This window comes from Urocitellus parryii, chromosome 5, assembly GCF_045843805.1.
Source record: "Urocitellus parryii isolate mUroPar1 chromosome 5, mUroPar1.hap1, whole genome shotgun sequence".
Taxonomy (NCBI): domain Eukaryota; kingdom Metazoa; phylum Chordata; class Mammalia; order Rodentia; family Sciuridae; genus Urocitellus; species Urocitellus parryii.
Window position 1 is genome coordinate 198107644 of NC_135535.1, and position 62387 is coordinate 198170030.

At 38.6% G+C, this 62387-nt stretch overlaps 2 protein-coding genes across 4 annotated transcripts; both read left to right on the forward strand.

Annotated features, from left to right (window-relative positions):
* The first annotated feature begins 8780 nt into the window (after positions 1–8780).
* Positions 8781–20450, forward strand: LOC113183009 (pancreatic triacylglycerol lipase). Of its 2 annotated transcripts, none has more exons than XM_026389197.2 (12): positions 8781–8832; positions 9983–10137; positions 11071–11193; positions 11888–12022; positions 12741–12852; positions 14009–14128; positions 14244–14363; positions 14850–14968; positions 16115–16244; positions 17322–17430; positions 18024–18188; positions 20365–20450. In XM_026389197.2, the coding sequence occupies exons 1-12, from the start codon at positions 8781–8783 to the stop codon at positions 20426–20428; spliced, it is 1404 nt and encodes a 467-aa protein (XP_026244982.2). In that variant the 3' UTR covers positions 20429–20450. The 2 variants fall into 2 exon arrangements, with proteins under 2 accessions (XP_026244982.2, XP_026244983.2); XM_026389198.2 differs by having other exon boundaries at positions 8787–8832; positions 9983–10158.
* Positions 20451–31236: 10786 nt separating this feature from the next.
* LOC113182983 (pancreatic triacylglycerol lipase-like) lies at positions 31237–58093 on the forward strand. Of its 2 annotated transcripts, none has more exons than XM_077798772.1 (12): positions 31237–31288; positions 32583–32737; positions 37067–37189; positions 39182–39316; positions 48631–48742; positions 50022–50141; positions 50246–50365; positions 50843–50961; positions 52155–52284; positions 53327–53435; positions 55386–55550; positions 58030–58093. In XM_077798772.1, the coding sequence occupies exons 1-12, from the start codon at positions 31237–31239 to the stop codon at positions 58091–58093; spliced, it is 1404 nt and encodes a 467-aa protein (XP_077654898.1). The 2 variants fall into 2 exon arrangements, with proteins under 2 accessions (XP_077654898.1, XP_077654899.1); XM_077798773.1 differs by having other exon boundaries at positions 31243–31288; positions 32583–32750; positions 37077–37189.
* Positions 58094–62387: the final 4294 nt, after the last annotated feature.

Here is a 62387-nt window from a genome sequence, read left to right on the forward strand (position 1 = left end):
CAAATAGTTATTGAACTTTTATTATTTACTAGACATATATTTTTTTCAACATTATTGAAATATAATTTACATACAAAAAAAGGCACAAGATCTTTTCCAGGCAACATAGAGCAGAATGGCCAATAGCCTGCAAAGCAACATGTCCAAGTTTTATTGTGACTACTATAACATGCTCCTCATTCTTGACTCTCTACCAGTGAGAAAGTTATAGTATAGTGGTAGGAAACACAAAAAGAATATCAAAGACTACTAACAGAAATGGATAAAAGAGCAAGTTCAAAGTCCAATTGACAAAACAAAGGTTGCATTTATTTTTTAATTTTTTACTTTATTTGTTCTTTTTTAGATATACATGACAGTAGAAGGTATTTTGACATATTATACATACATGGAGTGTAATTTATTCTAATTAGGATCCCCTTCTTGTGGTTGTACATGATGTGGAGTTTCACTAGTAGTATATTCATATATGAACATAGGAAAGTTATATCCAATTCATTCTATTGTCTTTCCCATTCCCATCCCTTCTTTCCTCCCTTCATTCCCCCTTGAAGCCAATGAACTTCTATTCTTTCCTCCTTCCCCTTATTGTGTGTTAGCAACCACATATCAGAGAGAACATTCAGTCTTTGGTTTTTTGGAACTGACTTATTTTACTTAGCATGATAGTCTCCAGCTTCATTCATTTACTGGCAAAAGTCATAGTCATTCCTTTTTATGGCTGATTAATATTCCATTATGTATATATATCACATTTTCTTTATTCATTCATCTGTTGAAGGGCACCTAGGTTGGTTCTATAGCTTAGCTACTGTGAATTGAGCTGCAATAAACATTGATGTGGCTGCATCACTCAAGTATGCTGATTTTAAGTCCTTTAGGCATATACTGAGGAGTGGAATAACTGGGTCAAATGATCATTCCATTCCAAATTTTCTGAAGAATCTCCATACTGCTTTTCAGAGTGGTTATACCAATTTGCAGTCCCATCAGCAATGTATGAGTGTACCAAAGGTTGCATTTCAACAAGGAAGTATACTTCCTGCTTCATCCTCTGCTCCTCCATGCAGGGGTGATGAACCTACTTTCCTCCAGCCTCCCAGGTCCTCCTCACCTTGTTATAATGCCAAACACTACATATGGGAAGTCCTCCCTTGAGGCCAGTGGTGGAACCTCTCCTCCAGGAATGATGCCAATGGGACCTGCTCCCAGACTGAGGCCTCCTGCCAATGATGCCTGAGCCTCTAGTGATGAGATCTCCCCCCTGTTTCATGATGATGTCCACTCAGCCAGAGATGATTCACCTCAGGTAAAAGGAACAGAGGGAGGCCTCTTTTTAAATTTTTTTTAGTTATACGTGGACACAATATCTTTATTTTATTTATTTTTGTGTGGTGCCAAGGATCGAACCCAGTGACTCACATGTGCCAGGCAAGCACTCTGCCACAGAGCCATAACCCCAACCCAGAGAGAGAGGCCTCTTTATTTCCATTTTATACTAATGGTTCTACTTTACCAGGAGATCATGGTGCTGTGACCCCGGGTGTTTTCTAACAGCATGACAAGGAAGACTTGCTTCCCATTCAAAGAGAAAATTGTTTTGGAAAGGAGAAGCGGGAAGGAGCATGTACAGTTTTCATTTGTATTGTAAAATGTGAAAATGAAGTTGTCAACTCTTTTAGATAATCAAAAAAAAGTACTCAATTTAAGAACACAGTTTTACAAATGTATATATCCATATAAACAAACAGGTCACAAAATACTAGCTTTGCCTGTAAGTATAAGATTAGCTTTTGCCTGTAAGAATTCATGTAAGCATAATCATTTAGCAATGTTGTTCATTTTTCCTTGGGTTTCTTTTATTTGGCTTAAGATCTTTGTGATTTATCCATGTTTCTGCACACATCAGCACTTCATTCTTTATTAACTGAGTAACATTCCATTGTATGAATACAGCATGATTTTTCTTATCCATTCAGTTGATGGACATTCACATTGTTTCCCTTGTGGGGCTGTGAATAAAGCTGCCATCAACACTTGTGTAAGTCTTTTTTGTGGATATATGCTTATATCTCTTGGACAAATACTGAGATATGAAATTGCTGGTTTATGCATAAGTGATGTTTATTAGAAACTCACAAACTCTTCTAAAGTGTTTGTAAATTTCATACTTTCACCAGCAGTATATGAAAATTCTAATTGTTCCACATCTTTGGTATGCTCAGATTTTTGTATTTTTTCTGAATTATGATTGTATTTCATCGTAATTTTATTCTGCATTTCTCTGATACCTACAGATGTTGAGTGTCATTTTGCATGCTTATTAGATATTCATATATCTTACTTGTGAAATGATTAACAAAATTCCTTGGGTATTTTATTTACATGTTTTTTGTTATTATCAAGTTATAATAAGACTTCTCATATTCTGGAATCAAGTCCATTGTTATAACATATTACAGATATATTTTCCCAGTCTGTGCTTTGCCTTTTCATTTTCTTAAAAATACATTTTGAAAAGTGGAGTTTTTAATTTTCATGAAGTCCAGTTTATCTATTTTTATGGAATGCTTTTTATGAAATCTTTGTCTACTTTAAGATTGAAGAGTTTCTCCTACTTTTCTATTTCAATGTTTAATTTTAGCTTACCTTTTGGCCTATGACTTTCAACACTTTAAGCCATTCCATTGTTTTCTGACTCGCTTGTTTCCATTGAGAAGTCTTCAGTCATTCTTACTTTTATTTTCCCTAAATGTGATATATTTTTCCCCCTCTTATTTCTGCCATTAAGGTTTATTTTTCTTTATCATTGGGTTTCAGTAATTTTACTATGTTGTAGGTCTTTGTGTGGTTTTCATTGAATTTATCCTGCTTGGGATTATAGTGCTTCCTGAACATACAGATTCATTCTTAAAAATCAATATTGGATATTTTCAGCCATTATTCCTTTAAATATTGTATTTAATACTTGCCCCAGGGCTCATAGCTGCTTCTTATTATTCTATAGGTAACCAAGACTCCATTCAATTTTTCAATTTTTTTTCTTTCAGTACTTCTGTATGGATAGTTTCTTCATGTTTCTACCTTCTCTTCATTTTCATTTAATTTCATTAAATCCATTCTTAATAGATTTATTGATTTCCTCCTTATGTCTACTGAATGCTCTGCTCAAAGTTATTCTGTTGGACTTAATGTCTCCCAATCATGTGTGAGCTCTAGGAATCATTCAGACTATAAATTCCCTCAGTAATTTTTCTTTCCCTGATATGTGTTATTTTACCATCCTCATGGACTATTACTCTTTGAATGCACAGAGTATCTGCCCAAATATCAAGTGGATCCCATACCAGTTCCATATCTCCTCAGCTCAGTGAGTCTACCTTGCTCTGCTTGGATTCCCCAACTCTACTAGACTCTAGGGAATTCCTCTAGGCATGTAGCTAATTTGATTGAATATCTCAATTAGTTTCATTTATTAGTTTGTTTCTAAAAACCACTGCTTCATATATTTTGTCCATTCTTTTAATTATTTATGGTAAAGAGGAAAGTCTGATATCAGTTGTTCCATCAAGGCTAGAAATGGAAATCCTTAGCTTATTGTTTTTGAAATAGATTCTGCTACTTGCCTTACAAGGTTGATTGTGAAATGCACATGATATAACACCTCTGGCTTAGGCTGCCGCTCTATGAGAATTCTGAAATCATTTCTAACTGTTGGTTTCAAGATATCTTAGGTAAGCATTTTAGTTAGTGTTCTCCAAAGAAACAGAATCAAGGGGCAGGGGTGTAGTTCAGTGGTACAGTGCTCACCCAGCATGAATGGGGACCTGGGTATGATTCCCAGAGAAGCAAAATCTGAAGAGGCAGTGAAGCTGCTATCTGCTCAGTCCAAGAAGCCAGAAACCTTGAAAGGAGAAAGAAGCCAATGTTGTAGATCCAGTCTGAGGCCGAAGTTCTGAAAAATCCCTGGAGAGTCACTGGTATAAGTCCAAATTCAAAGGCTAAAAAACTGGAATCTATGTCCATGTATGACAGCAACAGAAAAGCATATCCCCTCAAAAAAGGTCAAGCAAGCACGAGCTAGCATTCCCTTCTGCTTTTTCTTTCTATCCACCGGATTATTGATGGTGCTGCCCACATTCAGGGATGTGCTTCCCAACTCAGTTTGCTGAGTCAAAAGCCTATTTTCTCTGGAAATAAAAGAGACTCAGAAGTGTACTTTGCCAATTTTCTAGGCATTCCCAAACCAAGTCAAGTTGGCAACCAAAATTATTCATTAGTAGGAATAAAAAAAAAAGAATTGGGGGAACATATTGGTTAAGACATTTTCTTTCTTCTATCCTTTGTTCTTTCTCTTTCATTTTCCTTTTATATTACATCTCCCAATAGCCACACTGGGATCTCAGGTTCTGTTTCTCTCTACATCATCAATTTCATCCAGAAGCTCCTGTTATTCTGTTAAGTACCTATAAATGGCTCCCATTCAAAACCCCCTGAGAATTCATATTTCTAAAGGAGTTCACAGTAGCTTGAAAATTGGCCAAATAGATATATAACTGGGTCAATCAGGTTAGAAACCTAATAAAAGACAACTAGAACTACAAAGTCTTGTTTGTGATATCAAGAAGAGTAAATGTCACCTGAATTGTTATCTGATACAGGAGCAACAAGCCTCATGGGACCATTAGTCATTTCAATGTGGCAAGAGTCACACGTGAAAAACAAACATTTTAGATATATTAGTTACATAAATTATTAAAATCAATTTCACTTATTCCTTATTACATTTTTAATAAGGCTTGCATTATATTGCCTTTGATCAGTACTGAGCAAGAAAGCAAAGGCCAGGAGGAGGGGGACTGGATTTTAGGAAGTACAGTAGCATGACCAGTCTACATTCTAGAACCACTGGTCTCACGGTGTGTGAAGGACAGACGTGGAGGCTCCAGAATGAGCTCTGTTTCTTACCAACTTTGTCCCTGGACATATCACTTAAACTCTCTGAGATTCTCTGTCTTCATAGGAAAAATAGCTAAATCTTTCACAGATTTGGAGACAGATAGATGCAAAAAAATAAAAAAGCATGACAACTGAATAATTAATGCTATAAATGTTAGGTATGCTTGCACAAGTTAAATAATGCATCTCAATGGAGGGCTGGTCTAGACTTGCCAGGTCTGGGTGAGCTAGACCCTCAAATCTGGCAACATGGTTGTTCTGGAAGGGGTGAGGCAATACCAACCTCTGTCATCACAGTATTTTTCTGCTCAGGGAAGTTTGGGATCTTCATGAAAACATGTCCTCCTTCCCATGTAGAGCCCTGGCAGTGGTTGAGCTACATAAGGGGAGGACAGGACAAGCCCTCTGAAGGCTAAGTAAATGAGACCCAGTTTATTTAATGTGTGGTTATCTGGCCACACAGGTGTTCCGTGGCCTTTCTTTCCCTCGTCTGGAGGTCAGTATCACAATGTTGCCAGAATCAGAATATTACAAGTGAATATTTACACTATAGATAGAGCTATTTGATCAGGCACTTCCAAGTCTGGCATTATTATTTTTAAGTGTCTAGAGTCTCTGTGTCAAAGTTGGATGTGTGTTATGTAATGCTCTGGTGAATCTGGGATACAGGCAATTAATTTTCAGTGGGATCCCTAGGCTTTCTGTGGTATGGGGTACTTGAGGAAGGAGCTTCTAAGGCTCCATTATCCTTTATAAGGCTGACCTTCAAGCCCACAATCCCAAAAACTGAAGAGCAAGTGCCAGAGACTGGTAGAAAGTAGGGTTTGGATAGACACTCCAGTCCCTGCTGTTACTTGAGAACCTCCTACATATGCAGAACATCAAATTCAGCTGCTTCAACTTCATGTTAATTGTGTCTGGGCAACTAGACAACATGGGATAGATTTTTACTAAATCCTAGGGTATTATATGGCCTCTATTTCCTATGAAATAATGGTCCCCATCTGAAAAAGTGTACATGAAATTAAAATTCCACCACAATGGGGTGAAGAATTGGATAGTTTGCTCTTGTTATTGCTTTTTTTTTTGATTCTGTATTGCTTTTTTTTTAAAATTTGAAAATTGTCAAGCAATGGAATTTAAAAAAACAAGATGTTAAGGGAAAAAATCCTATGAAAGAATTAGTACTCTGCCTAAGTACCATCCAAATATCATGGTAAAATATATTGTCCAAGAATGGTTGTTTGGTACCAGAACTGCTGTGGAAGTCAAAGAAACTATATAATAAACAATTTATAATCGTTATGATAATACTAACTGCTATGCCCTTACATTTCAGTGGTTTAAAATAATAGGAATTTATTTCTTGCCCATATAAAATACAAAAGTGATGCCTATGACTGTTGAGTGGATTCCCTTCAAGAAGGGGACCCAGGCCCCTTCCATCTTGGGGTTCTGCCAGCTTCACACATGGTCTTCAGGGTTGTGGTGCTTCTCTGCCTCAAGACATCAAAGCATAAGCCACAGAGGACCATGTGTGGGATTTTAGGAGTAGAACTGGAACTGGGGGGCATCCATGCACTCCCATGACTCACCAGAAGTGGCCACGTGCCCCCATCTCCCTGCAAGGTGGGTGGGGGAGTAGAGTCTTGTTCTGCTCCCAGTAGGAAGCCGTCAGCAGTCTCTGCCTCAAACTACCTACACAGACACCCCCAGACTACCTACACAGACTCCCCCAGACAGCGGCACACAGAGGTCTGCATACAACAGCATGGCTGATAACATTTTATGACACTGAGTTCAGCAGGACTGGATTGAGGGGAAGTCACTCATGTGCAGCTGACTGCTGCTCGTGTCCCATTCCCTTCCCAGCTTTTGTGGATGTAGAAAATTGAATCTTTCCCAAATGTTCTAAAATATGAACCTATTTCAGTTTACAGAATGGCTCCCCATAGCCGCTAGTCTTTGTTTTACAATTTGGTATCTTTGGATTCTACTTTTAGAGCCTATACAAAATAGAGGTTCTCCTAATTATGGGTAAAAATTTTTACCATCTAAAATGCCAACTTATAAATACTGTGTGAATGATTTGATAATTTTCACAAAATATAAATTACTTCATTATATGCCCAGAATGAACATTGGCTCTTATAGTATATGACTTTAGGATCATTATAGCATTATCATGAGTATGCATTATAGAGATGTAAAACTTCAGTTCTTAGAAGTTTTTGAAGGGTTTTTGTTTCTATCTTTTTTCCCCCCTGATTGAGTAAGAGACTTCAAGTTCCTTACTGTGAGATTGTGTAGAAAGAGTTAATTGTGGCAGTTATTGAAAAATATATTACTTTTCATATTTATTCCTGTCATGGTTTAGATCTGGAATGTTCCCAGAAGGCTCCTGTGTTAAAGGCTTGGTTCCCAATACAGCAATCCTCAGAGATGGAGTTTGGGGAAGTGATTGGATCATGAAGTGATTTAATCCATTATTGGATTCAGAACTGAATGAACTCCTGGGAAGTGGTAGAAATTGTAGGAGGTGGGACCTAGCTGAAGGCAGTGGGTCCATGGGAGTGTCCCTTGGAGACTCTGGCACCATCCTCCCTCTCCCCTGTCCCTTTCCCCACTACCATGGGGAGGCAGCTGGGCTCCACCACACCCTGCCATCATGATATGCTGCCTGACCATAGGCCCAAAGAAAAGAAGCTGGCCCATAGAAGGAAACCTGTGAAATCATAAGCCAAATAATTCCTCCTTTAAGTGGTTTTCCTGAGGTATTTTGTGAAAGCAACGAGAAGCTCACTAACACAATTCCCTTTTTGTTTGTTCATTCATTCAACAAGGGAGTGTTGGTGGCCTGCCATGAAACAAGCCCTGGGCTGGATGCTCAGTCACAAATACAGGGCCCAGGAAATTCCAGCCCTCTCAGTTTATGACCCACCAGTGATTGTGACAGGTCTCAAGTGAGGGAAGAACTAAGGGAGGGCTTCTCAGCTGGACTGGGAACCCATCAAAGGAGGGCTGGAGAGGCCTCCCTGAGCAGGGATCAAGGCTCACAGAGGAAGAATTTCTCAGGAGTCTGAGAGGCTCCTGTCCATAGATTCCTTTCTTATGCCATCTGTTTTTATTTTAATATTTCCCTTGCCAAATATTCTTGAACTTTTTTTCATACACAAAAATGTCTACTGCTTTTTCTCTGAAATATTTACCTATGAATTTTGTCAGGGAAGTGAATTATTATTTGGCCATTTTTGACCAACAAAGGTGACAATTTCATACATCTTAATATAAATCTGTGACTCCCTAGGCTGGATGGTTCTGGTAGCCTAATATTATGGTGTCTCGTTCCAGTCTTTTTAAAATGCCATTTAAAGCAATCTACCACAAAGTAAAAAGTTCCAGTTTCAACCAGAACCTTCATGAGAGTGCCATGACAGTGATTCTGAGCACCACCTCGCCACATCCGAAGAGAACTTTCCTACCTGCCACTTCCTCATCTTCCCATGAGCACTGTGGAAACCACCTCCCCTGTCAATACAGGCTTATCTGCGATTAAAATTAGAAATATGACCTTGGAGCCTTCTCTCTTTTCATGCCACTTTTCCATGCCATGGCTCGAAAAGATAAGGCTGCCTATAAAAGGGCCTTTCGGTGTTGTCCAGCTGTCCGTGGAAACTGACGGATCTGCCATGGTGAGTGGGGCACCAGCTTCCCAGGCTGACTTATTAGACTTCACCTGTTTTCTCCAAAGAACTCAGTGATGTGGGGTAAGCCGACTTTCCAAGCCTCGCTAGGCCACACTCAACCTTGTTTTTGTCTTCATGCAGATGCTGCTGGTCTGGTCGCTGGCACTGCTGCTGGGAGCAGTAGCAGGTAAGAAGAGGCGCTGAGCTAGACTTGAGAGTCTCACTGCTTAGTCTGCTCCAGAAGGCCTTGGGGCTGGATTCAAGCCACGAGGGGGGTCAGGAGGAAAACAGAGAGGTGCAGGATTGAGAGCTCAAGATCTAAGCAGGATTGCCAGGTAAAATCTACAATGCCCAGTTAATGCTGAATTTGAGATAATAATTCAAAGAGCAAATAGGTGACATATTTAGACACACACAAAAAATTCCCTGTTTAACTGATGCTCAAATTTGACTTGTAATTTTAATTTCTGAGTCTAGCAGCCCTAGCATAGAGTCAAAGGAAGGGTTTAAACCTTAGTTGAGTCACAACTCCATGACCCTGAGCAAAATCCCAGGCCCCTCCATGCTTCAGGGTCTTGTCTGTGAAGTGGGGAAATGACATCACCCATCTCCTGGGCTAGCTGAGACTCTTAGGTAAGAGAAGTGGCTCATGGTGCCCAGCAGTTGGCACATAGAAAGATGTGGAGGGATGCAGCCCTGAGACAGCTACTACTCTTACTAGTGCTATTATGTGGCCTTCTCCCCAGAGCCCTCCTGGAGTTGTCCCTCTATGCAGGAGCATGCCAGCCCACAGTGTGTCAAATCCCACATGTTTGACTGTTTCTGCCTACTTTCTTCATCACAGGAATCCACAATGGGGCTCAAATTTAGGTCAGAAACCTACATGCAAAGTCAAGGTGGAGATATGGAGTTCTGGCCCTTGCATGAAACTTGACCTCTCCACCCAAAGTGCAAAGCCACAGGGCTGCCCTGGGAGCCAGGAGCCTCAACACATGCCCACCCCCACCACAGTTAGGACACAGGCCGCTCCATTCCTGGGCACCAGTGGCTAAGGATGACATCTGGGTGGAGAAGCTAAAGTGAGTCCCTGCCTGGGACTGAGCAGAGATACAGGGCAGTGAGGGGGTCCCCTGGGGTACAGGGAGGAGCAACAGCCTCTCCACCACAGAGGCATCTTGAAGCTGCTTTGTGAGAGTATGAGTGGGAGGGGAGGTGCTTGGGAGAGTGAGGAAGGCGATCTGCCATGAAATGCAATTTGACACATATTTTGCCTGCGACGCCATTAAAGAGCATTCTGGTTAAACTAATATCCTTGTAACTCTTCTGGGTGATTTCAGGAAAAGAAGTCTGCTATGACAGACTCGGCTGCTTCAGTGATGACTCCCCATGGTCAGGAATCGTGGAAAGACCCCTGAAAGTATTGCCCTGGAGTCCAGCAGATGTCAACACCCGCTTCCTCCTGTACACTAACGAGAATCAAGACAACTATCAAGTAAAAATCCTCATGTTTTCAGTCCTTAGTTCCATCTGCTTTGTGTAATTAGTATAGTGCACATCCCATGACCTGGGGGAACTAATCAGACAGTGGAGTTTGTGTCTTTGTAGACTTTTAGGGTGATGAGTTTAAGTATTATTTCATGTAATTTGTTTATAAAAGATCAATTAACTTCATGTTAAGTTAATAATTAATTAAATTGTCCTAACTCTATAACACCATTTAAATATATAAATGTAGGAAAAATACATATTCAATACATATAAAAGACATAAAATATCCAATATTTTATACACACGTGCACACACACACACACACACACACACAGTTCTCACCTACGATGGCTCTACTTAATACTTTTTTGAACTTACTATGGTGGAAAAGCAATATGCATTCAGTTGAAACCATCCTTTGAATTTTGAATCTTGATCCTTTCTTGTCTAGTGATACGCCAACAATACTCACTCACAAGTCAGATCACCAGTGTAAACAACTGATTCTCCACAAGGGCTGTTGCTAAGTTCTGATGTTTGGCAGCTTAGGGGTTCTCAATGCGTTATCAACTTACAACACTTTCAACTTATGATAGATATTGGCGCATAATCCAAACATAATGAGGGGACATCTATACATAGATGTATCTCACAGTGTTGGATGGATAGATAGATCACAGATACACAGAGATCCACACACATAAGAAGGCTTAAATTGTGTGGAATTAGATCTGAATGACAAATAGCATAGCAGACATCTTAGCCCAAGTTCAACAACGGCAACAATACCACGATGCCTGGAAGGTGGCAACTTGGGGAGGATTGTGGACAGCGTGGCTGTCATGGAGTGATCTCTACCCATAAGAACCCCCAATCCCAGTTGTCTTCCCTTACCTATTGCCTCCCTCCACATCTGAATGGTTTCTTCCCCAAACAGCAAATCACTGCGGATTCATCAAGAATCCAGAGCTCCAATTTCAAAACAAATAGGAAAACCCGCTTCATTATTCACGGATTCATAGACAAGGGAGAAGAAAGCTGGCTGGCCAACATGTGCAAGGTAAGGCCTGGTGAACTCTAAGGGAAGCTTGTCTCAGGAGCAAGGAAGACACTGGCCCCAACCATAGAAGAAAAATGCTTGTTCCTACCACCCTGGAGGTTCCTGTGACCCCTACTGGGCCTGAGTTCCCAAGGGAGGTGCAGGAGGAGATGTGGGTGGAGGGGCCTGGGACAGTCTTTCCATCATGGAAAAGCCTACTCCTTTACCTTCAATATATTTATGTATTTAAGGGGTCCTGCCTGTCTTCCACTCATGCAGTAAATGTTTATTGAGCACCCACTCTGTGCAGGAACTAGTCTAGGCATTGAGCTAGTCTAGGCAATGTCCTCAGGGGGCTCTCTAGCAAGGGACAATGTAGTCTTATGTTATTTAGGATGTTCTAATGAGACAACCCATTGTACCACAATTGATAATTTTTTTGTCTAAATCAAATGTCTACACATCTGTTTCAGTAGAAATCCCAAGAATCCAGGTCCCATGATGGTCATGCCTCAAGTTTGGAACCAATCTTAAACTTTAGGAGGGATTCTTCATACATTACAGACTAGGTGTTTTGTTCATAGCTTTGGGGTTAAAAGTGACATGATACTTTTCAGGTCAAGGTTGGATTTTTAACCCTGATCCTCAAATCTGTTAATTAGTTATCAATAATGATCCTGAATTACTAACTTATTTATTATATCTCTTCCTCCAGAAAATGTTCCAGGTGGAAAGTGTGAACTGCATCTGTGTGGACTGGAAGGGCGGCTCCCGGACCGGATATACCCAGGCCTCCCAGAACATCCGGATCGTGGGCGCAGAAGTGGCCTACTTTGTTGATTTCCTTCGGGTAACTACCTTTGGTTACAAAAAAAAAGTCCATGCACATTACTCTCTGAATTCTCTTTCTAAAATAAAAGTATGATAATTTTGATAAAGACATTTCTCTACTAAGATATCACTTTGTGCTTAGTTAAACAAAAGACAGAAAAATCTAGATTTGGGTTTCATCAATAACTTAATTCAATAATCTGTTTTTTGTTTTTAATTAAGTGAACTAGGTGGATGGTATCTACTGAATTCTACCAGTACTTATTACAATTTTACCACTCATTACCAAGTTGACAATGTTAACCTCAAGGTTAAACTAATTTTTTTTTTTTTTGCTTTTGTTCATCTTTTTGGAGAGAAGCACAATGGTAACAAGCTAACCTGCTTGGGTAACCAAAACTTTAGAAAATGTTAAACTTGAATGTGCTTAAATAGTTGTTTTCATTTTAGTTTCCTAATCCGAACACTTGATTCATCTTCTCTAGGGTAACAATTTCACATATCCTTCAAGAATTTTCTCTTCATCATAATAAAACAAAATACAGCTCTATGTGCACTAGTTTAAAATTAAATTGTTTTCCACTTTATATCTGTGAAAAAATAAACCCATAAGGGTCAATTGCTTTGAAGGAATCATATGTACCTTCTTAAAAATCAAGGTTTTGTAGACACCTATTGTGCTGACCAGGAATTCTGCCATACTTGGAAACATTTTGAGGAGGTTTTCTTTCCAACAGACTCAATTAGGATACTCGCCTTCCAATGTCCATGTCATTGGCCACAGTCTGGGTTCCCATGCTGCTGGGGAGGCTGGAAGAAGGACCAATGGGGCCATTGGACGAATCACAGGTTGGTCACAACAGCAAAAACTACAAAATTAGATTTCATGTACCTCTATAAGGTTCAAAAGAAAGTACAGGAGGAGGATTTGGTGCAGCCTGCTTGGTACCTTGTTTTAATAGGCCTCATGATCAGAAATTAGGATGTTCTTTGACCCAAGGCTTCTTATTGCTGTCAATCATTTGTGTTCAGTACACTATTTACCATTTAAATATTTTATAGGTGACTAACATGTGAGTTAAGAATATTCAGAAACATTATTTATATCTATTTCCCATTTTTATGTATTCACAAAAATATATCATGAATAAATGCCATAAATAATAGAATAAATGAAATTTAATCCACAGAGCTCAAATGTGTATAATTAATTGTATTTTACTTCTATAGCAGTAATTAACAAGCCCAAACTTCATCAACCACTATCTCAAGAGTTGGGGGGACTGGGGCAGAAGATCAGGCTCCCCTGGGCTGCCAGTTCTGATGCTGCTAACACTTTTCAAATACTATTTCACAAACCTGAGACTGGCTGCATTTGGCCAGTGGGTCACATTTTGGATACCCAGGTCCTAAAAACTCTGATGTGACTATTTCAAAATTCCCTAAGGAAAGACCACTTTCCTCTTCATCTCCCAACTTCTGTGTTGACCAAATGATTCTTTCTTTAATACTGTGGTAAGTTGGTTACATTTAGGCTGATGGGGACATTTGGAATTTCTATCTTTAATTTTCTGAAAAGATGTTCTTCCAGAACATTCTTTCCCATCATTTGTAAATGTTTACCACAACCTACTCAGCCAGGCACTGTGCTAAAGCAGACTACGGACTCCATGAAAGTCAAGATCCTTGCCCTGTGGGAGATACAGTCAGCCTGGACAGCATTTAGTTCTGTGTCTCTCCCAGGTCTGCCTCTTTTATGGTAACTGTGCTAGTGACCAAGATTCTCCCAGGGACTAAGCACCCATAAGTGATGGCAAAGTTTATAGTCTGGGGAAAATTCTCATTCAGGCAAATAACAAACTAGAAATATATAATCCCTTCAGAAAATGATAAGGTAGAAAAGAACTCGAAACTCACCATTACAGCCAATACTTGCACTCAGGTCTGTAACTGATGAAGCAATGTGAACCCTGACATAATTAATGACAAATTCTATTTGCTTTAGGATTGGATCCAGCTGAACCTTGCTTTGAGGGTACACCTGAACTTGTCCGATTAGACCCCAGTGATGCTCAGTTTGTGGATGCAATTCACACTGATGGTGCCCCAATAGTCCCTAACTTAGGTAAGTTCTACAACTTGTTCTTCTAGAACATTTTAAATCTACACATCAGAGTGTTTTCTAGTGTCTTGAGTCTATACAGTAATGTAAACATTCCCTTATTTTTAAAATTCTCCAGGGTTTGGAATGAGCCAAACTGTGGGTCACCTAGATTTCTTTCCAAATGGAGGAATAGAAATGCCCGGATGTCAGAAGAATATTCTCTCTCAGATTGTTGACATAGATGGAATTTGGGAAGGTAAGATCATTATATCTACAAGGGGATTTTCACTGGGGAAAGTTTTCATTTTGTTTTGCCTTGACATTGAACAGGTGTCACATTTTACATGACAAAGGGCTTTGAACTGCATCTCCAAGTTAGAGGATCCCATTTGGACAAGTGGGCATGATGAGACTGTGGGAAAGAAAGTACATTTGCAGTCAAATTTGAAAGGATCTAATTCAGAGAATACTAAGTGACACTGATAGCCATGTGGACTAATCTTCCTTCTCAAGTTATTTTCCCATTTCACTTAACAATGGCATTAATTATTGTAACCTAAAACAGTACTTAACTTCTGATTGCTTCAAAAATCATAAATATACTACATAAAGACTTTTGTACTGTGATCTCCATGGGTTCGCACTAATTAATGAAATCTATTCAATAACTATATTCTGATCATGATGATAAATTATAAAAGTAAAATCTGTCACTGATGTGTAATCACGTCTGATTTCACAGGAACTCGTGACTTTGCAGCATGTAATCACCTAAGAAGCTACAAGTACTATACTGATAGTATTGTCAATCCCACTGGCTTTGCTGCATTCTCTTGTGCCTCTTATAGTGTTTTCTCTGCAGTAAGTAGACTCTACCTTCTGTTTGAATTTTATTTATTTTTTAAATTGTATTTATTTTTATTGATGCTAGGCATTAAACCCAAGGCCTTGCACATGCTAAACATGCACTGGATCACTGAGCTATATTCTAAGCCCCACCATCTGAATTTTGTGACTATCACTTTTCATGAGTGATGTAGTTCACTAGTTGATCCTTTTCTAAACTTCTTTCAAAGGGCCAGAGGGAATAACTTTGGGGTCCACTGGTGCTAGGTCTCTTGGTACCTTTGGACTCTACGTCATATCCGTCTGCCTTATTGATGGTCAGCATTTAGAGATGCAGTCTCTGACTTGTCTACTTTTTTGGTTTGGGCAATGCCATTAAAGAACTTTGGCTATTTCTTCATGACTAGTTCAGTTGCCCACTAATGTAATGGATGCTAGCCCTGAGACTCTGCCATGTCTGTCATCTGGTCCACCAATTCAGAAGTCTGCCATGTGCCTTTTCTGTGGAGTAGCTTTCCCCTCCAGAGTGGGAATATGGATGTTTGTCTTCCATAGTCTGTCTTCCCTCTTTTTCCCTTTTACTAGAATAGAAAGAGATATTTTCTTACAAAAAAAAAAAAAAAAGCCTTCTCCAGACAGAGGCTAACTGAAACATTTTTCTCCAAATTGGGAGAATTCTGAGATTTGAATCCTTTGGTTCTTGATATGCTAAATGGAAGCCGAATTAAGAAAAGGCTGACTTTTGAGCATATTGTTCTGCTAATGGTCCCATTTTTGCATATCAGAAACTGATTACCACCTCCTGTTCTTTCTTATGCAATTTTTCCAGAATAAATTTTAATGACTAAGCAGGAAGTAACTGGGGCCATTTAAAGAGACAGAAGAGAAAAGAAACACATACACACACACACACACACACACACACACACACACACATTCTCCCATTATGCAATTTTTATACTATTGTGTTATCTAACAGTGAAATTGCAGGTTATCCTTGTGAATCATCAGATGCCCTGCTAACCTTTGCTGAGACACTATTAAAATCCCTTTTACCATTAGAAAAGAATTTGTTTTAGAATATTTTAATTGTAACATATTGGAAAAGATGGTGCACCATTAAAAGAAAAAGCATTCTCATTCATCATTTGTTTTCACTAGAACAAGTGCTTCCCCTGTCCAAGTGGAGGATGCCCACAGATGGGTCATTATGCTGATAGATATTCTGGAAAAACAAATGGAGTGGGCCAGAAATTTTATCTGAACACTGGGGATAAGAGTAATTTCTCACGTAAGTTTCTATATTATTTACATTAGATTCTCAGTGCTATATATTTTATCCTGTCCAGTGATAATGGGTAAAATTGTTTTTCATTCAAAAGCTATAAACACCTCTCCCCAGTGCAGAAAAATGTACAGTGCTGTGCTCCAGGTAATAATGACTGATTTGGGTAGCAGAGTAGAGTGTGGGGCCTCAACTAGTAATGACCCCAGACATAAATTTCTTCACAATTGATTCTGACTGAATTCAGAAGTCTTCCTATGTTCCACTCTTTTTTATTCAATCATAAGTTCATTCAGCAGAACTGTGAGGTTTTGTACAAGCATAAAAGTAATTCTAGAGAAAGATGGCAGGGGTGGTGGGGTGGAAAGTAGTTGACAGATTCAAGAGATGTTTAGGATCATAAACTCTAGGGAGGATGGGAAGTGGAGGGTGTGGCAATGGTGAGGCTTGAGGACAGACTCTAGGACAGACTTAGATAGCAGTAAATAGGGTTAAGAATATTGTAAAAATAAAGACAAATGTTATCCCATCCCCAATGTGTCCCATGTTAGGCTAAAAGGGCAACACCTGTTAGTTTGCTTTTGACTAGTATCAAGGGAACTGTCTTTTGGTTGCCTAAATTGGTTCATTTCCAAAGGCAAGAGGAAGTTGAAGTAAAGAATTTTTAAAATAAATTCAAACCATTTAGACAAAAGTATGGCAATACTCTAAAATTTGGTGATCAAAGAGAATTTAAAAAAACTTAAGAAAATGTCCTCTCTACTACTTTTCCACAACCTTTTAATATGAAGTTCTTAGAATATTAAAGAACACATTGTCAGATTGAAAAATTTTTTAAGCAAATTGTACTCCTTAGTCTCTTGGCTTGAAAATATATTTATTAACTTTGGAAATTCCTAACTAACCAATAACTATTCCCTGAACACTGAGATAAAGGAATGACTATGACTGTTTCATTTGAAGAATTACCACCAACATCATGTATAAGTTTTTTAACGTTCTGCAGTAGTGAAATGGAAATTAACCCATTATCAGTGTCTCTTTTTTATAAGCTAACGTTTGGTAATTTAACCTCCTATGCAGGTTGGAGATACAAGGTGTCTGTCACACTGTCTGGGCAGAAGGTTACAGGACATATACTGGTTTCTCTGTTTGGAAATGCAGGAAACTCTAAGCAGTATGAAATTTACAAGTGAGTAAAAATATCACCCTAAGCTTGAATGTTGAAATACTGTGCCTGTGTAATGTATGTCAACAACAGAAGAGTTTATTTATTCTTTACTGTATCGGAATAGAGTGCTGTCACCTGTAATAAGAAGAAAGATATTCTTTCACATTTGCACCTTAATACATTTCAGAATTCTAGTTCTGAATTTTCCCCATTTTTTCCCTAAGAAAATCATTAAAGTTTACTATGATGCCTAGCACTAGATTTTATAATCAATAAATAACTATTCCCCACAAAACCGTGGGGAGAAGATTGATACAATGATGCCATCATTTGTTGAATCATGGGAGGGATGGCATTGTGACTAAAAGATGTTATAAGTTATTAAAACAAAGATGTGACTCAAAGTCTCTGAGTTACTGATTATAAAACCTACCACGGATTAAACACTACATATGTGAACTTATTTTATATATTAGAATGACCATTGCCTATGGATCATTTTTGCTACAGTCAATTTATAAACTGGTTTTAAAAATATATATGTACGTATATATTTATATATATGATTATTTTATGTATATGCTATACATTTTTGTCAATTTCTTCATTCCCAGGGGCTCTCTTCAACCAGGCTATACTCATTCCAATGAGTTTGACTCTGATGTGGACGTTGGGGACTTGCAGAGGGTCAAATTTATTTGGTATAACAATGTGATTAACCCATCACTACCCAGAGTGGGAGCATCTAGCATCACGGTGGAAAGAAACGATGGAAGAGTGTAAGTAATAAAAATCCAAAGGGCTGAGAAGGATCAAGTAGTGATTACAATTCTATCCCCACTAAAATTCTCCTTTAAGTTAAACTTCCTACAGTGGTTCACCTGTACCCTAGCCACACCTGCTTTCTAATACCTTCTGTGTCTTTAGGAGACAGTGCAGTACTTTAGGAAAAGCAACTTTGATAGGTTTGTAGTCAGAGTTGTGTTATCTGAGACAAATTAAGTATTAGAATGGGAAATAGAATGGGAAGCTGGCTTCACCATCCTGAGGAACGTTTCATTGGGCAGATGAACCTTTTGCTGTCTATGTCATCAATGTCTGTGTCTCCCCCAAACTTCATGGGTTCACCAAATTGTTGCTTAACTCATTTAATTTATCAGGGAACTGAAATAGGCTGTTCCATATCACTGAACTTAATGAAGACAATGTTCTATAGGTCAATCCTTGATTCTAAGTAAGGTGTTTCTGAGCTGAAGGGTGTTTACCAAGCTCAACTACCAGAAAAGGTGAACTGATGATCATCATAGTAATAGCAACCTCAGCTGTTTTTGAGTGTTAAGCCAAACCCAAAGGATGAGCATTGGGGCTTCTTTTGTCAGGCCATTGTCCTCATAAAGACCCCACACCCACCTTCACAAATGAAGCCACCAAGAATTCAGACAAGATACAAAACAACAGTTTTCAAGGCACTGATCTTCAAGCAAAAAAGGACAGTGATGGCCTTGCAGACAAAAAAAAAAAAAAAAAACCAGACCAGGAGGAGCCTTAAACCTGCTCCAGCTTGTTGCCTGAGTCTCCAGGATGTGGCATGGGTGGGAGGAATGAAGGCAGAATCCAGTTGAAGAGATCATCTCTAAGTTGAAGAGATGGAGCCAAGAATCTGAGAATCTAAGGAACCAGATATCGTGGCACAGCCTACCAGACAGTAGAGACTTTGAGAGGGAGAATTTAGAGCTCTGGAAACACCCCTTAAATATTCAGCACAGTACCAGTCAGTGCATGACTGTGAGCAAACTAGGCAGGGTCAGGAAACAGGCATTTGAAGGATTGGAGAGAACAGTGCCCAGACTGGTAACCATGCTTGTTTCCACTTATAATTCAAGAGACATTAGGTAGAAGGTTTAGGACAGTCTTCTCTCCAATAGGAAATTATTCATCTAGGTTTTGCAAGACTTGAAATGATCCAATTATTCCCAGACACCATATATGAATTGGTATAATACTACTTGGAAGTAAAATATTATAAGTTAAAAATATATGCTGTCAATTCTAGAGCATTTGCTAAAATGATAAAGAACTACAGTGAACAAACCAACAAAGGGACAAAATGAAATAAAAAATAATCTAAAAGAGGGAATAAAAAAGCAAAAGGGAACCAGGGAGACAAATAGAAAGCAAATGGAAAGGCAATGGACTTAGACCTAGCCATGTCAATAATTATATTAAACGAAAATGGACTAAATACTACAATTAGAAGACAGAGAATTTATGCTGGATTTAAAAAAAATATATCAACTGTACTATGCCTACATGAAATGCACTTTAAATATAAAATCACAAGTAGATTCTATAAGATGCAAGGTCCAAAAAGAGCGCTCCATTGATTGAAAAAAATGTAAATTAAAACCATAATGAGGTACCATCATAAACCTATTTAAACGATTCAAATTTTAAAAGATGGATAATATCAAGCAGTGTTGAGGATAAAAACAATCTTTAATTCATGCACTGCTGATGGTAACATAAAATGATGAAGTCACTTTGGAAAGCAGTTTACCAGTTTCTTAAAGAGCCAAACATACACCTAACTACAATTCAACCATATGGCTCTTGGGTACAATACTTTCTCCCTTTCTAGTTTTTCTTTGGGTGGTTTCAGTTACTCATAGTCAATCATAGTCTGAAAATGTTAAATGGAAAATGAGCCCTACCAGTCCTTTGGGATGTGATTAACAGCTCCACAGTATGCTATTTGCATAACCACATTACAAGATTGGAAAGGTGGTTCAGTCCTTCACAGGAGAGGTCTCTCTCAGTCAATGTCTGGCCTTGGGCACAGGGCATGCCCCCTCTCAGACTGCGTTGGGTTTAGTGGGGGGAGAAGTGGCTGTACTCATGCTCAGCCCTCCAGCTGGTGCCAGGAATACATGACCTATTGCTGTTTTCTCTCCACAGGTTCAAATTCTGTACTGCAGAGACTGTGAGGGAGGATGTTCTGCTCACCCTCAACGCATGTTAGAAGGCAGCTGACATGTGTCACTCCATCTTACTGCTAATAAATCTAGTAGTGAAACAATACACTCTGTCTTCTGACATCAATGTCCGTGTGTCCAGTGAAACTTTTGGATATTGTGATTAAAATCCAAATTGGCAATTAGTCTGAAGAACCACAAATGACTGTTGAATGTTGCTATATTCTGTGGGGCACTGGAGCTTAGGAATATTGTTTACACAACACTGTCATCATGTCCATTATTAATATTACTGATGTCATTCTGATCACTGTAGACAGATTTCCAGGCCCAAAGTGAAAAGTATCACCTTTGCCTCTGTGTCTCCTCCTCATCAGACATGCCAGGACTGATGACATGAGGAGATGAGGATGGGATACATCTGAGGCTTCTTGACTGGTCTCCATGCTCCCCGTGGGTCTCCCCAGACCCTTTGCCTCTCTTCAGTCTATATGATCTTCCTAAAGCACAAATCAGAGTGATTCCCAGGGAAGAATGGACAGTTTTTAGTGAGTCTTGCAAGGGTGCCCTAGGTCTGACTGTCACACAGGACTCTAGTCTCATCTCAGAACATTCCTTCAGGAACTCCATATTCCAGCCTTGTCCCCAAATAGGGCTTTGATCTCAGATGCTTCTGGACATTTGTAAAAACTCTTTCTCTTTCTAGAATTTTCTTTACTGTCTTTCCATCTGTTTAACTCCTACTTGTTGTTAAACCTCTGTGTAGATATCATTTTGTCCAGGAAGACTTTCTTCATCTCCTTTAGTCACAACCTGTAGATTAAATTAAGTTCTTACTCTCCGCTTTCCCACTGCACCTAGAATCTTCCCCTTCTCGATGCTTGTATATACATATTGTAATTACAGATTCTCTTCTCTATTTATCCCATTCTTAAACTCTTTAAAGGGATTACATTGGTAAACATCACATTAATGGAATCTACTAATGTCAGATTTTTTAAATTAGGCTATGTCAGGAAAAAATAAAATCCTATAAGAGAAAAGAATACCTGTGCTAGGTCTTACAAGATAGGTAGGGAGTTGCCAATAAGACACAGAGGCAAAGGCACTCCAGAGAGAGGGAATAAGATAGGCAAAGACACGGCGGTATGAAAATATGAGAAATTGAAAAGGCCTTTCATTCCATGTTTTACCAAAATACATTCAGGTTGAGCATGAGGAGCCATCAGTCTGAGTCAAATAGGATGCTTTCTCTTTCACAAACCAAAGCACCAACCCACACTAGCTTCAACAACAAAGGAATGTACTGGCTCATGCAACTGGGAAGTCCAGACGTCGGAATGATTTTTATTGATGCAGCAGCCCAATGACCTCTTTCTCTTTCCATGCTCTTCTATGTCTGGTGATGTTTTTATATCAAGGCTGGTTACTTCCCACTTAGAGGGAGCTAGTAAGAGAGAGAAAGTGCATCTCCTTTTCCATCTTCCCTGATAAAACTCCGGAAACACCCTCTGATTGGCCTGTTATGAGTAAAGTGGAACATGCAGATTGCAAGTCAATAAGGGCCCACACCTGGGCATAGGAGGCGGTCAGCATGCTCAGTGCCTGGACCAGGTGAAGGAGAAATGGATGCCTACATGAGAAGGAGTTGTCCTCCTGGTCCTCCTTCTGGTGGGAAAGATGGAGCTCCATTGGCTGAAAGAGGGAATGTTTTGGGAGAAATGAGTTTGGAAGGAAAAATCACATGGTTAGTTTTAGTCATGTCACAGTTGAGGTGTTCATCATCTTCCAATGGGCCACAGCAAGTGGGCAGATTCGTACATGAACACAGATTCAAGGATAGAGGCCTGGGTGAGGCATGTAAACTTTGGCATCTTCAGTGTACAGATGGGATTTTTTAAATCCCTGAGTTTCTCTGCAAAGAGTTTTGACAATGTGAGTGCTCTAGTACTTAACAAATATTTACAATTATAGTTGCTGCGAGTATCTCATTATAATGATGAATTTGAATAACAAAATCAATGAATAACAGTGTTACCTGCAGATTTACTTGAGTAGAAGATGGAAAAAGGAATCTAAAATCATTTAATTTAAAATACATCCATTAAAAATACCCTTGTTAAGAAGTATAATCATTTTCATTATAATGAAGTGTTTGCATGTGGCTTTACTTATCTTACATGAAATTTTTACTCAAGTTGTTTACCTAGTTCTGAACATAACACATTTTTTTTTTAAAATTCTATTTTTAAAGCCCTAAATCAAGTTTTTAAAACTCCTCTTAATATAGGAACTCTATGTCAATTTGAAAAGAAGGACAAGTCCATATTTAAATGATATACTTTCAGTATGTAATATCCAGAATGTTTCTTACTGCACCATATTTCTTTTCTCTAAGATTAGGTGTAAAGAACCAATTGAATTAGACTCTATGGTTCAGGCTACTTCTGTAAGAGGGGACTTTTGGAAGGAAACTGGCTGCCAACTCCATGTTTTTGTTTTTTCCAACACTTACATTGTGCTTAAAGCATTCCAGGCACTATTCTAAGTGCTTCATACACATTTACTCACTTAATTCTGACTATACCCTCTTATCTAGCTACTTTTATTGTTCCCATTTTCAGATGAAGCAACTGAAACGCAAAAAGGTTACATAACTTGCTTCAGGTCCCAGGCTACTAAGTGCTGGATCTAGGTTTTCCCTTCCAACAACACTTTAGCAATCAAATTTTTCCTCTCTTCCTTTTGCTTTTTGTTTTTATTTCTTTAAGACATGGTCTCACTGTGCTGCCTAGGCTGGCCTCAGACTCTGGGGCTCAAGTGATCCTCCTGATACCAATGCTAGAAATAAGGAACAGGTTCTTGAAGATTAAATACTCGAGAAACACTGAGGCAAGCGTAGAAAGCAAGTTTTATTTAAAAAGAGACAGAGGACAGAGGTAGCAGACTTCTCTGGAAGGAAGGGGGCCCAAGTCTGCATGCCCATGGAAGTGGGTGTGTCTTGCTTTTCTAAAGACCCCAAAACACCCCTCACCTTCTGTTTCCTCCCCATGTGTTTGTGTGTCTAAGGGCAGGAAGGACCAGCACAGGGGGTAATCCTTAGCAACTCCAGGGAAGCGTGATCAGAGGTTAGCTGTTAGCAACCCATTGCCCCTGGTCTGGTCAACCCCCATCACCCATTACCTACACTGACTGCCAGACCTTGGGCCCCTGCCTCAGTTTGTTGAGGAATGTGACATTTCCTGTCCCCTCAGGCCAGGCAGTGCTTCAGGCAGATTGCTTTTTGGCAAAGAAACCATGTGGAGAGTCAGAACAATGGGCTCATTTATAGAATTATTCTCTTAACCTTGTGTTCCCACCATCCTCCTCTATTAGTCTCCTTACACTCCCACCTCTCAGGTCGCTGGGACTATAGGTGCCCAGCACCACACCCACCTTCCAGGGCTTACTTTTGATCTACCGCACTACTCCGCAGTCTTCCGGCAGCCTTTCTATTCCTGACCCAGGATGCTTAAATTCAGCCTTGTTTCAAGTAACAAGTCTATGCAAAGTTACTTTCTTTTCTCCCCAAACTCCCATAGCACTTACAGAGATACGTATACATGTACATACATACATGACACACACTCAATACCCAAAGGATAGCTGGGAGAAATAGGAAAGTGGACTTCTCAAATGCTAGCAATAATTAACATTTTTGCCCATTATTTATATAGCATAAAAAGAAAAATATGACAGCAATTTAAATACCTAAATAGCTTCTATTTGCTATTCTTGAATAATATCTTATTACTTGAAATAAGAGTTCCAATGAATTGAAGAGGAGGTTTGACTTTGTAAACAGTAACAGGCCAAAAGGAAAAAAAAAGGCAGGAAAAGAGAACAAAAAATTATTTCAAAATTACTTTCCTTATAGGGTTAAAACAGAAGGTACGTCCGTATTACACTGACTGGTTAACTAGATTCAAGATTTGTAGAGATCATTCTCTTCCATGGTCAAATTAATTCCTAAATAAAAAAAAATTATTGTGAACGGGATTAATGATATTTTTTAGTGCACTATTAGTTTATAAAAGTGCTGCTAATTTTGTATGTCAACTTGTATCCTGCAACTTTGCTGAATTAATTATTAGATTGAACAGTTTAGGGTGTTGTCTTTGGGGTTTTTGAAATATAAGATTGTGTTGTCTGCAAACAGGGAGAGCTGGACTTCTTCTTTTCCAAATTAGATTTCTATTATTTCCTTCTATTGCCTAATTGCCCTGGCTAGGGCTTCCCCTAGGTGAATAGAAGTGGGGGAAGTGGGCATCATTCTCTTGTCTCAGACTTCACAGGAAAAGCTTTGAATGTTTCTTCAATCAGCATGATGTTAGCTGTGGGTTGGTCTTCTCTGGTCTTCTCAACAGGACATGAAACATTCTCCAGAACAGATCATATTTTAGGTCACCAGAAAGCCTCAGTCCTTAAATTTCAATTGTGTTTTCTAACTACAATGACATAAAAGTAGAAATCAGCAACAGGAGGAAATTTGGTTACTTTATACATACATGGAAATTAAACAATCTGCTCCGGAACAGCCAGTGGTTTAATGAAGGGGAACTTAAAAATTTCTTCAGACAAATGAAATGGAAGTACAGCATTTCAAAACCTACTGGATACAGCCAAAGTCATTCTTAGAAGGAAGTTCATGGTAATAATTACCTACATCGAAAAAGAAGAAATATCGCCAATAAACCACCTAATGATGTACTCCAAGGAACTAGAAAAACAAGAGCAAAACCCCAAATTAGTAGAAGGATGGAAATGTAAATATCAGGGGAGTAATAAATGAAATAACAAAAAGTACACAGGATCAATTATGTGATAATTGATTTTCTAAAAGAAAAGTGAAAGCAGCCAACAAGCAAGTAGACCAGAGAAAAAGAGAAAATATTGAAATAGATAAAATCACAGGTGAAAACTGATAGCACAGAAATAATGAGCATCATAGGGACTAGCATTAAAAATTACATACCAATAAATTGGTCATCAGGAATGGATGAGAAATCCCTGGACACATACAGCCTACCAGGACTGAAAAAGGAAGAAATAGAAAATCTAAATATCCATGAATGAGGAAAATGAATCAGTATTAAAACCTTTCCAACAAAGAAAAACCATGGCTTCATAGTTTCACTGTTGAATTCTACCACCTATTTAAATAAGAACTTACATTAATTCTTCTCAGACTGTTAAAGAAAATTTAAGAGGGGAGAGGACGTTCACATTCATCCTATAAGATGAGCATTAGCCTGACACCAGATGAGTAGAGATAAAGGGGTGAGGTGGTGGGAAAGAAGGAAGGAAGGGAGGGAGGGAGGGAGGGAGGGAGGAAAGGAGGAAGGTAGGGAGCGGGGAGGAGGGTAGGGAGGAAGGATCTTAGAACTGCCTGGCAGTGTGTATACAGGATAGACACAGAGAGAACTATCTGGGGACAAGGAGAACAGGTAGGAGACTACTGTGATGGCCCAGGTAAGAAATGATTGTCATATTCAAAATCTCAGAAGTTTAATTTTTACTGATGAAATTTCCATTTACTATGTTAGTGGCAGGGAAGGAAACACAACTAAATCTAAAAATAGATTATCCAAAATATTTGTGGGTGCTGAACATTGTGGCCCATGCCTGTAATCCCAGAGATTTGGGAGATAAAGGCAGGAAGATTGCAAGTTCAAGACCAGCCTCAGCAACTTAGTGAGGCCCTAAACAACTTAGTGAGCACCTGTCTCAAAAAATTAATTAATAAATTAATTAAAAGTAATAATAATAATAAAAAATTATGAGTGTCAATTTGTTTTACAAATCAGATACTGAGTCTTGAACAGATGTCCACACACCCATATGAACACCTTCCACTGCACTCTTTCTTGACCACTTGTTAGATCAACTCTAGACTAACACCCTGGGAGAATGTGACTTTCTCTATGTCTTGACAAAAACAAGTCATTCAGAGCTGGTGAAAAAAATTTGTGCTTCCAAATGAGCTCGCTTCTTACCAGCTGTGTGTCCCCAGGCACATTGCTTACACTCTCTTTTGAGTTTCACTGTCTTCATAAGAAAAGTAGCTAAACCTTCCACAAGTTTGAGGACAGATTAGATACAAAAAAATGTAAGTAAATTTTGGAGGGCTCATTATAATTCTGTTGTACTCCTCAGGTCTGAGTGAGCTAGACCCTCACATTTGGCAACATGGTTGTTCTGGAAGGTGTGAAGCAATACCAATCCCTGTCATCACAGCATTTTTCTGCTCAGGGAACTTTGGGATCTTCAGGAAAACATGTCCTTCTTCCCATGGAGAGCCCTGGCAGCAGCTGAGCTAGATAAGGGGAGGACAGGCCAGGCCCTTGAAGGCTAAGTAAATGAGACCCAGTTTGTGTAACGTGTGGTTATCTGGCCACACAGGTGTTCCAGGGCCTTTCTTTCCCTTTGGAGATTGCTATCACAATGTTGCCAGAATCAGAATATTACTTAAATGAAAATTTACCTCCTCTGCAAATGTATCTCCTCTGCGAGGCATATTTGACTAGGAACTTCCAAGTCTGGCATTATTATTTTTAAGTGTCTAGGGTCTCTGTGTCAAAGTTGAGTCTGTGTTATTGAACCCAGGAAACACAGAATTATTTTTCAGTGGGAGCTCTTTCAGCTTGCAATGCCATGGGGTGGGTGTCTGAGGGGGCGCCGCCCCAGTCTGTCGCCCTACTCTAGTCTGACCTTTGAATCTGCAACCCCAAGACCTTTAGGACGAGTGTCTGAGGCTGGTGGAAAGCAAGGTTTAGGAGGTACCTTCAGCCCCCTCTGGTATTTGAGAGCCTCCTGTGCATCCAGAGCACTGAGCTGCTGCACCTTCCTGTCAATCGCTGCAAAGGCACCAGGCAACAGGGGGTGAGTTTTCACTAAATTTTGTGCTATCCTATGACCTCAGGCAGCCTGTGAGGCAAATGGTCCCCATCAAGTGATGAACTAGAAAATGAATATTATAATTAAAATTCTACTAATATGGTGGGAGGAGCCAGATTTTTTTAAATTTGGGAAGTGGCAGGAAAGGGGATTTTGAAAACCAAGTGTTACAGGAAAAATTATTTCCAAGTGTGACTCTTGTATATAAATAACATCCAAATCTCATGTTGAAATTTTAGTCAAGGATGGGATGTTTGGTACCCAAATAGTTCATGGAAGTCAGAGAACCACGATGACTTTAAGAATACAGTAAATAATCTCTATTTGCTAACAATACTAACTGTTATGGCCTTGAATCTCAGTGGATTAAAATAATAAAAGTTTATTTCTTGCTCTGATAAAATCCAAAATTTGTGTTTTAGTTGGTGAGAGGCTTTCCTCTAGCAGGCCCCTTCTTTCTTGGGGTTCTGCCAGCTTCAGCACATGGTCTTCAGGGTAGTGGTACTTGTCTGCCTCAAGATGTCAAAGCACGGAGGACCATGTGTGGGATTTTAGGAATAGAACTGGAACTGGGGGGCATCCATGCACTCCCATGACTCACCAGAAGTGGCCACGTGGCCCCATCTCCCTGCAAGGTGGGCGGGGGAGGAGTTCTGCTCCCAGTAGGAAGCTGTCAGCAGGCTCTGCCCCAGACTACCTACACAGACACCCCCAGACTACCTACACAGACACCCCCAGACTACCTACCCAGACACCCCAGACTACCTACACAGACACCCCCAGACTACCTACCCAGACACCCCAGACTACCTACACAGACACCCCCAGACTACCTACCCAGACACCCCAGACTACCTACACAGACACCCCCAGACTACCTACCCAGACACCCCCAGACTACCTACATGGATACTCCCAGACTACCTACACAGACACCCCAGACTACCTACCCAGACACCCCAGACTACCTACACAGACACCCTCAGATTACCTACACAGACACCCCCAGACTACCTACACAGACACCCTCAGATTACCTACACGGACACCCCAAGACAGCGGCACAGAGGTCCGAATACAACAGCATGGCTGATAAAATTTCATGACTCACTGAGTTCAGCAGGACTGGATTGAGGGGAAGTCACTCATGTGCAGCTGACATGACTGACTGCTGCTTGTGTCCCATTCCCTTCCCAGCTTTTGTGGATGTAGAAAATTGAATCTTTCCCAAATGTTCTAAAATATGAACCTATTTCAGTTTACAGAATGACTCCCCATAGCCGCTAGTCTCTACAGTGGCGGTACTCCTGAGCGTTGTATAACAACACGAAAGAGAACTTTTCACACCTGCTGTTTTCTCATCTCAGGAGCACTGTGGAAAACTTCACCTCCTCTATCAGTATGGGCTTAACTGTGATTAAAATTTGGTGAATTTGGTCTTAAATCTGTTGGTCATCTGTAAAGTAAGGTCACCCTCCATATGGGTTAAATTTTGCTTCATTTAAAACGGCATTTTAAAAATATCATGTGACATAGTAATTCTCCCCAAGTACAAAATCCTTCATGATACACTTGAATGACACAGATATGACTGTAACATCAGTGTAGCAATACCATGCATGAATACTGCAGAGATGCAAGACTTTGGTTCTTGGAGGTTTGTGGAGAGATGTTTCAATTTTGTTTGTTGTGTTTTGTTTTGGGGTTGGTTGGTTAGTTTTTGCTTAATTGAGTAAAAGAGGCTTCAAAGTCCTTTACTGTGAGATTGTGTTGGCAGATTTGATTGTTGCAATTGTGGAAAATAAATGGCTTTCCAATTTCATTTCCTTTTTATTTGTTCATTCATTCAACAAGAGAGTGCTGGTGGCCTGCGGTGAAACAAGCCCTGGGCTGGGTGCTCAGTCATGACAACAGGGCCCAGAGAATTTCAGCCCCCCCTCGGTTTACGACCCACCACTAGCTCCTTTCTTCTTTCTCAAAACCTCCTCCTTGTTATTGCATGGGAACAGGGACCAAGCTTTCATATCAAAAGAAGGGCTAGGCAGCACTTCCTGAAGAGCATTAGGAGGACTTTGCAGGAATTTCCCAGGGCACCCAGCCATGCATTCCTTCCCCATCTTCTGCTTCTAGTTTAACATTTTCCTTACCAAACATTCTAGAACTATCCTTGTAAAAAAAAAAATTGTTGCTTTTTTTGTACCTATAAATTTGGTCAGAAGACTGAATTATTATCTGCTCACCTTGGACCTACACAAGGGGCAATTTCATATGTCTGAATCTAAATCTGGGACTGCCTAAGGCTGAATGATTCTGTATCTTAACATTACGACGTCCCAGGCAATCTCAAAAAAAAAAAAAAAAGCCGTTTAACCAATCTACCACTAACTAAAAAGTCTCAGTTCTTTTCTATCAAACACCGTTCTTTCAGAGTAATTTTCCCAGATCATTTTGTTTTCCAGGTTAATTTCTATTTTTCTCTCTTGCTCATAGTTTCATCTAATGTTGGGGTCACTGACCAGACCTCTGTTCTCTCAGCAATACCCCCATCTCCTTTTGTTACCTTTCCTACATGCTTTTGAGAAATAAAGTAGTGTAACATGGATATCAGATAGGTTCTTTGTCTCATGAATTCAAAGAATAAAATCCACGAACACAAGGGTGAGGAGAGCAAAGTAACAGGATTTATTAGAGTAATGGAAAGAAAGCAGAGGTCCTGAAAAGGAGGGAGGGGGTCCCAAGAGAGGGATGCCCATATGCCCGCGGATGGCTGTTGCCTAGGGGTTTATATGGATGTATAGGGTTTTTGTTTGTTTTGTTTTGTTTTTGTACACAGGATTGAACTCAGGGGCACTTAACCACTGAATCACATCCCCAGCCCTATTTCGTACTTTATTTAGAGACAGGGTCTCACTGTGTTGCTTAGTGCCTTGCTGTTGCTGAGGCTGCCTTTGAACTCATGATCTTCCTGCCTCAGTCTCCTGAACCGCTGGGATTACAGGCGTGTACCACCACCGTGCCCGTCTGTTGGATGTATAGGTTTAAGGAGGTCAGGCCCCTGCCCAATCCTGGGTAAGGCACTCAGGGTTCACAAGGTATTTATGTAGCCTTTACTCCAATCAAAATATTGACCAGGCATCTTTCCTTTTTTGAAGAGGCGATGGACTCCAAGTCACATATGCTGCTGCTCTGCTGCCCAGCCCAGAAAGTTCCCCGAGGGTCCATTTCCTTATCTTCCCTGCCTTATCTCTTCCTCCTGTCTTCAATAGTTTTATGGAGTATTAACATGGGTCACCAAGTGCCTTTCTAGAAGGGAGACTCTCTTGTAGGACTCTCTTATTAAGCTGTTTGAGAGGAAGGTGAGGGGACAGGAAAGCTGCAGGAGCTGGGGAGTCTCAGGGTTGGCTTTCCAGGAGGCTACTGTCCAGTCCCTGCAAAGAGTCAGCCTTCACTCTCATCCCAGCCCTCCCCTGTCTGCACAGAGAAGCACAAACCAAGATAAGGAGCACTCAGATCCTTCCCCAAAATGACAGGACAGTGATTCTGAGCACCGCCTCGCCACATCCGAAGAGAACTTTCCTACCTGCCACTTCCTCGTCTTCCCATGAGCACTGTGGAAACCACCTCCCCTGTCAATACAGGCTTATCTGCGATTAAAATTAGAAATATGACCTTGGAGCCTTCTCTCTTTTCATGCCACTTTTCCATGCCATGGCTCGAAAAGATAAGGCTGCCTATAAAAGGGCCTTTCGGTGTTGTCCAGCTGTCCGTGGAACCTGACGGATCTGCCATGGTGAGTGGGGCACCAGCTTCCCAGGCTGACTTATTAGACTTCACCTGTTTTCTCCAAAGACCTCAGTGATGTGGGGTAAGCCGACTTTCCAAGCCTCGCTAGGCCACACTCAACCTTGTTTTTGTCTTCATGCAGATGCTGCTGGTCTGGTCGCTGGCACTGCTGCTGGGAGCAGTAGCAGGTAAGAAAAGGCACTGAGCTGGACTTGAGAGTCTCACTGCTTAGTCTGCTCCAGAAGGCCTTGGGGCTGGATTCAAGCCACGAGGGGGGTCAGGAGGAAAACAGAGAGGTGTAGGATTGAGAGCTCAAGATCTAAGCAGGATTGCCAGGTAAAATCTACAATGCCCAGTTAATGCTGAATTTGAGATAAGCAGGAAATAATTCAAAGAGCAAATAGGTGACATATTTAGACAAAAAAATTCCCTGTTTAACTGAAGCTCAAAGTTGACTTGTAATTTTTTTCAATATTTTTATTAGTTGCTGATGAATTTTTTTAACTTATTTGTATGTGGTGCCGAGAATCGAACCTAGGGCGTCACACATGCTAGGCAAGTGCTCTACTGCTGAGCCACAACCCCAGCCCCTTGACTTGTAAATTTAATTTCTGAGTCTAGCAGCCCTAGCATGGAGTCAAGGGAAGGGTTTGAACCTTAGTTGAGTCACCTACAACTCCATGACCCTGAGCAAAATCCCAGGCCCCTCCATGCTTCACAGCCTTGTCTGTGAAGTGGGGAAATGACATCACCCATCTCCTGGGCTGAGAAACTCTTAGGTAAGAGAAGTGGTTCATGGTGGCCAGGAGCTGGCACATAAAAGATGTAGAGGGATGCAGCCCTGAGACAGCTACTACTCTTACTAGTGCTATTATGTGGCCTTCTCCCCAGAGCCCTCCTGGAGTTGTCCCTCTATGCAGGAGCATGCCAGCCCACAGTGTGTCAAATCCCACATGTTTGATTGTTTCTGCCTACCTTCTTCATCACAGGAATCCACAATGGGGCTCAAATTTAGGTCAGAAACCTACATGCAAAGTCAAGGTGGAGATGTGGAGTTCTGGCCCTTGCATGAAACTTGACCTCTCCACCCAAAGTGCAAAGCCACAGGGCTGCCCTGGGAGCCAGGAGCCTCAACACATGCCCACCCCCACCACAGTTAGGACACAGGCCGCTCCATTCCTGGGCACCAGTGGCTAAGGATGACATCTGGGTGGAGAAGCTAAAGTGAGTCCCTGCCTGGGACTGAGCAGAGACACAGGGCAGTGAGGGGGTCCCCTGGGGTACAGGGAGGAGCAACAGCCTCTCCACCACAGAGGCATCTTGAAGCTGCTTTGTGAGAGTATGAGTGGGAGGGGAGGTGCTTGGGAGAGTGAGGAAGGCGATCTGCCATGAAATGCAATTTGACACATATTTTGCCTGCGACGCCATTAAAGAGCATTCTGGTTAAACTAATATCCTTGAAACCCTTCTGGGTGATTTCAGGAAAAGAAGTCTGCTATGACAGGCTCGGCTGCTTCAGTGATGATTCTCCATGGGGGGGGACCTTGATAAGACCCCTGAAAATGTTGCCCTGGGCTCCGAAAACTGTCAACACCCGCTTCCTCCTCTACACAAACGAGAATCCAAAGAGCTATCAAGTAAGAATCCTCTTATTTGCAGCACTCTCTTCCATTTTTTAATGTTATGAGGCTATCTCTTCATCTATTTCATGCTTCTGTGACAGAACAGGTTAACAGGTTGGGTAAACTGTATTACAAAATCAGTATTTATTTGATTCCCAGTACTGATGTAGGATAGAAGAAGCTGGGTATCCAAGGAACCGTCAGAAAGCAGGTTTGTTGACTGCAAGGTCCAGAGGGCTATTGCCTAAAACATTCTCTGGACCAAGAATATGGAAATTCTTTGAACTTTATACCCAATGGGAGGAGGGGCTTAAAGATTTACATTACAAGTGCTTTTTGTTCCATTTTCTTTCTTTCTTTCTTTCTTTCTTTCTTTCTTTCTTTCTTTCTTTCTTTCTTTCTTTCTTTCTTTCTTTCTCTTTCTTTCTTTCTCTCTTTTCTCTCTTTCTTTCTTTCTTTCTTTCTCTTTCTTTCTTTCTTTCTTTCTTTCTCTTCTTTCTTTCTTTCTTTCTTTCTTTCTTTCTTTCTTTCTTTCTTTCTTTTTTTCTTTCTTTCTTTCTTTTAGACTAGAGAGAGATTTTACAAGTTTGTTTGTTTTCTCTCCAAACCTGGCATTTACGAAACACAATGCCCTCTGCAGGAGTTTTTGTTTTTGTTTTTGTTTCCTGATATTCTGTGTAAAAAGCTTTCTGACAAGAAGAGGAACTTATATGTTACAAATATGGTGGGGGTTTCTGCTTAATTATGGTAAGGGTCTTTTGGTGGGGGTCTCTGGTCTACTTCAGTATTAGAGGCAGGGAAGTCAGGTGGAGCGTGGAGACTGGAGAAGGCTTTCTTGGTGCATCATAAGGTAGCAAAAGGCATCACCTGGTGAGAGAGTGGGAAGAGAGAACGGAGGACGAGTGTGGGATGCAGTTGTGCTTTTTTGCGAAGGGCGCTCCTGCAGTTTCCCACTCTTGCCACAACCACAGTAATGCCTTCATGACAGCGCAGTCCTCCTGTCCTATCCACCTCTCAGTATAATCACAAGCAGAATTAAATTTCAACATACATTTTAGAAGGGACATTCAAACCATACTGCTCTGCCCTGGTTCCTCCCAAGTTCATGTTCTTCTCCCATGCAAAATACATTCATTCCATCCCAGTAGTCCTATATGTCTTAGCTTGTTCCTGATTCAACTCAAACCTCCAAAGCTCAGACTAAATAGATACGGGTAAGACTCAAGGCAAGATTCATCCCTTAAGCTATGAGCCTGTGAAATCCAAACTTATCTATTACCAAAATACATTGTAAGACAGGCCTAAGAGAGACATCCCCATTCCAAGTCAGAAAAATATGCAAGAAAAAGGAGCGAAAGGCCCCCAGATAAGTCCCAAACCCTATAGTGATAATAACATTGTCTTGAAACTCTAGTCTTTCACTCTGAGTGCCTCCTCCTGGACACAGGTATATGAGTTGGGCCTCCAAAGCCCTGGACTTCCACCCCATGACTTTCCAGAGCTCGGTTCGCCTGGTAGCTCTCAGAGGCTGGAGTCTTCGGACTACTATCCTTACAAGCTGGTGATGCATTCTGGGAGCTCTGCAGTGCTGAGGTCTCTGGGACTTCCCCACTCCCACAGCTCCACTGGGCATTGCCTCGTGGGGTTTCTCTGTGGTGGTTCCACCCCAGTGTCATCATCTTTGCATGGGCCCCCAGGCCACCCAATGCTAGGTGGAGGCACATCTCTCACAGACCTTGTGTTCTATAAGTCTGAAGACTCAATACCACATGGACACCACCATCATTTTATTGCGTGTGCCCTCCATAGAGGTGGCTTGGACCGCACCTAGGCCTGCTTGAACCATAGCTGGGAAAGCTGAGGAGCATGGGGTAGAATGCGGGGACAGAGACTGAGGCAGCACTGGGCAGCCAGCCCATGGAGGGCACCCCTGACCCACCCTAAACCGTTTTGCCCCTATCGAATTACGAATTACGGTGGTAGAAACAGCTTCAAAGTTCTGAGAAATGCCTTGGGGATCATTTCCCATTGTCCCAAAGAATCCCACCTGGCTTTCTTCTATCCATAGTCTTCTTAGGAAAAAAAAACCAAAAGGTCACTTGATTACATACTTGTTTTGCTCTTCTTAATTACCCCTTTTCACTCTCTGGTACCCAGGATGCAAATTTTCTAAATCTGTCTGTTCAACTTCCTTTTTAACTCTGAATTTCATCTCTAAGTCATTTATTTCATCTTGTTCTTCATCCTATATAGCAGTTAACAGCAGTCATGTAGCAGCCTGATGGTTTTCCTTCTTAGATATTTCATCTGCCAAATATGCCATTTACTGCTCTTAAGTTCTGTGTTCCATAAAGTCTTAGGATATGGATACAATTCAGACAAATTTTTTTGCAGCTATATAATAAGGATGGCCTTTACACCAGTTTCTAATGCATGACCCTCATTTCTACCTGAGACTTGATCAGAATGCGCTTTACTGTCCATATTTCTCTCAATAGTCTGGTCATGACCACATAATAGCTAAGATTCTGACTTCCCCTGTGGCTGTTCTCTTCTGAAGACCTTTCACCTGTACCATTCTTATGCTCCATTAATCTAGAACAAGATTTTTCTAGCCTGTTCTTCCAATTATTTCAGCCTCTACCCATTACTAACTTCCAAACCATCCTACACATTTTCAGGAATTTTTATAGCAACAGCCCTACTCCTGGGGCCAATTTCCTGTTTTAGTCCAATTCCTAGTACTGTAACAGGATACCACAGAATGGGTAAGTAATTACAAAATAGAAGGAATTCCCAGATCAAGGATCTACATTTTTTTTTACTTCTATATGACAGCAGAATGCATTACAATTCTTATTACATATATAGAGCACAACTTTTCATATCTCTGGTTGTATACATAGTATATTCACACCAATTCATATCTTCATACCTGTACTTTGGATAACAATGATCATCTCATCCCACCATCATTAATTACCCCAGATCCCCTCCCTTGGATTTACATCTTGAGAAGTTATTATTGTTGCATCATGAGATAGAAGAAGGTATCACATGGCTAGACTACATGTTTAAAGAGAGACAGAATGGTGCAGGCTGAACTTCCCCTTTTATGAGGAGCCTACTCCCACAATAACCATTTCCACAATAATGGCATTAATCTATTCCTAAGGGTAGAACCCTCATGACATCTCTTAAAAGTCCCACTTGTTACCATCATCACAATGGCAATTAAATATCAACATTTTGAAGGGGATATCCAAACCATAACAGATACTAAATATTCAAGCCTCCTAAGGAGAATTAATCAGATAGTGGAATTTGCATCTCTGTTGATTTTTGGGAAGATAAGCATAAGTGTTATTTTATTTAATTTTATAAATGGCCCATTAACTTCATCATGGCTTTGTATTACTTCTAGGACACCTTAACACATATTCTAAGTAATGGAGGATACTATGGTTTGAATGGTCCCACCAAAACTCATGTCAAAACTTATTTGCCATCAAGAAGAGGGACCATTAAGAAGTGATTAGACCATGAAAGCTTTATCTGCAAAAATGGATTAATATAGTTATCTTGTAGTAGATTCCAGGTAAAGCAGTCTGACTCTCTGTCTTATGTGTTCACTTGCCAATTCAAATTCCAACAAGGGAAGACAATACCAAGTCCCATGTCGTGCTCCTGGAAAATTCTGGTCTATATAACCATGAGACAAATAAATTTCTTTTTTATCAAATTATCATAGCAGCAAGAAACGGACAAAAACAATGGACAAAAAATACATATATATTATATGTAAATATAATATATATGCATATATATGTGCACACATATACATAAATATCATATATATCTTACATATATACCATATATACAAATCATTATATATGATTAAAAATCTCATATTACACATACATATAATATCCTATTATTGCATATATCTATGAAATTTCCAAGTATATTATATATATATAATGCACATATATACACGATATATATACAAATAGGAAGATTATATATATCACATATATATGTGTGTACACATGTATATTCATACAAAAGCGCACACACACACACACACACACACATTGACACTCATGCACATAGAAAAGACCCTCCATCATGTGGAGATAAACCTTATCACTGACATTATAGCAGACATTTTATCCCAATTAAACAACCAAAAAAATTTATGATGCCTTTACAGTAACAACTTGGAGATGACTGTGAATAGTGTGGCTGCATTGGATAACCTATACTCACAAGGATCCCTCATCTGAATGGTCCTAGAGGAGGCTATAAGAAACTTGACCTGAAACACTTTTCTTCCCCAAACAGCAAATCACTGCAGATTCATCAAGCATCAGAAGTTCCAATTTCAAAACAAATAGAAAAACCCGCTTCATCATTCATGGATTCACAGACAAGGGAGATGAAAACTGGCTGGCCAACATGTGCAAGGTGAGGCCTGGTGAACTTGTACAGGAACCTTGTCTCAGGGGCAAGTAAGGCACTGGCCCCATCCATGGAGGACAAATGCTGGTCCCCACCACCCTGGAGGATCCTGTGACTCTTGCAGACCCTGAGTTCCCAGGGGAGGTGCAGGAGAAGGTGGGGTGGAGGCACCTGGGACAGTCAGGGCAGTGAGGTGGGCAGGCATTTGGTGGCTCCAGGAAGTGATTATTTAATAGCAATTCCAGGGTGGCTTCAGAATTCAAGCTACATAGCTGCCTAGCAGATGCATCCCTGCTGTGTGCTCATTGGCTTTTAACCTTCACATGAAGAGCTAAAGAACTCGTTTTTACCCAAACTAACACTTTCCCTTCCATTTTCACTGGTTCCTCTTATCTCTGGTAGCAGTACTTAGGAAAAGCACAGTGAGTTTTCATTTTTGGCTTCTGTTATTTCAGCAGAAGTGATCCTGTTTTCTTTACTTTGCCTTTGGCTGTGTTACCAGATAATGAAGATTTTAAAGACAAATAGAAAAAGCTTTCCTATTAATGGCTAGTGTCTGAGAAACATTGATGCATTTATTTGCATATTTATTCTTTTTCTTTACCAAGTATCTATTGCAGCAATGACACAAAGCTGTCGTCATTTCCTCCAAAGTGTCAAGAAGACACAAAGGCCTTCCTAAGCCCATTTGATTTCCCACCTGTCTCTGACCCCAGCCGAAGGCAGAACAGAGTTCACTCAGAGCATTTAGCTAATCTGTCTAGATGAGCACACTGGAGTCCATTCACTTAGAAATAATCTGTAAAACCACAGCCTACTTCCTAAAACACTTTAAATAGTATAGGACAAAATATGTGATTCTTAACTGCAGGGAATATAATTTAAGATATTGCATTATGTTTTTTCTAAGATTCCAAGAGCAAATTATTGTTTTCTTTCATTTGCTTTGTATTTGGCAATAACGCTGCATTATGATAAAAAAATTAGTGGATTAAAATTGATGGTAAAGGCCCTGGATTCCAGCCCTGACTCTATCCTACTTTACCATGGCATTAGTAAACCAGTTTCCTTCTTTAGATTTTTTTTTTCCTTCTGCAACACAAGAGTTGGGGGATGATTTCAAAAATTGCTTCATTATTCTTAAATTCTTTTTTAATAGTTTTTTTTAGTTGTAGATAGATACAATATATTTATTTATTTATTGTGGTGCTGAGGATCGAACTCAGTGCTTCACACATGCAAGGCAGGTGCTCTACCACTGAGCTACCAGCCCCTATTCTTAAATTCTTTTGGAGGGGAAGTTGGGATTATGTACAAACACTCAAACGATTTCTACCAGAACTACTTTTCATGAAACCATAATTGTGCTCTATCGGATTCTCCAGTAGATACCTGGCAGGCTATGTTTTAGGGGAGGTAACTTCAGTGATGTGCAAAGAAATCGTCTCATCCAAAACTCTGATTAGCATTTTCATTATGAAAAAGCCTACTCCCTTACCTTCAATGTATTTATGTATTTAAGGGGTAGGGGGGTCCTGGCTGACTCCCACTCATTCACTGTTTACTAATTGAGCACCTGCTCTGTGCCAGGAACTGTTCTAGACCCTGAGCATGCAGCAGTGAGAGACAGACAATGTCCTCTGGGGCAAGGGACAATGTAATATTATGGCATTCAAGATGTTCTAATGAGACCACCCAATCTGCCTTGTCTGATACTATTGTCTGAATCAGTTGTCAACCTATACATCTGTTATAGTAGAAATCCCAAGAACCCAGTTCCTGAGATGGCCACACTTCTAGGTTGGAGTCAATTTTAAACTTTAGGAGGGATTATTTATCCATTACAGACTTGGCCTTTTGCTCTTAACTTTAAGGTTAAAGTGACATGATAAAAAATGTACAGATCAGGGAGAGGATTTGTCCTGTGCTCAAATGTGTTAATAAGCAATTAATAATGGTCTTGAATTATGTGCCTGTTTCTTGTACCTCTTGCATCAGAACATGATCCAAGTAGAAAGTGTGAACTGCATCTGTGTGGACTGGAAAGGAGGCTCCCGGACCGGATACACCCAGGCCACCCAGAACATCCGGGTTGTGGGGGCAGAAGTGGCCTACTTCATCAATACCCTTCAGGTAACTGCATCCAGGTTATTGAAAACACTCATACCTATTGCTTTCTGCGTTCTTCTTCCAAAAGAAAGTTGTTGATATTCTAATTTTCTTGTTTAAATTTGTTTTTAAAAATTTTTTGTTTTGTTTTAATTAGTTATACATGACAGTAGAATGCCTTTATGCACTTTGATATATCCTACATAGATGGGGTAAAATTTCTCATTTTTCTGATTGTACATGTTGTAGAATCACCTTGGTCATATATATATATATAATGTCTGTTTCCTTCTACTGTCCTTCCTATCCCCAATACCATCCCCTCTCCTTCCTGTACTCTCTCTACCTAATCTAAGGTAACTCTCTTCTTCCCTAGTGACTCCTCCTCTTATTATGAATTAGTATCTGCATATTAGAAAAACATATTTGGTCTTTGGTTTGGGGGGATTGGCTTATTTCACTTAGCATAATATTCTCCAACTCCATCCATTTACTAGCAAATACCATAATTTCATTCTTCTTTAAAGCTGAGTAATATTTCATTAAATATATATACCACATTTCTTTATCCAGTCATCTACTGAAGGACACCTAGGATGGTTCCATACTTTAAATTTATTTTTTAAGTGATACGTTAAAAAAAAATTGTACAGTATCTACAGATCATCATGTGATGTTTTGATATATGTATACATTATGTTGTGTTCAAACCAGAGCAAACATATATCTCATCAAGTATTTCATTCTTTTATGGTTCAAAATCATTTCTTCTAGCTTTTTTAAATTTATGAGCACACTATTATGTATATTCACTCTACTGTGCAACAGCACCAGAATGTCTTATACCTTTCCATTGCTTAGAGCCTGTTGATCAGCATTTCCCTCTCTCTCCACCATTACTCTATCCTTTGGTAATCACCATTCTCCTTTCAACTTCTGAGACCAACTTCTCTATATTTCACATCTGAGTGAAGTCATGTGATACTGGTTTTTCTGTGCCTGGTTTATTTCATTTAATACAATGATCTCCAGTTTCATCCATGTTACTGCAAATGACAGGATCTCATCATTTTATTACTAGATAATATTCCATTGTGATTGTCTCTTAATCCATTCATCAGTTGATGGACACTAGGGTTGCTTTCATTTTTTGGCTATTGTGAATAGTGCTGGAATGAACAGGTAGTGCAGATGTCTCTTAATTATACCAATTTCAATGTCATCTCCTTTGCGTATGTGCTGAGGGATGGGGTTACTGGATCATGTGAAGCCTCTTTGCTGTTTTCCATGATGGCTGTTCTAATTTACCTTTCCACCCACAGCATGCAGGGGCACCCTTTTCTCCACATCCTTGCAGGCACTTGTTATCTCTTGTTTTCCTGGTACTGTCCATTCTTACTGGAATCCCATTGTTGCTTTGATTTGCATCACCCTGATGATTAATGATATTGAGCATTTTTCAAAAAATATTCCTCTTGACCATTTGTGTGTCTTCTTTTGAGAAATGTCTATTTTAGGTCCATTGCCCATTTTTAAATCCGATTTTTTTCCTTTTTTTTTTTTTTTTTTGTCTGTTGAGTTGCTTGAGTCCTTCTGGATAGTGAACCTTTGTCAGATATATGCTTTGCAAACATTTTCTCCTACTACTTAGGCTGTCTCTTCATTCTGCTATTGTAGTTTGATGCAATCCCATTTGGACATTTCTGCTTTTGATTCCTGTGCTTCTGGGGACATGTCCAAAAAGCCCTTTCTCATTCCAATCTAAATCAAATATGATAATTGACAGACATTTATTGCTGAAATATGGCCTTCCCGTTGATGAAAAATGCAAAGAAATCTAGATTTGGGTCTATCAACAAACCTTTTTAGGTCCATAAACTAGGGTTTTTTTTATTTTTAGCAAACTTATTTAAGCAATTATGCAGATTATTTCTAATGAATTCTACCAGTATTTGTTTTAGTTTTATTGGTCATTACTAAATATACATGATAATGTTACCTTTAATATTAAACTAGTTTGCTTGTTTTTTAAAAGAGAGGTATAATATGGTAACAACCTAACCTGATTAGGTAGCCTAAAGCATATAAAATGTTAAATGTGAATATATTTAAGTAGCTGCTTTCATGATTTTCTGTTTTAAATCCTTGCTTCATCGCCTCTGGGTAACAATCCATTCCTTTCAAGGTTCTGTCTACATAGCAATAGAATGAATAGAGGCCTTTTCCCATTAGCTTAAAAGTTTAAAATCATATTTTATATTTCATATAGTTGTGGGCAAAATCCATAAAATCTTTTACTCTGAAGGAGCATTACTTCTTATTAAAACCCCGGACTTTGAGCCGGGCACAGTGGTGCATGCCTATAATCCCAGCGGCTCCAGAGGCTGAGACAGTAGGATCATGAGTTCAAAGCCAGCCTCAGCAACAGCGAGGCACTAAGCAACTCAATGAGACCCTGTCTCTAAATAAAATACAAAATAGGGCTAGGTGTGGCTCAGTGGTCGAGTGCTCCTGAGTTCAATTCCTGGTATCAAAACCAAAACAAAACAAAACAAAAACCTTCCAGACTTTGGAGTTTGCTCCTTTGGTACCTACCTCAAATTCTGCAATACTTCAGAACATTCATACATTTTTTCTTTTTCTTTTTCTTTCTTTCTTTTTTGAGACTGAGGACCAGCTCTGCCCATCTTTGCTCTTATTTGGGATCTTAGGTTGGGTCTAGGAACCAAGTTAACATGAAAAAAGATTAACAGGAGAAAAGCAAACAATTTTTGTTAATTTTTAATATGTATCTCTGGACATTCACAAAATGGTGACAACCCAGGGAAATGGACAAAGCAGAAATATTTATATGTTTTGGACAGAGAGTGACAATGTTTTTGAAAGAAATGACAAGACAAAGGTGTGTGGGTGAGGGCTGGTGAATTCCAGCGGAGTCAGTATGAGGTACACGAAGGAGCCCAAACCAGTGGAGGACAGGTTGTTTCTGTAAGTGTGTTTGTACCCATCCATTGCAGCATCAATTCCCAGACACTGTGACAAGAGAACTTCTTATGTGGGTACAGGGAAGGCATCTCTCTTCCAGAAACTTTTATGGTTTCCTAAAGGTAAGACGAAGCAGTTCAGATAGCCCTTCCTGCAACTGCTCCTCTAGTACCTTCAGCTCAAAAATATTTATGCCCAGGAGGCTTGTTCTGGGGTACCATTCTGGTTTTTCCTAGTCCCCCATTTGAGGCTTCATTTTCAGAAGGTTTCCCATAGTAAGAGCCAACTTGGCAGCTCTTCAGAGATTTGGATGAGAGGTTCTTGTATCAAAGATCAGCAAAGTTGTTGTTATTGTTTATAGTTTGGAATAAGCAGAAAAGACCAAATTTGAGTACATCATCCCATATCTAACTGAATCAGTCTCTTAGTCCTAAAAAACAGACCAGTTTGATTAAATATGAAAGACTTGTGTTTCATTTTTAGGAGGTGGGGTTGAAGGTAGGATCTTTTTAACATTAGATCTCCATGTGGTACAAGCATACAAGGTCATGAATAAGAGGCATTTCTACAAAAACAGAACAAAAATAAAGGCTAATGATTAGAGTAGTCTATCAACTGGTTTCTGAGCTTGGAGGAAAGCCAGATGAGGATGTTTTTAGATATTGAGCTTGAATTGTCTTCGATAGAACAAGGCAGATAGTAGCAATATGACAATTTTTTTATTTGTTTAAAGTTTGAATGTCAACCAGTTTCTTCTTCAGGAAGACAAACAAAAAAAAAAAAAACATTTTTTTTTGTTTTGTTTTATTTTGATCTTAGTGATTCCAAGTCTGAAAGGCAGGAGAAAATTGGAAATGTTAGTTTGGAGATTTGTAGCCAGATGCTGGAGGAAACTAAAACAATCAGGATTTAGTCCAATTTGCAGGCAAATAATAAAATCTTAAAAACAAAACAGAACAATGAGCTAGAATCTAATAACATATGTACTATAGGGTTTTATTTTCTCCATATAATCATATTTATCATGTTTACCAAAGATAATTACAATGATTTGTTTGCAAAATAAGTTTAGTCTCGTTGAACTTGGTCTGATTATTTACTTAAGTGCAACAAGAATAGTGATTGACTCTGTTAAGTTTGATCTGTTGACACTTAAAATCTGATAAAAAATCTCAGATCAGGCACTTAAAAGTCTCTTGAATCTACAAAGCCAATCCAAGGACTCAGCCACATACTGTGACGGATGGATTCTTTTCTTCTCAAGTTCCCCCAAATAGCTAGAAGTGCCTGGGCTGGCTAGGAAGAGGTGGTTTTTACTCATCACTCAGCTAGAAACACTGTAAAGGAACTGTGTAAGGAACCAGTGCAGTATTTCCAGGGTTTTTTTTTACTAGCTCCATAAAGTCAACCTCAGTCACTTAAAGCTGTCTGGTCATATTAGAAAATATGACATTCCAGTCAAAGCCTTGGTAATGTAACTAGAGTTTCCAAGTGTGCCCCACTACAGTGAAGAGATTCTTAGTGGACTTGTGCCAAGAACCATGTTGCCATGAGAATACAAAAATACATGAATAGCCTCTGAATCATGGAGAGATCAGGTAGGGAGCAAAAGTAAATCTTTCAATTGTTCATTTAAGTATATCTTACCAAATTACTGTAAGCTTTAGATAGCTTAAAATATTTTTTCTCTTTTTGAGGTTTTATTCTCTTTTATCAATTTGAAAAACAAAATATAAAAATAATCAGTAATGTTTTAAACAAAAAAAAAATCATTGAAAAATCATAATCCTTCATAAGTTTAGTCCCACGTGATTAATTGTTGTTCTGCTTAGTGTTGAATTAGCCTACTGGTTTCATGAACCTATTAATTTCTTCATTAGAGTTTTTGGAATTTTTACCCATCCTAATGGTTCTTTAAGCTGTGTTCTTTGTCAAGAGTAATTTTCAGAATCTTTCATGAATTTTTTTGAAGAAAATAAATTTGAGATTGTAGCTGATTGCAAATGCCTTTAGAGAAGAACCATTCTAAAAAGTAACTGTCTGTGGACAGCCAAATACTTAAAATGATCCATGGTTTAAAAATCTGGTGATAGTTCATAGTAATAATTCGCATGTAAATCTGGTTATTTCTAAGTGTTGTGATATGTGACATTTTAACTTAATAACAACATTGTGATTGATAACATTACAGCAAAACATATCAGATTCTAGGCATTTCATACAGCTTCTGGGGCACATATCAATAATATATCCATACATATTTTTAAAAATATTTTTAGTTGTAGATGGACATGATACCTTTATTTTATTTATTTATTTTTATGTGGTGCTGAGGATTGAACTCAGTGCCTCATAGGTGCTTGGAAATAGCTCTACCACTGAGCCACAACCCCAGACCCATATATATATATATATATATTTATATATATATATTTTTATACACACATATATAATATATATATGTATATGTATATATATATATATATCCATACATATCTAACTCAAAGAAGGGTAAACATCATTTCTTATATGCCAATGTTTCTCAGGTAATTTAATGTCAAATAAACCTAGTTGGCTTACTTACTATCTCTCTTTGGATATTGCAGAGGACTCTGGAACATCCCAAAGTTAGTTTCAGGTCAAAAAGACTTGATTTAGAATTTTATTTGGAGAAGTTTGCAAAAACTTTCAAAAGTCTGATAATACTTGAAAAAAAAAACAGGATCACAAGTCATTATGAAACAATAGCCATTCATTTAACCAAAATGATAACAAAATACTTAGAAGGCAAATACAAGAAGGTACATTATTATAGAAAAAAAAAACTTTACCTTTTTTCAGTTTTCTCAAGTAATCAAAGATCTACTAATGAAAATACAAAGCACAGGAAATTATTTTGATAAAATATAGAATCTTTCTCTTCTTCGTCCCTCAGATGAGTTTAAGAAATTTTTTTTACTATTATCTCATATTACTACCACAAGAAAGTTTTGGTTAAATTCTTAGTTTTGTATTGATGTATTTTTGATATTAAGGCTTGTTTCAAAAATCTTTAGGATAAATTCACTCAAGTTTAGTCAGTCTGGCCACACAAGATTCTCTCTCCCTCTTTTCTCAATTTTTTAGTCATTCAGTTCTATCTATAATATTCCTATAAGGAACACACATCTTCTTTTACATGTAAGCTTTGCATACAGATATTTCCTTTTTGTAGCTTTTATTAGTAGATAGAATTTTAATGCCTAGCAGTTATGAAACAACTGCTGTAGACTGCCACTATCTTATAATTTCTAGATATTGTGCTTCCTCCAAGTGCAATTTTTAAGCTTAACAGAACCAAATATCTTTAATTTCTTTGTAATAATAAGCCAAAAGTAGATAAAATTAAACCACATAATCAGTAACTAATGTTTTAATATTTCATCTTTGTCAAAAATAATCTAAATATTTAATGAATATCCATATTTAATTTAACTAACAAAACTTTAAGGGTATGGTCACTCAATATATTGTTTAAAAGATCATTTTTAAACTTTTATCCTACTGATATTTAATTTAATTTAATTTTATTCAATAATTAGCTCCTGTAAATTAAGTGAGGCATTAGATAAAGTGAGTTATACCCTCAAGCTATTTTTCATCAACCATTTTTATCACAAGGACATATCCAGCGAGTATCACAAAATTGAGAGCCCTGAAATTAAATACATGGGTACTTTGCTAACACCTCAGAAGTCACTCTGTTTTCAAACAATATTAAACTAGCTTTATTTATCCAAGATTACTAAAGTCACATGAGCTTGAAAAAATATTTGGGTAAATTCCTATATCTGGCAGTTTTAGCTATATTTAATTTATGAGCATTCATTTATCTGTAAACCAATTTGAATATAATTTCTTTGGAGGATTTAATATCATGTAAACAATCATAAACATGCATAAACATAAATCTACAGGCAAAATGAAGACATCATAACTTTCATTTAACATTTTTAGCCATGCGACAGGTATAATAATATAAACCTCACTGTTTTGTGAAAAGGAATGTTGGATCCAAACGATGTTTTTAATTTTTTCTTTCCTTTATGTTAATTTTTTTTTCTTTTTGAAAATGGGACAAGTTAAGCTTACCTGCTGACATGGCTAAGGCTTTTACTAATATTAATGAAAATACAAGATCTTTCATTTGCCTGTTATTCAAATAGTCAAAATTCAGGCCAACAGGAAAAGAAGCAAGTAGAGGAGGCAGAACATAGAGTTAGCAGCAACTGGAGAAGAGGAGTTTCAGTCCCCTGAAAAGTTTCCATGAGAGAAGCAGGATTTAATAAAGAAAATTACAGCCAGAATATCAACTTTCAATAGACTTCAGACTATGGAGCTCTTTTGAAAATATCCCTTTCTTCTCTATATTTGCCTATTAGAAGTCCAAGGGAACTACTATTTAAATTTTGCCCTCTTTTAATGCAGGACAGCCCCATTTCCAAAGTCCTGACTTTTCACAATATCAGCAAGCATCCTGAGATGAACAGATGAGGTTTGAGCAATGGTAAAACTAGAATCACTTTTTCTAGAGATACATTCCTACTTTTTTGAAGACTTATTAATTTACAAGATAAGGTCAATTGTTTTTAATTCCTCAAAAATTTGTGTTACAGTCTGAAGGACATCAGGGATTGTTTATTCACCTAATTGCATTATCTTCAGTCTGTTCCCTTCTATCCATAGCAAATTTCCAACTAAGGTAGAAAGCAAAAGATTTCTTGTTCCAAATTTAGAAGTTGTTTATCTTTAGAATGTTTTAGTAAGACAGCATCTTTCTTTCTGAGTATATTTTGGCTCAGGAGAGAAAGTTTAAACTTTTAAAAAATTCCTATCACACTCTGAATATAAATCAAAATCTTAAATCAATGGTATATTTCACAAGTGACTCAAGGTGAAAACTAATAAGTACTTTGTGGCTATAATTAGGATCTCTAGAAGAAGAACAAAAAGATGCAGTCCTTCTAAGATACAGGGATTACCAAAAGACAAGCAAAAGGACTAGAAAATGTAAACACAATTAGTATACTTAGCTGCAAATGGGATGCAACTCACATTTCTTTTTGGCCATATTCCAAACTAAGGCTGTCTTACTTGTGTTTCCCCTATATACAGAAAGGCAAATCAAAGTAAGAAAAACAGGCTGTCCATAGGAGGAAAGTAATCATTAACAAATCAATAGCCATACCAATATAAATTTAAAGCAATCAATTTCTTAGAAAAATTTCTCTCCTAAGCTAAAAGAATTCATGGAGGAAAGGAATTTATGGTGGATTTAAAATTCTTTAACTTTGCTTTAAACTGATTTCTCCTTTTTAATCTTGCTAAGGGAATCCCTAAGGCTGTCCATTGTACTCCTTTGTTTCCATTTTTAATTTGATTTTCCTACAGGTGTACGTATTTCTTTTTAAATATAGCCAGCTTATTAAAAAAGCAACTAAAATCAATAAGATTCTTATTCTACGTCCTCCCTCCCTCCACAAAAACAACCTCTATAAAATAGTGTGTTCTCACATGTGTTCTTCTGCCAATCTGAATTTTGAAAGCAAGGAACAAATAAAAATTTAGTATCCTTTCTTGGCCAGGCACTACCTACAGATGTCAGGGAGAGCTGACTCAGTAAGAATTCTTATCTTTTTCTGATACCTTTTGCTAACCCCCCAGGATCCCATCTATAGACGCTGGAATGAGTGAAGAACCTCCTGGCTGGCTCACCAAAAATTATAGAAGTTGTCGATCATCTCTACCCTTCTTAGCTATCATTTGGAATTTTTGAATTTTGTCTAGGCCTAGGAGCAAAATTAACAAAAGAATGGTTAACAGGAGAAAAGAATACAATAATACAATGTTTGTTAACTTTTACATATCCTTGGTGAGACAAGAGAGTGAAGACTGAAAGAAATGGGCAAAACAGAAACTCTTTATACCTTAGACACGCAGAAAAAGATAAATTTTGAGAAAAAAAATGACACATAAGAGAGTATGGGCTAGGGATAGTAAGATCCAGAGGAGTCACTAAGAGGTAGGTAAAGCAGTGCCAAACTAGTAGAGATTATGGTTTATTTTCATAAGTTTATTTACACACTTCTATTGTAGCACCAATTCTCACTTACTGGTGACAAGGGTCATCTTGTGTTGGTACAGGAAAAGCATCTTTTTATAGGGACTTTTATGACTTGCTACAGGTAAGACAAGACAGTTTGTGTAGTCCTTTCTGCAACTGTTGATTCTCAGATGCCTTTAGCTTAAAAATCTTTATGTCAAAGAGACATATTTTGGGATGACATAGTCTGGTTTCCTCCACTTTCCAACAGTCTCAGTTTGGATACTCCCTTTCCAATGTCCACGTTATTGGCCATAGTCTGGGTTCCCACGCTGCTGGGGAGGCTGGAAAGAGGACCAATGGAGCAATTGCACGAATCACAGGTTGGTCATAAAAGCAAAAGCTTCTAAATGAGATTATGTAGTCTATTGGGATTTAAAAGGAAATACAGGAGGGAAATCTGGTGCAGCTTGCTTTTTACCTTGTCATACTTTCTGAATTGGCCCACATGATCAGAAATTAGGCCTTGCAATTTGTTATCAACTCTTGGTCTATAGTACCCTTTTTAAAATGTAATTACATTTCATATGCCTAAAATGAGTATTGAGAACATCTAGAAACCTTATTCACCTGTGTTTACCCAAGACAAGTCTCTTGAATTATATAGATACCATAAAATATTAAACAATATGGAAATAAGAGCCACAGAATTCAAATGTATAAAATTAATTATATTCCATTTAAATAGCAATGGTTAATAAACCCAAATCTCATCAACTACAGAGCTGGGGGAACTGGAACACGGGGTCAAGCTGTCCTGAGCTTCCAGTTCTGGTGCTGCTAACATATTTCAAATACTATTTTGCAAACTCCAGACTGGCTGCACCTAGCCAGTGGGTCTCATGTTGGATACCCAAGTCCTAAAACAACCAGGATATGATTATTCTGAAATTCCCTGAGGAAAGGCCACTTTCCTCTTAATCTCCCAACTTCTGTGTTGACCTGCTGATTCTCTTTTTAATACTGTGGATAAGTTGGTTACATTTGGGTTGATGAGGGTGTTTGGAATTTCTATCTGTTAATTTTCTGAAAAGAGGATCTTCCAGAATAGTCTTTCCCATCATTTGTAAATGCTTACCACAACCTACTCAGCCAGGCACTGTGCCATGGCAGATTATGGGTCCCATGACCACAAAAATGACCCTTGCCCTATGGGAGAAACAATCTAGTGGAGACTCAGCCTGAACAGCTTTTAGTTCCGTGTCTCCCAGGTCTGCCTCTTTTATGGTAACTGTGCTAGTGACCAAGATTCTCCCAGGGACTAAGCACCCATAAGTAGTGGCAATGTCTATAGTTTGGGGAAATTCTCTTTAACATAAATAGCAAACTAGAAGCAAGATTCCCTTCTAAAAATACTAAGGCAAGAAAGAACTTGTTTATTATACTGTTGTATTATATGCATGTATGAATATGTAACAGCAAATTCCATCATTATGTACAACTATAATGCACCAATAAAAATGTAGGGAAAAACAAACAAAATAAAAACAAAGAATTTATTTATCTCTTTCCATGCATGACTCATGGTCTGTAACTAGTGAAGAAAAGTGAATAACACACATGAATAATGTCATAATTAATAACATATTTTATTTGCTTTAGGGCTGGATCCAGCAGAACCTTATTTTCAGGATACACCTGAAGTAGTTCGATTGGACCCCAGTGATGCCCAATTTGTAGATGTAATTCACACAGATTCTGCTCCCATGGTTCCCAACTTGGGTGAGTGCCACTTGTTCTTCTAGAAGGTTTTAAGTCTACACATTAGAGCATTTTATAGTTTCTATACAGTAAACTAAATATTCCCTAATTTTAAAATTCTTCAGGATTAGGAATGAGCCAAACCGTGGGTCACCTCGATTTCTTTCCAAATGGAGGAAAAGAAATGCCCGGATGTCAGAAGAATGTTATCTCTCAGATTGTTGATATAGATGGGATCTGGGAAGGTAAACCATTAAGTGTACAGGGGGGTTTTCATTGGGGAAAGTTTACATTTTGTCTTGCTTTGGAATTGTACGGGTCGTACATTTTATATGACAAAGGGTTTTGAACTGCATCCCCAAGGTACAGGCTCACATTTGGACACATGGGCATGAGGAGACTGTGGGAAAGAAAGTACATTTGCAGTCAAATTTGTAAGGATCTAATTCAGGGAATACATTACTGAGAGGACCAATCTTTTTCTTCTCAAGCAATTTTTCCATTTCATTTAACAATGGGGCACTAACTATTATAACCTTAAACAGTATTTAATTTCCGAATGCTTTACAAATCATAAATACACTTCATAAATGATTTTGTGTGATGACCTCCATGAGTTCACACTAATTAGAGAAACCTATTCAACAATTATGTTCTACTCAGGACATTTACGTGGAAAAATAAAATCTGTCACTGATGTGTAATCATGTCTGATTTCACAGGAAGTCGTGACTTTGTGGCCTGTAATCACTTAAGAAGCTACAAGTACTATGCTGATAGTATTGTCAACCCTACTGGCTTTGCTGGATTTTCTTGTGCCTCTTACAGTGATTTCAATGCAGTAAGTACTCACATTTCTATTAAAGAAATTTGTGACTGTCCTTCTCATGACTGACATAGTTCACCGTACATGACAGCATTCAATGAATGTTTATACTCTAATCCTTAATTCCTTTAATCATAGAAATTTATTTTAATCACAGTAACCCTGTTGCCTATCACTTCCCTATGTATCTGAAATATGCTCCAATTTGTTATGAAAGTAATCCTAAACAACTATAGCAACAACAAAAATCTAGGCTATGGACAACTGAGTTGTGTTTATAGGAAACTGTTGAACTATACATTCTCCTTATGTGGAAATTTTGCTTAAATGCTGACCTTTTAAATTATAGTTATTAGCATATGACTATTTCTGTGCATTCTCATAATATTCATTATTTCTTTGAGTTTTCAACATGTTTGGGATTCTCTTGATCTCTAACTTGGATTCTCATGTGTGTTCTTGAAAATGACATATCTATTGTGCATTTTTTTCATAAACTTGGATTTTCTTCTCACTACAATTTTTTTCCAAAATAGTATTTCTAACATATGCCATTCAATAAAGAAAATTTCAAGTGGCATCCTCATTACCAAGGAGACAAACCTAGCAATTAAGAGAGGACCAAAACCCAGGTTTCACCAGTAATAACTGAATGATTCTACACAAAATACTTCACTTCTTTAAAGCAGTTTCTTCATCTATAAATGTAAATAATAATGATAGACTCAACATATTTGGTAGGAGGAGTTAACACTCTAATGTATGCTAATTACTTAACCCAGAGCTAAAAAACATAATAATTGTCATTCTGAAATGGGAAGCATATGATGAGAAAGGGATCACATGTTTTGTTAATAATAATATGGACACAGTTTGACAAGGAACTCCCTGTCTTCTTTCTTTGTTTTAACTTCTTATTTCTGTCCCTCTCAATGCCCAAATATGGATAATAAAGAAAACAAAGAAGCAAACCAAAAACCTTTAGGACTCATTCAGTTAAAACAAAGTCATTTTCGAGACTATCAACAATCCTTTTAGGTAATACTCAGCACTTTAGTAAAAATAAGTTCTCAGTCTTGTAGATCTCTCTGCCTTTGGACTCCCTTCCTAAAATTCTCTCCGAGAGGCAGTGGGCAGCTAGCTAATCCTGGAAAGATAGTGCACTATTAAAAGAAAAAGCATTTTCATTCATCATTTGTTTTTACTAGAACAAGTGCTTCCCCTGTCCAAGTGGAGGATGTCCACAGATGGGTCACTTTGCTGATAGATTTGCTGGGAAAACAAGTGGAGTGGGCCGGAAATTTTATCTGAACACTGGGGATGCCAGTAATTTTGCACGTAAGTTTCCATTTTATTTACCTTAAATCCTAAGTATATGTATTTTATCATTTCCGTTGGTAACGTGTGAAATTGATGTTCTACACAGTGTGGGAAAATGCACAGTGCTGTGCTCCAGGTAATGATGGCTCATTTGGGTAGCAGAACACAGTGTGGGACTTCAATGGGACAAGATTGAATTTCTTCACAGTTGATTCTGGCTGAATTCAGAAGGCTTCCTATGTTCCAATCACTTTGAATTCAGTCAAAAATTCATTCAGCAGAATTATGAGGTTTTGTACAGACAAAAAAGTAATTCCAGAGAAAAATTGACAGTTTGACAGATTCAAGAGATATTTAGGATCGAGAACGTCATGGGGGGATGGGAAGTGGAGGGTGCAGGAATAATGATACTTGAGGTCAGACTCCTGGGTTTCTTTCTGGGTAAAGAGGAAGAAAAATACTTAAATTGAAATGAGTGGAGTTAGGAATATTGTAAAATCAAGACAAATGTTTTCCCATCTCCCATATTAGCACTAAAGAGCAAAACCTTTTAGTTTACTGTTGATCATACCAAGGCAATCTTTTGGCTGCCTAAATTGGTTCATTTCCAAGGTCAATGAAAAACTGAAATATAGAATTTTAAAAATAGATATAGAGTGTTTAGACAAAAGCATGACAATACTCTAAAATTTGGTGATGGATGAAAATAAAATTAATGAAAATGTTACATTCTGTTATTTTTCCATGATCTTTTAACTTTAAGTTCTTAGAATATTTAAGAGCAAGTTATTATGTTAATAAGTTGAAAGTAAAATATACTACTTGGTTCTTTGGCTTAAAAGAATTTAACCTTGTTGGTTTTGGCCACTACTCCCCTGCCCCACTCCTCAATACCTGTCCTCTGAGCACTTACATAAAGGAATGTGTATAACTATTACATAAAATTACCAATGCCATATATAAATTACTCCAAATTCTGTGGTAGTGGGGTCCTTATTAACCTATTTTAACTGAGTCTTCTCTATAAGTTGACATTTTGCCAAATTTCTCTCCCATCAAGGTTGGCGGTACCAGGTAGCTGTCACACTTTCTGGAAAGAAAGTTACAGGACATGTCTTAGTTTCCTTGTATGGAAGTGGAGGAAACTCTAAGCAGTACGAAGTTTACAAGTGAGTAAAATATCACTTTAAGCTTCTTAAGTGTTGAAATACTGTGTCTGTATAATGTATGCTATTGACAGAAGAGTTTGTTAATTCTTTACTCTGTGGGAGTAGAGTGCTGTCACATATAATAAAAAGAAATATATTCTTTCACATTGGTACCTTAATACATTTCAGAATTATGTTTCTAAATTTTTTCTCTATTTCCTGAGAAAATCATTAATGTTTGCTTTGATGTCAGATATCTGAATTGTCAACAGTAAATAATTATTCTCCCTGCAAAAATGTGAGAATGGTAATATAATGATTTCACCATAATTGTGAGAAGACAGTAACTAAAACATGTTTGTAGTTTTTAAAAAAATTATTTATTTATTTGTTCTAATTAGTTATATATGACAGCAGAATGCATTTCAATTCATAGTACACAAATGGAGAACAATTTTTCATTTCTCTATTTGTACATGAAGTAGAGTCATACTCTTCATGTCTTCATACATGTACCTAAGGTAATAATGTCTGTCTCATTCCACCATCTTTCCTACCCCCATGCCCCTTCCCATCCCCTCCCTCCCCTTTGCCCTATCCATAATTTCTCCATTCCTCCCATGCCCCCCCAACCGCCACCCAGTTATGAATCAGCATCCACTTATCAGTGAAAACATTCAGCCTTTGGATTTTTGGAATTGGCTTACTTCACTTAGCATGATATTCTCCAGCTCCATCCATTTACCTGAAAATGCCATGATTTTATTCTCTTTTAATGCTCAGTAATAGTCCATTGTGTATACATACCACAGTTTCTTTATACATTTATCTATTGAAGGGCATCTGTCACATTAGTATTGTAAATTGTGCTGCTATAAACATTGTTGTGGATGCATCACTACACTATGCTGATTTTAAGTCCTTGGGCATAGGTTGAGGAGTGGGATAGCTGGGTCAAAGGGTGGTTCCATTCCCAGTTTTCCAAGGAATCTCCACATTGCTTTCCATATTGGCTGCACCAATTTGCAGTCCCACTAGCAATGTAAGAATGTGTCTTTCTCCCCACATCCTCACCAACACTTATTGTTGATTGTATTCTTGTATTCCATTCTGACTGGAGTGAGAGGAAATCTTAAGAGTAGTTTGATTTGCATTTCTCTAATTACTAGAGATGTTGAACATTTTTTCATGTATTTGTTGATTTATTATATATCTTCTTCTGAGAAATGTCTGTTCAGTTCCTTAGTCCATTTATTGACTGGGTTATTTGTTTTTTTGGTGTTAAGTTTTTTTAGTTCTTTATATATCCTGGAGATTAGTGCTCTATCTGATGTGCTTGTGGTAAAAATTTGCTCCCAAAATGTAGGCTCTCTCTTCATCTCATTGATTATTTCTTTTGCTGAGAAGAAGCTTTGTAGTTTGAATCCATCCCATTTATTGATTCTTGATTTTAATTCTTGAACTGTAGGAGTCTTGTTAAGGAAGTTGGGGCCTAATCTGACATGATGAAGATTAAGGATTACTTTTTCTTCTATTAGGCACAGGGTCTCTGTTCTAATTCCTACATCCTTGATCTACTTTGAGTTGAGTTTTGTGCATGGTGAGAGATAAGGGCTTAATTTCATCTTCTGCATATAAATTTCCAGTTTTCCCAGTACCATTTGTTGAAAAGGCTATCATTTCTCCAACATGTGTTTTTGGTGCCTTTGTCTAGTATGAGATAACTGTATTATGTATGCAGTTTTAATAATAAACCTAAAAGTAATACGAGTCAAAATGTACCACTGGGTTAATGTGTATGTGTAGATTTATTTAATGCATTAGGATGATAAGTATTCTATTAATCATCTTGGCTTGCATTGTACACTGGCTCTAGAAATATATATGTGTATTTATGTATTTACATGTATGTTTTTATGTGTATGTTTTGGTGTGTTTCAGTATATTTTTGTTCTTTTCTTAACTCCCCAGGGGCAGCCTCCAACCAGGAAAGACTCATACTAGTGAGTTTGATTCCGATGTGGATGTTGGAGATGTGCAGAAGGTTAAATTTATTTGGTATAACAATGTGATCAACCCAACACTACCCAAAGTAGGAGCATCTAGCATCAGAGTGGAAAGAAACGATGGAAGAGTGTAAGTAATAAAAATCCAAAGGGCTGAGAAGGATTGAGTATTATTGTTCACAATTCTATCCCCACTAAAATTCTCCTTTAAGTTTAACTTCCTACAGTGGTTCACCTGTACTCCAGCCACACCTGCTTTCTAATACCTTCTGTGTCTTAAGGAGAAAGTACAGTACTTAAGGAAAATCAACTTTGATAGATTTGTAGTCAGAGTTGTTATATGATACAAATTAAGTATTAGAGTGAGAATCTGGCTTTCCTATGGTGAAAAAAAAATATGTTGGGCAAATGAACCTTTTGCTGTATTTGTGTGTCTCCCCCAAACTTCATAGGTTCAGCAAACTGTCATTTAAATTGTTAGGAACTCATTAAACTTATCAGGGAACAGAGGTATGTGCTCCATATCACTGGTCCTCTAGGTGAAGACGGACATCCAGGGGATGAGTCCTTCACCCTGACCATGACTGGACTGTGTGTGAGACAGAGGGTGTTTACCAAGGGAACTCCCAGGAAGGGTGAACTGATGATGGTCACAGTAGTACCAATTTAAGCTCAAGAGGATGTGAGTTTCAGCCAAACTCTGGTGCTTCTGTCGTCAGGCCATCTGTCCTCATAAAAACCCAATGAAGGGACTTCTGCTTCTGGCAAAGGTGGAGTAAAGACCCCACGTTCACCTTCACAGATGAAGCAACCAAGAATTCAGGCAAAAGATATAACAACAGTTGAGATACTGAATTTTAATCAATAAGAGGGAGCGATGCCTGATAGAAAAAACAAATAAACAACAAAGATGAAACCTTAAAATGGGTTAAAACTGCCCCTGTCTGGAATTTCCAGGATGTGAAATAGGCAGGAGTAGTACAGGCAAAGTCCAGTGGACCCTCTAAGTCAAAAAGACAGTGGTAAGAATCAGTGAATCTCAGGCAACCGGACATTACGGCACAGCCTACCAGACAGTAGAGAACTTGAGAGAGAAAAATCCTTGAGTATTCAGTACTGTACTGGTCAGCTCATGTGTATTGGCAAAGTTGCCATGGCCAGGGAAATAGTCATTTGAAAGGATTAGAGAGAACAGAGCCAGTGACCTTCAGGGTTAATAGTGCTTGTTCCCATCCAGCCTGCAAAAAGTTATAATGCAAGAGTCATGGGTAGAACATGGCGGGCAGTCTTCTTTCCTATGGAAAATGGTTAGTCTAGATTCAGCAGCACTTGACATGATCAAACTGTTTCCAGATAACTGCATCCCAGAACAAAAGATTTATAGAGATACATAATTATCCAGCACTAGCAAGATAAAATTCACACTGTATGAAATTAACTCAAAGATTCCAGTTAAAGAAGCAGAACAAGATACCTATAATGAGGAAAGTGATCAATGAATTGGCACCAAGCCAGCATTGACACAGTTAGAATGTTAGACTCAGCAGGCAAAAGTAAAGCAGTTAGTAAACATCTATTCCATTTTATTCAAAAAATCAAGGGAAAGAAACATCGCATATATAGAAAAAGATCCAAATTGAACTTCTAGGGATGACAAATAATATTTCACTGGAAAAATACTCTGAAGACAATTAACAAGAGTTAGACATTGAAGAAGTAAATATTAGTAAAGTTGAAAATATAAGAGAAAGCATCAAAAACCAAACACGGAAAGAAAATATATGCAGAGAACATCAGTGACCTGTGGGAAATTTCAATGACACTAATGTATTTATCTTTGAGGACCACAAAGGAGAAGGGACAGGAAAAAATACACTTTAAGTGATAAAGGCTCCATAATTATCAAACTTGTGAAAACTATAAACCAATGAATCAAAAAATGAAGGAAACACCACCATTAGCCACTAGGTAGCTCTTTGAGTTATCAAACTGACTGTTGATATATTACTGTGCTTGGTTTTAAGTTCTTCTTATTTTACTTAATACCCCCAAACACAAGACTAGCCATCACACCACAGGGAGGGAAATTACAATAAAGAGAAAAAATTTTTCTGAACCCTTTTTACTTTGCACATGCTAATCTATTTTATTAGAGAAAATTAGCTCCAAACATCTTAAGCATTGTTTAGTCTAATGAGAAAAATGGATCATTTCAGTTCAATTGTTGAATTAAAATAAGAACGGCTAGCCAGCTCGAGGACCTTCAGAGTTTCAGGCAGGGCTGATTTCTTGTACTGTTGGCTCTGCTCTTGCTTAGTTGCCTTGGTTGTTAAGTGCCACCTGTTCAGCAGCTGCTTGACAGGACAAAGGAGCTCTTCCTGTTCTTTGGAATATTCCCTGACAGCTCCTTTCTCTGCTGCTTGCACAACGGCATAACAAAATCAGAAAGGAGAATTCAGACCTTCAAGAAAAGTCTTCCCTCCATGTCTACCCTCGGGCACAGGGTGTGCCCCCCACCCAGACGCAGGGGGAGAGCAGTGGCTGTCCTCATGCTCAGCACTCCAGCTGGTGCCAGGGAGACCTGACTTATTGTTGTTTTCTCTCCACAGGTTCAACTTCTGCAGTTCCGACACTGTGAGGGAGGATGTTCTGCTCACCCTCACCCCATGTTAGGAGGAGGTTGACATATGTCATTGAACCTTACTGCTAATAAAATCTAGTGGTGAAGCAATACATTCTTTTGTCGTCAATATCCATGATTCCCAGTGAAACTTTTGAATATGGTGATTAAAATCCAAAATCTGCAGTTTGTGGAAAGAACCACAAATGATTATTGAACTTTGCTGCATATTGAGTGACATTTGAACTGGATACACTGCTTACGTGATACTGTCACCTTATCCATTATTAACATTGCTGATGTTACTTAGATCACTGAAGGTAGATTTCCAGTCCCAAAGTGACCCTTCTTGGTAGGCCCATGTAGAAAGTAACACCTTTGCCTCTTTGTCCATTATCTTTAAGTTCTGTGTGTCCTCCTCATCAGACATGCCAGGACTGATGACATGAGGAGATGAGGATGGGACACATCTGAGGCTTCCTGTCGGGTCTCCCTGCTCCCTGTGGGTCTCCCCAGACCCTTCCCTCTCTGCAGTCCATATGATCTTCCTAAAAGGAGACAAGTTAATGACATCTGAAGAGAAACACAGGGAGCTGTTATGGTTTGGATAGGAAGTGTTCACCCAAAGCTCCTATGTTCGTGCAGTAATAGTCAGAAGTGAAATTATAAGATGATGATAATTATATTGGTTCCTAGCAGTTGGAATGGACTAACTGGGCAGTAACTATAGGCAGGTGGGGTGTGGCTGGAAGAGCAGTGTCACTGGGGGCACATCCTGGAAAGGTGTGTTTTCTCTACTGCCCCTCTCCTTCACTCTCTGCTTCCTGGGGGCCATGAGCAGAGCAGCTGTCCTCTGCCCACCCTTCCATCATGAGGTTCTGCCTCACCTTAGGCCCAGAGCAATGGAGTCTGCTGACTATGGACTGAACCTCTGAAACCATGAACCAAATTAATGTTTCCTTCTCTAAGTTGTTCTTTTTAGGCATTTTGGTCACAGTCTCAGAAACTTAGCTAACAAAATAGCCCATTTTATCTTTCTAAAGCACAAATCAAACATCCTCTGGTGATCTGCAGGACAGAATCCACATTCCCTAGGGAGTCTTGCAAGCTCATTCTAAGTCTGCCTTTAACCTTAGACCTCAGATTCATCTCCTAGAACATTCCTTCTGGAACTTCATATTCCAGCCCTGTCCCCCAAGAGGCTCTTGATCTCAGATACTAATGGACACTTGCACACTTTCTCTTCCTAGAATGTTCTTTTTCTGTTTTTCCATCTGTATCTGTTTAATTCCTATTTTTTCAGGAGGGGATATTTGTTTCGCAGTACTTGGGATTGGATTGAGGGGTGCTCTATCACTGAGTTAAGTTGTGCAGCCTGTCCTCAAACTTGTAATCCTCCTGCCTCAGTCTTCCAAGTAGCTAGGATTACGAGACTATGCCATGGTGTCCAACTATTGGCTCTTAAAGAGTCATGTTGATTTCATTCATCCAGGAAGGCTTTCCTCACCTCTATTATTTTATTCACATTGCCCAAGATTGAATTAGAGTTACAGTATCCCTCTTTGCACTCCCACTAACCCCAGAGTTTCCTCCCTCTAAACTTACCTGTCCATATGGAACTTATAGGTCCATTTTTCTGTAGATACCATTTGTAAACCACATGATATGTGCCTGGTATATGTCTGGCAATATTTAAAAATGAATATTTTTAAAAATTCACTTTACCAACAAAATGAAGCAATAAGTCTATCAAAGTCCAGCACTTAAAATTAGGCAATATCTAAACAAAAATAATAACAAGAAGCAATAACTTCTTCAAAGTCTAGCATTTAAAATTGGGCAATATCTAAACAAAATACCCTACACGGGGAAGGGATATCTATGCTAGGTCTTACAAGATGGGTAGGGAGATGCCAAGAGGACATGGTGGCAAAGGCACTCCAAAGAGTAGAAACAAGATAGACAAAGACCCATGGGTATGAAAATATGAGAAACTGATAATGCCTTTCTTTCCATATTTCACTAAAATACATTCAGGTTGAGCATGAAGATTTGTTCTTAGGCCATCAATATGTGTCAAGCAGGATGCTTTCTCTCTCATGAACCAAAAGCACCAACCCACACTAACTTCTATGAAGAAATGTATTGGCTCATGCAGCCAGAAAGTCCAGAGGTCAGAATGGATTTGTTGTTGCAGCAGCTCAATGACTTTTTCTCTTTCCATGCTCTTCTGTGTCTGGTGATACTTTTCTATCAAGGATGGTTCCCCTCCCACTTGAAGGGAGCTGCAGATCTCCTCTTTCACACTCAGTATAAGAGAGAGTGGGCATCTACCTGCCTTCCTATCTTCCTCAACATTCCCTTTCTGAGATCCCCTCTGATTGGCCAGTGGTAAGGAAAGTGCTGGTTGCCTTAACTCAATCAGGGCCCACGCCTGGCCATGGGAGGAGGTCAGCATGCCCAGTGTGCATGGAGCAGGTGGAGAAGCAATGGATACTTACGTGAGAACAAGAAGTTGTCTTCCTGGTTCTCCTCTTGGTGGAAGAATGGAGCTGCTGTTGGCTGAAAGGGGTAATGTTTGGGGAGGAACAGGTTTGGGAGGGACGTCAGAATGTCAGTTTTAGTCACATCATACTTAAGGTATTCACCAGACTTCCAATTGGCCATGCCTAGTGGGCAGATTTATACACATGCTCAGTGTTAAGAATATAGGATTAGTTAAATAGGTAAACTTTGGCATCTTCAGTGTACAAATAACATCTTTAAAAGCCCCATATTCATCTGCAAAGAGATTGGCACAATGCTCTCCACATGTGAGTACCTAATAAATGTTTACTAGTAGCCATGAGTACCTCATGTAAATATTCTGCAGCATTAATAATAATGATGATCAATAAAATCAATGAATAAAAGTATTACTTGCAAATTTATTCAAGTGATGAAGTAAAGTTATTTAAAATAATCCAATATAAAATACATTTACTATGAAGAATTTTCATTTTATGAAAGTTGTTGGAATCAAAACAGAGTCACTTTTATTCAGCTATAACCATAGATGAAGCCAGCAGGCTGTAATAACGGAGTCTCGTGCGTGCATGCTGATAACTAGAACTGTTCACAAGAGGCTCTGCCACAATCACAACTATGCTACCTCACATGTGAGGACATCTGCCCACCACCTGTCTGCTTTGTCTGGGACATATGCCACTCTTGCAGCCAATGATTATTGTTTCAAAATATCTCCTCATTTTGCCTTTAAGAACTTCCCCCAGGTTCATCCTCCTGGATAACACATAACTTTATAGCTTGTGTCTTCCTCTTTCAAAGCTCTGTATTTCCCAAGTAAATATAATTTTCTTTGAAGCGTCTCTCTTTGATTATAATTTTTGGACAATTTTCATCATAATGAATTTTTTTGAAAGTCATTTTTTTCAAATGAATAATTTTTTGTCTTTTTCCATTTATTTATTTATTTTACAAATACATGGCAGATAATATATTTTGAAATATTATACATACATGGAGTATAACTTATTCTAATTAGGATCCCATTCTTATGGTTGAACATGATAGGGAGTTACACTGGCTGTGTATTCATACATGAACATCAGAGGAAAGTAATGTCTGTCCGATTCATTCTATTGCCTTTCCTATTTATATCCCTCCTCCCTTCCCTTCATTCTCCTCACTCAGTTTTATTTTCATTTCTTCTTCATGGAATATTTGAGTATGTTTTGTAGTATAATATTACCTTTCTGGTTGTGAATTCTTTTGTTTATCATGAAAGTTTTTTTTATTTTGTCAATTCTGAAGCTTAATTTTGCTGGGTGTGGTATTCTTGATTAGCATCCATTTTCTTTTAGAGCTTGGCATATATTATTCCAAGATTTCCTAGCTTTGAGGGTCTGGGTTGAGAAATCAACTGTAATCTGGATTGGTTTCCCGCTAAATGTGACCTGTCATTTTTCTTTGGCAATATATCGATGGACACTGTCTATTCTGTATGTAAGATATTTTCATAATAATGTGCCTTGTTGGGGGTCTGTTATAATTTTGTATATCTGGGGTACTGTAAGCCTCCTGTATCTGATTTTCCATTTCATTCTTAAAATTTGAGAAATTTTATAATATTATTTCATTGTGCATTCCTTTGTTTTGTATCTCTTAGCCTTCATCTTTCCTGCTAAATCTTCAATTGTTCTTTTCATGTTACCCCATATTTCTTGGAAGTTCTGTTCGTAGTCTTTTAAAATCTTTTATTCATGGCCAGCTTTATTTTCAAGATTATATATTTTGTCTTCATTGCCTGAAACTCTGTCTTCCAAGTACTCTGGTCTACTGGTGATA

Excerpts from the sequence above, each read along its gene's own strand:
- LOC113182983 (XM_077798772.1), top strand. The coding sequence starts at position 31,237 with ATGCAGATGCTGCTGGTCTGGTCGCTGGCACTGCTGCTGGGAGCAGTA. Across the intron at positions 37,190-39,181 it reads GGCTGGCCAACATGTGCAAG|AACATGATCCAAGTAGAAAG; the intron begins GTGAGGCCTGGT and ends CTCTTGCATCAG. Across the intron at positions 52,285-53,326 it reads GGATGCCAGTAATTTTGCAC|GTTGGCGGTACCAGGTAGCT; the intron begins GTAAGTTTCCAT and ends TCTCCCATCAAG.
- LOC113183009 (XM_026389198.2), top strand. The coding sequence starts at position 8,787 with ATGCTGCTGGTCTGGTCGCTGGCACTGCTGCTGGGAGCAGTAGCAG. Across the intron at positions 8,833-9,982 it reads GCTGCTGGGAGCAGTAGCAG|GAAAAGAAGTCTGCTATGAC; the intron begins GTAAGAAGAGGC and ends GGGTGATTTCAG. Across the intron at positions 11,194-11,887 it reads GGCTGGCCAACATGTGCAAG|AAAATGTTCCAGGTGGAAAG; the intron begins GTAAGGCCTGGT and ends CTCTTCCTCCAG.